Here is a 72,089-nt window from a genome sequence, read left to right on the forward strand (position 1 = left end):
TTGTTCTGAACACACGGTTCATTCTTATCACTCAGTTTGTCTTGGGCACGCAGCTCGTTTTTCGGGCACACAGCTTGTTTCCGGGCACACAGCTCGTTTCTCGGGCACACAGCTCACTTGGTTGTTTGAACACACAGCTCACACATTTCATTTGCACACAGCTCTTACTGAACACGCAGTCCGTAACACGGTGTCCGATTTGATTTGCACACAGCTCATACTGAACACGCAGTCTGTAACACAGTGTCTGATTTGATTTGCACACAGCTCATTCTTTGATTCTAAACACGCAGCTCATACACTTTCATTTGTGAACACACAACTCATTTACTTCATTTGCACGCAGTCCATACATTCTACTTTGAACACGCAGCCAATACCTTTTCATTTCCGAACGCACAGCTCATAGACTTCATTTGCACGCAGCTTATATATTTCGTTCTGAACACATAGCTCAGACGTCTCAATTCTGAACACACAGTTCATGCATTTTTATTTGTAAGCATTTTATTCTTAATTCTGAATACGCAGCTCATAAATTTTCATTTCTGAACACACAGTTCATTTACTTTATCTGCACGCAGCTCATACCGAACACACAGTCCATACATGTTTGTTTGCATGCAGCCCATACTGAACACACAGCCCCTTTACTTCATTTGCACGTAGCTCAATACATTTCAATTCTGAAACTGAATACATCTGTTCATTTTGAATGCAGGTATCTTCTCGCTCTACGCGAGGTTATGGCTCGATCGTCGCTAGGGAGTGGTATGCGGAGCTCCCAGATAGCGTGCGTCATATGGTTGATGAGGCAGGGTTTAGACCCTTCTGCGTGGGGCTATCACATTACCCGGCGAGCAGGACCTTGATGGGGGCACTTGTGGAGAGATGGTGGGACACCACTAACTCATTTCACTTTTCGGCTACTGGGATATGACAATGACCCCGTTTGACTTTGCCATGCTGACTGGCCTTGATGTGGCCGGCCGACCGATCCCCTACGACGCAGATATGGGCGAGTGGGAGGCGGCTTGGATTCATCTGTTGGGAGCCCGCCCGCCGATTGACAGATCTTCGGGTAGAGTCAGGTACACCTGGTTTCCCGTGCAATACAGGGGGACTATGCCCGAGACTCCCGAAAAGATAGAGTAATACGCTCGACGGTTTTTGATGTTCCTCCTTGGGACCACTTTGTTCTCCGACAGGGGGAACACAGTTGGACTGTATCTGCTCAGTACTTTAGTGGACCTATCACAGGTCAGCCAGTATGACTAGGGTGGCGCTGGCCTCGCTACCTTTTACTGTTACATGAGTGCGACCTCCCGTGGGCAGGCGAACATAGTTGGTGGCTACTGGAGAGCATGGGAGGTACATTCTGCCCTCTTGGTTTACATTCTTGTTTCTTTCGTTAGTTGTACACTACACACGGCACACCTTACATTCAGTATTCTACATTCTGCACTCAACATTTTGTATTCTCCATTCTGTATTCATATTATGCATTCAGTATTCTGTATTCTCTGTACATTCTGTATTCTGATGGCTATTGCCCTATTTTTCACAGCTATGGGTTTACGCATACTTTCCGACTCTAGCCCCGGAGCTCGAGGTGGAGGTACCTCTTGTGATTCCTTACTCTCATGTATTTGAGAGCCGGTGCCGGCCGAGGGCTTGGGAGACTCTGTCCTACTTGCGGCAATTCTTTGATACGGTGCGGGCGACCGAGGTAATTCAGAACTCTCAGTTCTTTATGTTTTCAGCTTTGATTCATCTTGCATATTTATGATATCTAATCAGCTTATGCACTGGTTATCCGTAGATCACTTGGCGGCCCTGGGCGCCCTTGGGAGGAGATATCCGTTTCCGATTCCCTGGGGGGTGGGCCTCTTCTTTATACAGGACTTTATTTGAGGGGCCGGTTGGCAGGGCTTGGTTTCTGGGGGATCGCTTCATGCGTCAGACGATGGGCGTCCCTGATCAGAGTATCCCCTCACCACCTCCCGACGACATGCGGTCCACTATGGGACTCACTCCTGAGGAGGTCGACGTCGCTATATTGGGTACTAATGCGATTCTGTACACGGAGAAGGGGGAGCACGCGACTTACCGTCATACGTACCTGATTCCCCCACTGACAGGTATCCGTACTTCTACGAGGTGGGCTGCTGGTGCATCATCGTCAGCTCGAGCCCGGGCTGCAGATGCTCCTTCGACTAGTAGGGCCGACACATCGAGGAGTGGGGCTAGACAGATTCCCCCGATTCCCCTACTTATCAGCACGCTGGATGGCCAGATCTTCCGACCGAGTTGACATGATAGCGATACGGGACATCTTACCCAATTCCATTGGAGCCGCCAGTGCCTGATCATCGATACGTTAGAGACCCTAACTCACCACCGGTATGCTTTACAGTTTTGATTTATCATTCAGATATTTGGACATTTATTCATTCACTGATAACTTGCACTTGCATCTGCAGCCTCCCATCGAGTATTGCGACGGGTTACTCGGAATGGTAGCCTCACTCGAGAGCATGGTCCTGCGGAGGGAGACGTAGCTGTTCATCGCCGGTGTTTCGGTACTTTTCAATCTCCTTGCATTTGTCATACTTCTGATAACATGCTGAATTTGACCATTTCACTACATTGGTTGACTGCATGTGTAGAGCGCATCTGACACACACCACATTCAATATCGTATCTGCATACACCCATTCCATACAGCATTCTTACATCTGCATCTGATATACATACTTTAGCTGATGTATTCCAACTGCCCTTCTTCTTTTGTTTCAAATGCCACCGCTATAGGCTGGGCCGTCTGGGTCTTCTCGAGGAGCTGGGAGAAGCGGCTCAACTCGCAGCCGAGGCAGGCGTAGAGCACCTATCAGAGATGATGACGAGTCCAGCGAGGAGGAGGAGTCTGCGCATCCTCAGTCAGAGACATCCATAGGCAGAGAGGAGGACTCTGGCTCCGGTTCTGAGAGCAGAGGTAATGCCGGGAGGATTTCGAGGGCGGCGACTCCGATTCGGATGGTGATGGCGCAGAGGTTGCTCAGCCGAAGTGGACAAAAAGGGCCTCTCAGTCTTGCACTTGAGAGCACTGATGCAGATGTTCCTGCTTTATTTTCTTTTATTACTAGTAGTTGTAGCACATCAGCTGTTAGGCAGTTTTATTTTCTTCAAAACTTTGTACCCTTGTTGTAAAATGTTGTAACAAAAGAATCATGATGGGATCAAACATCTTTTTGTTCAAAAAGTGTTGTACTTTGTTTTTTTAGCATCGCATTGCATCATTTTGCACAAAAATGAGATTGAATGGAAATTGAGCACCGTGTATTGCCAAGTCAGGTAGTGAACCAACACAACAAACTAAACAACTTAACTTACTAAGAAACAACAAAACCTTAGCAAGTTTACAACTCGATAAGCAAAACATGACAATGTTGATTAAACAAAGAGTAACAACTCGATGCACAAAACTCGACAACTTGATAAATAAAACTTAACAACTCGACAAACAAACTTAACAACAACCCAATAAACAAACTTAACAACAACTCGATAAGTAAAGAACAACAGCTCGATAAGCAAATGCATTTCGGACAAACAGGGCAACGGAATGCATCCAAAACAGAGGTAACCTCGGACCTTCAACACTCCCAACTCATGGAAAGGCTAGGAGCTCTCTTCTAGAGGTTAGGAAAAGGCCAAAACCCAATTTTCCTCCATGGTCGACCACCAAAGAAGGCTAGCTGACCAGCTTTCTGCCTTGGAGACCAATGGGGTGGTCGGCCTACCAGAAAACCTTTCTGGCCGAACAGAAAAAGTGGTCAGCTGACCACTTGGCCTGGCGACCTCCAGATTTTTGACACATGTCCTTCAAACAGTGCCTTATCCTCTATAAAAGTTCCAGCTTCGTGGTTCTTTCATTCCATCTCAGTTTTGCATCAAAATGGAGGCATGTCTCATCCAAAATCACACAGCTTGGATTGCTACCTTAGACGGCTCGGAAAAGTTGAACTTCCGGGGCTTCGGCATAAATGCACTATTCACGCTGAGTCGCACTCCACTACATCTTTCATTCCTTCATGCCGCGGCAAAGTTTTGGAATTCGGTAACACATGTCTTTGGCTTTGGCGGGCAAGAGGTGTGTCCAACCTTCGAAGATTTCCAAGCTTTGATGGAATCCGAGCGCAACGAAGAAATCTTGTCCCAACTTCGCTTCGGCCACGCCCAAACCTTAGGGCGAATGTGTGGGCTCACTATGCACGACGCTCGATCTTTGATTTGTGACAGAATGTTGGATATTCCGAGTTTTATTTGTCAGTTTTCCGATGTCGGTGACCGTGGTGACCATCATTGGCAAGGCTTTCGGCGACATGCCCTTTGTTTGTGCATGCTATCTCATTTCTTGCTTGCCCCAAGCTTCAGCGGGTCTAGCATTCGTCTGATCGAAGTTGCTCAAGGTTTGAAAGATGGAAAGAGCTGCATTGCCATGACATTGGCCGAGACATTGATGGGCTTGGATGCTTTCCATCGTCGGGAGACGACCAAATTTACGAGGAGTCCACTACTGCTACAGGTAATGTTCCCACCCTATCTCACATATATATTGATCACATCACTCGGCCCTCAAGCTCGGTTTTTCTCACAAAGCCCTTTTCTCACTTTTCTCTCAACATACACCTCTCTATTCTTTAATCTCTCATTTTTCATCCCTCCCCAAGTGTGGTTGATGGACAAATTGTAGGTTGTGGACTCTTGCCCAGCATACTCAGCTCGCGGCTACTTCTTCCGACGTCGCCTAATCGATGCCCTTGATGAGGGATGGTGGTTTGACTGGATGTGCAATTTGTCTGCAGACCGCATTGCTTGGCGCTGTCCTTGGCTTAATTTACCGGCAATGAGCTACAGTATGTCCCGGCAGCCTGGGATTCAGTTGATTGGCCTGACACACTGCGTGTTCTACTTTCTTTTCCGGTTCCAGCGCCAGTTTGGCCTTGACCAGATTTGCTCAGCAGAGGGGATAGAATACCCAGCTACATTTCCGGTCCAAGGCGTGCAGCTTGCTCGGTATGCCACAGCATGGAGGACTAGAGAGCTTTTGGCCCCCGCTCTCACTTTCAGTTGCACTTTGTCTGATGAGTGCATTGATTGGCTCAATGAAGAGGCACAGATTGGGCCCAGCTTGGCATCAGAAGCTTCGATTAGCTCTGGGAGGGGGCGCAGGAACACCTGACTATGCCCCGGATTTATTTGCTTTAATCAGAACTTTCAAGTTTTCTTTATGAATGTAATGAAAAGCAACTTCAATTTGTATTCAAGAGTAAGAGAACTCTGTATTGAAATCAATAAAATTAAAGGTTGTGGGTGCTGAAAATTTTTCGTTTGGTCTAAGAATGGTCTAAGTTGTAAAAAGATTAATTTGAGCAAAATCAACTTTTATTAAAACTTTTTAAAACCATTTTCGATATGGATCAAAGCTGGACACGCCTGAGATCTGTCACTGAGATGCACAATCCCGGATCCCAGCAACTGGAAAGTTGCCCCTAGTCTGAATAGCACTGCACCGGAGATCATAGCCGAAGCTCTTGAATGCTGAATAGACAAAGATGACTAAGATGATCAAATGGACAAAGTTGATCGGGGAAAAGTTTGTGGATGGACTTCAGGATGAAGTTGCCTACATATCCTAAAGATGGGAATCAAGCCTTACGTAGTTCGGCTGGTGTTCACTCGTGTATTAACCCTCACCTTTTACGCTCTAACTTTTGTCAAGGCCGCCCTTTGCGGGTTTTCAACCTTGCGAGCTCAGTTTTTATAATTTCAAATTTTCTGTGCTCTAACTTTTGCCTAGGTCACCCTTTCGGATTTTCAGCCTAGCAAGCCACTTAGGGGTAATATTTCTTCAACTTGTCCATGTTGATCGGCTGTGAGAACTCTAGGCCATCTAGGTCCATCAAAATGACAGCTCCACCTGACCAAATAGACTTAATGATGTAAGGGCCAGTCCAATTGGGTCTGAACTTGCTCCTAGGGTCATGGATGGGAGCTCGGTTGTCCTTGAGCACCAAATCTCCTTCTTTCAAATTTTGGGACTTAACCTTCTTGTTGAGAGCCCTGGCAATTCTGCGCTGATAACCTTGAACATGGTACAGTGCTTTCAGTCTTCTTTCATCAAAGAGCATGAGTTCTTCAAATCTACTCTTCTGCCAATCTGCTTCAGCTATCTGACACTCAGCTAGCACTCGCAAAGACGGAACTTCAATCTCGATAGGTAGAACGACCTCTATCCCATAAACCAATGAATACGGAGTCGCCCTAGTAGAAGTTCTAATTAAAGTTCGGCAACCCCACAGAGCAAATGGCAGCTTATTTGGCCAGTCCCGGTAGGTTTCCACCATTTTCTGTAAAATAAGCTTGATGTTCTTGTTGGCGGCCTCAACTGCTCTGTTGGTCTGCGGCCGATATGTAGATGACTTGTGAAAAGCCACGTTGTATTTCTTCAACAAGTCAATCACTTCCTTTTTGAAGTGAGAACCATTATCTGAGATAATCTCGTTTGGGACCCCATAACGATAGATGATGTTGTTCCTGATAAACTTCGCAACGTGTGAGCCTTCAACATCGCATAAGATTGGGCCTTAACCTACTTTGTAAAATAGTCTATCGCGACCAGAATGAACTCATGCGCATTGGACCCCTTTGGAGTGACAGCTCCGATCACATCGATTCCCCAAACTGAAAATGGCCATGGTGAAGTCATATTGTATAGCTTTGATGGCGGGATGTTCATGCTTTTTGCATGGACCTAACATTTGTGGCATCGCCGAACAAAGCCGATACAATCCTCCTTCACGGTGGACCAGTAGTAACCCTGTCTGAGGTTCTTTCGGGCTAGCATCACCCCGTTCATGTGCGCTCCGCACTCTCCTCCGTGGATGGCCTCCATTAGATGCTTCGACTCTTCAGCCTCCATACATAACTTATGCATTCCCAGATGACCTCTCTTAGACAGTTTTCCTCCGCTGATGATGAACTGAGCAGCCATTCTTCAGATTGCCCTCTTGTCTTTGGCATTTGCCCCTGGTGGATACACTTCTTTCTCCAAGAAGTTCCAGACATCGTAATACCAAGGGTTCACATCTTGAACCTCTTCTATGGCAGCAATTGACTCATAGGCTGGTGCAAACTTCTGGTCAATGATGATCGGACGCATCCGGACTCCAAAAGGGATGTCTATCATGGAAGATAGAGTTGCTAGTGAATCTGCGAACCTATTGTTTTCTCTTAGTAGATGAGCGAAGTTCAGTTTCTTAAATCGAGGAATCAGCAGGTCCAAGGTCTGGTGGTACATTCTCATCTTTTCTTCTTTGACTTTCCAATCTCCCTTAGCTTGGGATACAACAAGGTTCGAGTCCCCGATGACGTCCAACTGTTTTGCCCCTAGTTCTAGGGCTGCTTCTAAACCAGCAATGCATGCTTCATACTCTGCTTTGTTCGAGACTTTGAACCGGAGCTTAAATGCTAGAGGGATACGGGAATTGTCGGGTGCTATCAGCAACACCCCTATCCCATACCCATATTGGTTTGATGCTCCGTTAAAGTACATCGTGCAAGTTTCATCGTCGACATGCACAATGGCCTCGTCTGGGAATAAGTACTCAACTGCTTCATCCCTTTCCACTGGGTGATCGGCTAGGAACTCCGCTACTGCTCTCCCCTTTACTGACTTGTGAGTCATATACTTCAGATCGAATTCGGAAACCAGAAGCAACCAACGAGCTAGCCTACCCGTAAGTGCCGGTTTCTCGAAGAGATATTTGATGGGATCCAATCTTGAAACCAACATTACGGAGTGAGCTAACAGGTAGTGTCGCAGCTTCCTGATAGCCCATACCAAGGCCAAACAAGCCTTCTCGAGTGGAGTGTAGCGGGTCTCGTAATCCAACATCTTATTGCTCAGATAGTAAATAGCTTTCTTCACTTTATCCTCTGATTCCTGCGCAAGCATGCAGCCCATCGTAGTTTCAATCACTGAAAGGTACAAAATCAACGGTTTTCCTGGCTCAGGCGGTGATAACATGGGTGGGTTCTGTAAGTATTCCTTGATCTGTTCAAAAGCAGCTTGGCATCGACCGTCCCATTGGAACTTCTTTTCTTTCTTCAGGAGACCAAAAAGTGGTTCACAAGTCAAGGTTAATTTTGAGATAAATCATCTTATGAATTGTACTTTACCCAGAAAGCCTCTCACCTCATTTTCAGTCCTCGGTGGTGGCATTTCTAAGATGGCCTTGATTTTGGAAGGGTCAACCTCGATACCTCTTTATGTAATCAAGAACCCAAGCATTTTCCCTGCTGTAACACCAAACGTACACTTCTGAGGATTCAGCCGCAACCGAAATTCTCTGATCCTTTGAAAAAACTTTTGCAAGGCGGTGTAGTGGCTCTCTCTTTCTTTGGACTTGACAATCATGTCGTCCACGTAGACCTCAACCTCTTTATGGATCATGTCATGCAATATCGTGATTGCGGCCCGTTGATATGTAGCTCCAGCGTTCTTCAACCCAAATGGCATCACCCTATAGCAATAAGTCCCCCACGGAGTGGTGAAAGCAGTCTTCTCCCGGTCTTCAGGTGCTATTACTATCTGATTGTAGCCTGAGAATCCATCCATGAATGAAAGCAAAGCATGCCCCGCTGTGAAGTCTACTAACTCGTCGATATGCGGTAAGGGAAAGTCGTCCTTCGGACTGGCTCTATTCAAATCCTTGAAATCCATGCACACCCGGATCCTGCCATCCTTCTTCGGCACTGGAACGATGTTGGCCAACCAAGTTGGGTACTCAGATACCAGCAGGAACCCTACGTCAATTTGCTTGGTGACCTCTTCTTTAATCTTGAGAGCCTAGTCCGGGTGAATCCTTTTGAGTTTCTTTTTAACGGGTCGAGCCTCTGGGTTAAGAGGGATTCGGTGCTGTACAATCTCAGGATCGATTCCAAGCATGTCTTCGTAGGACCACATGAAAACATCTTTGAAATATTTTAATAAAGCGACTAAGCGCTCGCGTTCCTCCGAAGACAACGTGGACCCGATCTGGACCAGCCGCGGGTCCTTCTCAGTACTAATATTCATTGTAGTGATTTCATCAACCAAGGATTTAACAAATCTCTCTTGCTCTTGATCAATTAGACGTTGTAAAATCGGAGGAATTTCTTCCTCGTCGTTTTCATCAAAATTTTGAAAGTCCTGATTAATACAATAAATCAAAGGCACAGAAAAGTACTCAGAAACCACAGCCATTCCATTCTCATTAAGCATTTCCAAATCGTCCGATTCCTCGGTTACAACTCCTCGGTTACAACAGACTCAAAAGAGAAAGAAAAAGACGACTTAGACAGGACTATGGTATCCGGGTTATCACCCCCAGGAATACCGGACTTAGACTCAGACGAGCTGGAACCTGATTCCGACTCTACAAACTCGGTGGAATTGGACTCCGGCTCACTACCTGACCTGGTGCCGCTTGACAAAAATCCCTCATCGTACTGCCAGATGAGAGAGGGTGCGATGGATGCATCTAAAATGTTTGAAGGTGGGCTCACAACCGTTTCATTCTCAATCATGGACACCGAGAAGTTATCCCCCAAGCACTTCTGTACGATCGGAGGATCTGAGAGCAGACAAGCCAGCGCTACCCCCATTTCGATTTTGGCGTTCTCAGAATCCACTTTCTCATTTTGCTCAACCTCAGCTAATGGGTCTGTCTGCTCCTCGGCAACATCATCCCCGGATAACTGCAGGTCAAAGAAGATCTCAAACCCCGGCAGGTGCCTCCTCTCAGCATTCAGCCATGGCTCTGGGAAACCACAAAATGGAAAGTCCTCCCCCTCCCGGACGAAGCGTCCGTTTAGGGTACCCTGGATGGGTCGGTGTACTAACTCATAAGGCTTCCCCGTCTGCTTCGTTCTGGCTCTCCCAGCCATCTCCTTGCCTTTCCTCACCCAGTCCTCTTTGGTGGGCAGATAACCCAAGCCAAAGGTATGCGGGTTGTGCGGCACTTCGGCCGATACTACAATGCCCTTCGGGCCACTTTTCCCTAATCCCATCCCGGGGATGTGTTGGAGCTTGTTCATGAGGTACACTGATTGAGCGCTAACATATAACCCCTAATCAACAGCTAAGATGTTCTGTATGACTGAGCCTCAGCCAAAGTAAACCCTGATAGGAGCGCATCCTCCGTGCCGTGCTCGATTTCGAAAACTGGTGTGGACACTTCTGGCGGCGGATGGATTGACGAATTCCCGAAAACAATAGCCACCCCCTTCCCATCGAGGTATTTTAACATCTGGTGTAAGGTGGAAGAGACTGCCTTTATCTGGTGCAGCCACGGCCGCCCCAAAAGTAGGTTTAAGGTTGCAGGAATGTCCAGGACATGAAAGTCAATTTCGTGTTGTCCCGGACCAACCTAGGTCTGAGTTTTCACAGTCCTCATCACCTCTCTGCTTGTGTTATCATATGCCCTTATCACCTGGGCTGTTGGCACAAGGTTCGCGAGCTTCAACCCGATTGCATATGCCGTCCTTGACGGGAACACGTTAATAGCGGATCCTGTGTCGACAAGAACCACCGGTATCCATCTGCTTCTACATTCGACAGAGATATAGAGCGGTTTGTTATGATTCGCGCCCTCAGGTGGTAGTTCCTTGTCGAAAAAGGTCAACATCGGGGAAGCCCCTTCCAGGAAAACCAATCCCACTAGCTGTTCAAGCGTGGTGTCTATTGAGAGTTTGGCCTTGTCCATTGTCGATAAGACAGCTTGTCTATGAACACATGAAGCCATAAGCAGTCCCTAGATGGAGATGTCTGCTTGTATCTTTTTCAACTGTTTCAGTACGGCCTCTTTTTCAAGTAGCTTCTCATTCTGCTTTTCTGCCTCCTTGTCCTTCCCAGACGCCTCTAGCTGATCTAGGTGTGGGGGCTTGAAATACTGCCCACTCCTAGTCATATGGTTAACTTCGCCAATATACCAGGTATCGTCCGGTTGATTGCTCCCCCAATCCTCATCGGTGTGGGCAAGACATAGATCATCGTCTTCCCACCACATTCTATCAGCAGCTGACAGACACCTGTCCGGCTCCGTTGTAACTATCCCTATACGCGCAGTACTTTCCGTCCAAGTGCTCGCAACATGCTCTATCTTTGTGCACACAGCAGGTTCAGTCCCCACAGGGGCCTTGGCTTTTCTGGGTCTCTCAGAGTCTTCGATTCCTTCTTGTTCCAACTGCGTCAGTACAGTTTGTTGTTCAACATTCCCTGTATTCAAAATGCCCAAATCCTGAGTGAAATTCTTGGCACCGGCGCTCTCTGGCGTTGTATTCTGAATTCGGCCCTTCCGGCCACAACTGATGTCCTTGCCCTTGACGGGTCATTTTCCAGTTGAGATTCTTCAACAATATCTAGTTGGTCGTCAAGCCACCCTGTGACCTCTGCTGACTCCTCAAAATCGAACCAATTGACTATCATGTCCCTCGGATCTTGTTCATTGAAAATCTGAAGGTCAGCAACGTCCCCTTCCAGAACTGCTAAGTCATCTATCCTCTGATCCAGTCCATCCCCCTGTAGTACACAAATTTCTGCCCCCACTGGCAATTCCATATTCGGCCTAACCCGACCTGCTGATATAATGTAGCCACTCGGATCATATACCTCCTCAGCAAAGCTCCCCAATTCTTCAGTCCCTGAGTCCACTGTACCACTTTCCTCCAAAATCATCCCTTTCTGTCTTCGACAGCCACCACTATTGGTTCGGGTTGGGTTCGGGAGATGTCCAACATGCACAAGTCAGTGTTGTTAGGAAGGAACACCTCCGGCTTGGGTAGGTGAGATGGGGTGATATATATGCTGGGGTCGTATGACATGACCCCGGTCTGGATAAAGTTGATGCGTTTGGGAGGTGGAGCTTGGTTGTGTGGTGGGAGAGGGTTGGTTGTGACATTGGGTTTCTCTGGAGGCACAATCACCCTGTTATCAATGAGATCTTGAATCTCAAGACATAATCGGAAGCATTGGTCGGTGTCATGACTGTGCTGTTGGTGAAAGGCACAGTATTTGGCTGGATTATGGGAGGGGGGAAGTGGATTCGGCAATGTCCGCGGCTCCAGGGGCTTCAAGTGCCCTTTCCTGATTAAAACCCCTAGAGCTTTTGACAGGGGCATATATAATGGGGTGAAGGTTCTTTGGCCTCAAGGTTGGTACTTGGTTGTTTGTGCGTTGCTTCCGGACGCACCGGTGAATGGTGTAGCTGTAAGGGTTCTTGCGGGGGTGGTGGTGACCATGCTTACTTCTGAAGCTCTGGCAGTTGCGGCATTGCTTGTGCCTGTATTGGTGTTGTAGTTGAAGGTTCTCCTGGGTTGCTCTCTGTCTTGGTCGATCAGACCCTGTTTCATAGCATCTTTAATTTGTACCCCCATCTCATGTAAATCTGAAAAGGTAGGGAAGGGGAAAACAATCATTTTCTGCATAAGCTTGGGCTGGAGATTGCGCACAATCATCCGAATCTGATCTTTGTCAGTGGGCCTAGTGGTCATTAGTAAGGCCTTAGCCCTCCACCGGGTTACGAAGTCAGAAAAATCTCTTTAGGCTCCTGTCTAGTCGTCTCGAGATCACGGGTTGTGATCTCGATCTGTGTATTATAGGAGTACTGAGCGACAAAAGCCTCGGCCATCTCATCCCAATTCCTCTTAACATCGTCTTCCAATTTTGCATACCAGATAGCCGCTACACCTGATAAGGTTCGGCCAAATAAGGAAAGCTTCTACAATTTGGTGAGGCCCATTGGCCTTAATATGTCTGAAAACAGCTGTAAGTGCACCATGGGATCCCCGGACCCATCAAAGCGGTCAATACGTGGCATGTTAAATCTGTCCGGCAGCATCACAGCTGCGTTGGTATACCCATCCTCGATGTCTGGGATGGACTTCACACCCTGAGATTTCTTGAACAGTTTTTCAAGCTTGCTCACTTTTAATGCTGTGGGGTCCACCTCGAATTTGAAGGGAGAATCTGGTTTATTGATAGGAGTGGGCGCCTTGGATAGTTGAGGTAGAATTGGGGGTGGAGCCGGCCCTATTGGGATGTCTGTATCCTCCTGGACATTCGCCGTCTCCCCGGGTATTGGAACTCTTGGTGGGAGAGGAGCTTGGTGTGAAGTTAATGCTCCGGCTTGCTGTTGTAGCCGGGTAATTAGCTCTGCCTGTTGGGCCATGACAACGGCCTGCTGTTTGGCAAATTCTGCTTGACGAGTAGCATCCTCCTGCATGGCTTTCATACTCTCTTGGAGTTGACGCATCATTTCTTCCATCTCTGCTATAGTGCCCTGTTCTAACTGAACTGTCGGTATATCTGCCTCTGCAGTAGACTCGGAAATCTCAACCTGACTGCTCAAAGACCACTGATCTGGCAATCTCGGTACCGATACACTGTGTCTTCTCGACCTCCGCTTGACAATCGGGGGTAAAGAGTAGAACACTGGTTGTCCGTCTACTAGATCCTTAGATCGATAGAGTCGACGACCTCTAGTCCAGAGTGCTTGGGGAATATCTGCTTGGTCGGAAGCAATTGTGCTAAACTACCTAGCAAAAAGATAGATAAAGCATGATAAGGAAGCATAACGGCTTAAATAAACACAACACATAGTCGAGTAGAACAACACGCAGTTGATAAGTTGAATACACTGTTCTCAAACACTGATCATTGTTCCCAAATTACTGCCCCCAAATCTGAATCTGATACTTGCAGATAACTGATTCCCAAAATATCGATACTGGTGCCCTCAGGCTTGATACCCAAACTTGTAAACTGATACATGCATTCCTGTAAAGACGCACTCTAAAAGCACATAGCAAACAAGTGAAAGCCAAAACACCCCTATGTTGGGGTAAGTTTTCCCTGTCCTAGTTTCGTCAAGAACAAGGGTTTCACTATGCACGCAACGGTTTCACACAACCTATAATCGAGTAAGCAACCTGTCCTAGTTTGGAATGGTCACTATGGATTCCGAATATGCACTAGGTCGAATGGTCAAAAAGGGTGCCCTGGTAAAAACGGGGCTTGTGTTCCCATCGTGGTAGAGCCCGTAACCGGTCAGCCTTACGGCACGCTCCGGCAAACCGTTCAGGAATAACAGATGGCAAACACGGTGTCCTAGGCGCACCAATGCAAATGTAATGCAAAAAAACAAATAAGTGTAATCAAAACAAGATATCATGAGTTCGAGTCAAGTTCTCTAATTCCCCAACAGAGTCGCCAGAAACTGTAGACGTCCCCGAACGTCCTGGGAAAATCCCGTTTTGTTCATTGAGCTTACTACAATTCGGACTCAATGTCACGGTTCTTAATCTGATCTCGCGAAGTGCGATACGAGATTGATGAATAACCAAAGAGTCCAAATCCGGCAAATCGTTTTGAAAAATTGATTTTTAGAAAGAAGTGCCAAACATGGACTGCTTTGCCAGATACAGAGTCGCCACCTAAATATTTTATTTTGGGGGAATTTAGGAAACCCTGACTCGTGTCTAAGGCCACGTGTCCATCATCACCAAAGTTGCCTCGGCTCAAGAACTTGGGTATGATTAGGGAAGGTCATGCAATGAGCACCCCCGCTCGCCCTATCAAAGATCGGCCAATACTAAACATGATATCTTGTTTTTTGAAAACATATGTGCTCTTATTCTGGTTTATTAGCCTATAATTGCTACATGATGCACATAGCATACAAGTATAGACTGGATCGTCTAAGTTGGAACAAAGCATCGTATATCCGTTTATTTTGAAAATGGATTGAAGCTTGCTACTCGCAAGTAGGCTAAAACACGGGTTTCGACGAATTATTCCAATTCAAGCAACCCAACCTTCACCCACAGGCATTCAGGCAGTTATATCACATAAGCACATTGCCTCATGGTAAGCATGCTATCATGGCAGTCACTCACAAGCATGCAAGGATGCTAAAGCATAAACACTTACCGATTACTCCAAGCCAAAGAAAGAAGCTAATTAGAAAACATGCATGAATCCTAACTATGCTGAGATGCCTAATGTAACACATGCAAGAATGCAACTAAGATAGGCTCGGATATTCTAAGATGGCATATGAGATGCTACAGGTAACATGTATTCAACTTGGAATTGAAATACGATGCAGTTAGTATGATGCGCTGAGCCTGGTGCATGCAATACAGATGAATCAATGCAAGCATGTGAACATATAGATGCTAATTGAAACATGCCCTAAAACTAACCATTATAAGCTGGTAAATAAAAGGGAGAAAGACGTGGGGTTAGAAGACATGCATCACATGCACGCACACTTATTACAAAGTTTGCCCTCTCGCGGAGGGTCCGAATGAATAATACACAACCAATTAGCTAATCTAAGCTAATTAAACTAATTATTACAAAACCCAAATGAATAACGAATTACAGCTAATTATTACACAATGCTGGCTAATTAACAAATTTAACTAAGGAAGCGAATAAACTAGCATGCAAGCTACATGAAATGGATTGCCTCAGCTCTGCCTTGAATGATAAAGGATGCATGCATGCCCGAGTCACCTTGTCGGGAAATCCATCGCGATGCCTCGACTCGCCTTTGTTTGCAATTGATTTCAGAAAGTTGCACGAGGCTCCAAAGAGATTAAACTCTACCCAGGGAAGCTATGGGAAGGCTGCCGACCAGCTATAGGCAAGGGAGACCACCTGCCGACCACCCTTGGTGGTGAAGACCAGAAAAGGTGGTCGGCCTGCCAGAAAACTTGGTCGGCCGACCAGTTCATTCTCCTGGTTTCTGTTTTTTTTTTGCAATAAAGGCAAAAGAGAGAGAGAGAAGGCAAGGTATTTTTAACATATGTATGCCCGACCATTCTCCCCATCATTGCATAAGCTCTAGGGAGTGTAGTCCTCGATCCTTGGGCCACTAATCACGCATCCCGATGTATGATGGCCGAGGAGTCGAATTGCACGACTCAATGTGACATGAATGCACATATATGCAACTAAAACCAACAACTCCATCATGGATGGTCAAGAGTGTCGACGACCGGGATTCGAGGCACGTTTCGTTACTTTGAGTACGAAACGTCCCACGTTTCCCGTGTTTGGACTAAACCCTACTCCAAACACAATGCAACAAACAATGTATGGGTAAATGCAACTCTAGCATGCGATCTAAATGCAATGCAACTAAGTGATGCGAAGATGCACGGAATGATATGCAAGCATGCAAATGGCATACACAATGCTATGAACTAATCAATGGTATACTCAATGCACATGGATTATATGGCATGCATACACAATGCACTAACATACGCAATGCTATGAACAAGGCATGCTCAATGCAATGATCAATCATGTGATAACATGGACTATAGGGCATACACAATGCAAGATGGATTTAAACCAAGATGGATGGGCCTCGGCCACACCCAAATCAGTGGCCAAACATGATGAAAACAAGGCAATGACACACACACAAGCATGCACAATGTAAGGGATCAAAGCCTAAGGTACGAGATACAACTCTACAAAAGCATTGAAAGGATGAAATATGGCATACAATGGCACAAGTTCCAGCTCTGAAATAATGTGCAACATGGTCCCGAATCACGCAAACAACTCACACAATGCATATTGGGAGGCTCAAATACCGAAACTAGTGAAGCACATTACACTAGAGGTATGCAAAGCGATGCTCAAATGACCAAACCAACCCCATACAATCCTTGTGCAGGCCCAAAACAGTGGAAAAATGGACTAAGATGATGGCTTGAAATTCACAAAAATAAAGCTCATGCAATGGCCCATAAATGAGGTATACAAGTACAACTGTCAAACGCATTTAAAGAGTGGAAAACATGGGAATATAACACAAGTATAAGCTCTGAAATAACATGTTCAATGATGCCAAAACATAAAAACAACTCAAGTTAAGCATGCAAAAAGCTCCAAAACTCGAAACTAGGCAAAGGTATTACATAACAAGCATGCATGGAAAGCATCATTTGACCATGGGACCTCAAAATAGAGCTAATGCAGCCTAAATTATGAATAAAATCAGTTTAGAACATGGCCAAAATATGCTAGAATCAAGGGCCAAAACAACATGCAATGTGAGCTAGTGAACATGGAATACACTACAAGCATATGAAGCATTCAAGAGGCCACTAAACCAGAAAAAGTCAGAGACATGACATGCCAAATAAAGCCCAAAAACCCACTGAAACATGATCAATGCATGCAAGAATGACATGCTTCTTTGATAGGCTATAAGAGGGGTTATTCTACACATGCAAGAGACACACCCAAGGTGACAAAACCAACTCTGGATAGAGCCTAGGCAGTCCCTAAAAGTCACTGAAAAGGGCCTGAAACAAGGCTTGGATGTATGCAAATGAAGGCTCCTTTGTAAGGCCAAAATGCTAGTGAACAAGACAACGAGGGAGAGGGTCACCCCTCTCTGATTTTGGCTCTCAAAAACACATGTTAACTACTGAAAATCTGTTGGATTTTAGTGGTTAAAAGGCCAAACAAAGGTCAACACAAAGGCCTCAGGGCATGGCTCAAAACAAGGCAAAATGAAGCATGCAAGGGGGTAGATGACCCCCAACAACAAAATGACCTCAAACAAACATCAAAAGGACCTCAAAAAAAGACTTTTTTCAGTTGACAACAAAGCTCAAATATGCATGAAAATAAGGCTAAGAGATGGATCCAAATAAAGCTTAAAAGAGGGAAAAAGTGTTACCCTTGTAGCTCAGCAAAACCAACAACTTCTCTAGCTCAAAACCAACTCTTTGAGACCTCTCAAGACCCTCCAAGAACCTTAGAACAATGGTGGAGGTGTGTGGCTATGATGTGTGGTGCAAAGGTGCAAGAACAAGACCCTTTTGGACTCAAAGTGTAGAGATATAGAGAGGGATATATCTTGCAGCCTTAGAGCAATTTCAGAACCTGGTATAAGGAGAGGAAGGCTCTCTCTTATAGAGATACAAGGCCAAAGCTTCTTCAAGAAACTAAAAACCAAGGCTCAAGATCCTTCATACACGTGTATAGAGGATACAATATGTGCCTTCCAGCTGGCATAGCTGACACACACTTACAGAGACAAGACTGGGGGAGGTAGGCCGACCAGTTCAGGTGGTCGGCCGACCACTTCCCTTGGTCGGCCAACCAGTTCAAAAGGTTTAACCCAATAAAAGGTGGTCGGCCAGCCCATTTGATGGTCTCCCAACTGAATGCAAGCTAGTGGTATGGTGGGAGACCAGCAAATGTGGCTCAAAAACCAAGGAGACCAGCTTCCTGACAAGAAAACCAGCTGGCAGGAGAAAAGTGGTCTCCAAGGAGAAAAGGTGGTCTCCCACCCTTGTACCACCTCCCAAGCAATGAAACAAGGTCCATGCCAAAAATGATGCAAAACGAGGGTTCGGGGGTCAAAACGCGCAGCCTGGTGCCTCGAAAACAGGTTGTTAAGCAACAAAAGTGGTGTACGACCACAAAGGTGGTCTCCCAGGCCACAGTGTCTCCCTTGACAGAGGAAACAAGGTGTCTGCCAAAAATCGTGCCAAACGGAGAATGTTAAACGGTCCCGAACCGAGACGCGCGGCCGACGGCTCCGAAAATCAGAAACTGGTCTTCAAACGGGAACAGTGGCCTGCGACCACGAAAAGTAGCCTACGGCCACTGAGAGATGGTCTACAAGACCTTTTCCTCCCTTCGAGAAGAGAAAACAAGACCTGGTTCGCAAACCGAGGCAAAACACGAAGGGGTCCCGAGGTCCGGGGGTAAGGCTCTCAGCCGAAACTCTAAAACCTCAGAACGAGCACAACATGCACCATCACCGAGTGCTCAATCGATGATGTCTGAGTCTTAAGGTCGGTCAAAAATGGGGTTTCTACACCATGCTTGGTTCTTTTGTTTTCGGGTGCTTAAGTAACACCCAATTGTTTGGAGCCACCAAAGGACGTTTGACCATCCTACCTTGGTTTCCAACAATACTTCTTTGGGTAGACATCTCCCTAGGTTTGTTCTGCATGACAAACAAATCTGGAACTCCAAGTACCCACGAACTACTGACCCATCTGTTGAACTATTTATTTCTTCCTTCGAAGCCATCTTCAAAGCTAGCTGTGAAGGCCACTGCTTAGCCCTGACTTCCTGTTTTGGGCCCAATTCAGGCCTTCGATAAAGGTGGCCACCTTCTGTCTTGTGTGAGACTGGTCTAGGATGCCAATCCCTGGCTTTGATCTCATAACTTGAACCACTTTCAGATCTTCTTTCAAGATGATTTCCCTCCATTCTGTAATAGTTAGGTGGCCTAGATTCATGTAGAGGTCTCTTGCCTTTGGAATGCATCCTAGTGACTTTTGGCTCAACCATTAATTGCTACTACTTCATACCAATTGGATATGGCCTTTTGTTATAAGCACTGGTTGGTTTAGAATGCCTCTACACATCCTTTTAATATTGTTTCCCATCAATTGGAAAGCCCCTTCAACCACTTATAGCTCAGCCTGCATCTAGGACACATTCTTTGCATGACAGCTGCTTCTAAAGAATCGTCATCCAGTGCTTCTTCATCAGAGTCTTCCCTCTGGTCTGAGAAATCTTGTCCAATAACTGGTAGATTTCCAGTGTCTTTCTTGGCAGTTGTCTGACTGGTAACGTGCATCTGTACATTGACTTCTTCCAATTTTTTCAAGGACAAGTTCTAGAAGTCTGGCATAACAACATTGGCTGCCACCTCTCTAATTTCTGGGAATGGATTAGTATCAATCCCCATGGACTTTTCTGCTTTAGCTGGGAATTTTAAACTCCCTTTTTGAATATGCTCTTAGATCCTGTCTCGAAAAACAATACAGTTTTTAATTGAGTGAGACCAAGAATTATGCCATTTACAATACATTTTTCCTTTAAGCTCCTCTGGAGATGGAGTTTTAACTCTTTTTGGTAACTTCAGGAAATTCGCAGCAAGCAAACGATCAAAAATGTCATATGCCTTTGTTAAATCGAAAGAGTATTTCCTATGAAGGTCTTTCTTTTTAAACTGCTGGTCAATTGTTGTGTCTTTATGAATTAATGCTTCACAGATCAGAGGTTCTTTCCCTACAATCTCTGCTGCATCAATCTCATAATTAGGATCTCTATAATACGTCTTGTATGATGTATTACTTCGATCTTGTTCTTCTTCTAGTAATGCTTCATACCTAGACACCTTATAGGTTAATTCCACTAAGTCTCTAAACTCAGTTTAGTCAAACTTCTTTCGAAGCCTAAACTCTAAACCATTTTGAGCCAATCTCACGAATTCAGGCTCTGGTAAGATGATCCTACATTTATTTCGTACTCTTTTAAATCTGGCAATAAACTGAGTAGCCTTCTCATCAGGCCTTTAACTCAATCTTGCCAAGTCTGCCATAGAAACCTCTGGCTCTGTTTGGAACAATTGGGCATGAAATGCCTCTTCCATTTGTTGCCAAGTTTGGATAGAGCCAGGTGTAAGGTTAATATATCATAGAAAGGCTACCCCAGTTAGAGAATTTGGGAACAATCTTAACGTCATATAGTCATTGTTAGTAAATTCACCACACTGAGCAACGAACCTAGCAATATGTTCAACCACTGACTGGTTTCCATTTCCATAAAAAATAGTGAAGTCGGGTGTTCTAAACCCCCTTGGGTATTCATGTACCCTATTTACCCATTCTAGATATGGCTTCCTGTACACAGGAGTTTGAACCCCCCGAGCCATTGATCCACACATCTCTCTAACAATGTCAGCAATTTGGTCCCTAGGGACCATATTTTGTGCCTGTTGAACGACTACTGGAGGAACAAACAGAGGATTTGGCGGACAACCTTGTGCTTGGGGTCCTTTTAGTCCATAGGGTGGTATATTTGGGACTGGTTGTCCCTGTGGTATTAGCTGCTGTTGAGGGTATGGATGACCTCTTTGAGCCTGTTCTGCAAAAGGACCTGCGAAAAGTGTTGGAACATGTGTTGTGTCTCTTCCATTTGTAGGAAAACCTTCCAACCCCCAGGGTACAAATTTGAATAAAGGGTTAATGAACCCCCTTGTGCCAGGTATGGCTTTGAACATGGGATTCGGAATCATCCTTATGCCATTTTGAAAAATCGAATGAAAGATCCAAGCTTGCAATAACAAATTAATTGAAAATTTTAAAAAGAAATAAATCAAAATTACCTTATGAATGAGAGGCAGAGGAGAAGGCTTTTGGGTATCTTTCAGTGAGAGAGAAGAGGGAAAGATTCAACACAATCTGAATCTTCAGGGGCTTGATGGGTTTATTAAGAGTAGAAAATTATGGGTTTTTCTTAATTTAATTTTTTTATATATTATAAAAATCAATTGGTTTATTATAGAGATCTAAGAGATATAATTTATATCTTGTTTTTATTTCTAAATATACAAAATGGTTTTTTCGCAAGAAGCAGTGAACAAATATGGCCACATACAAGTACTTACCCACAACGAGCACCAACCGATAAAACTTGTCTTCTCCAAAAAAAATATGAAGAACAATAACAGAGAGAGGGGAGATAGCAGCAACCATAGAGAGGGTCACGATCGGTGCTGCTCGCAATCGGCTATGCAAGAGACGAAGGGGCAGCACCGTTCGAGTGAGTGTAGTCAGCGGCACCCTCTCTGTGGTCGGCAACGAAATAGAGTGAGAGGGAGAAAGGGAGAGAGAGAGAGAGAGAGAGAGAGAGAGAGAGAGAGAGATAGAGAGAGAGAAGAAGAAGAAGAAGAAGAAGAAGAAGAAGAAGAAGAAGAAGAGAAGACATACCTTTTGTTGTTTGAGGTCTTGAGAGAGAGAGAGAGAGAGAGAGAGAATGAAATGCAGCTTCATCGGTCAATTACTTCTTTGTTCACACAGACAACTACTTCTGACAATTAAAAATTAGGGCAAATACCAAACGGTGTAGTTTTGACAGATTAATTATTGGCGACTAAATTAATTAGGTCACCATAAATGTCGTTTACATTTTCCGTGACGAAGCAATGGGTGTCGCCAAAAACAATACATTTGGCAACTAAAAGTTTTGTCGCCATATATTAGTTTGGTCACAGAAACTTTTTCCTTGCTCCCGCGCATAAATTTCACTTCCCGCCAAACTCAACAACGACCAAATATTTAGTTCGTCGCCAATAGTTTAGTTTTTTGCGACCAAAACATATATAGTCACCAATTATGTACATTTGGCAACTCATTTCTATTTTAGTTGCCAAAAAGCGTCGCCAAAAATGTTTTTTGTTGTAGTGTTGCTTCTTGCCAAGCCAAATCCCCTCAGTAAGGAATCATAGAGTTGGACCAACTACCAACTATGTTCTTTGCGAGCAAAATCCACTCGGCAAAGAATCTCAAAGTTGGACAAACCACCAACTTCCTTCTTGGCAAGCAAAAATTCGCCAAGCAAGGAATCTCACAGTTGGACAAACCACTAACTTGCTTCTTAGTGAACAAAATCCACTCAGCAAGGAATCACAAAGTTGGACAATCACCAGTTACCTTTTTGGCGAGCAAAATCCGCTCGGCAAGGAATTCCTAAGTTGATCAAAACCTTTAACTTACATCTTGCCGAGCAAAATTGGCTCAGCAAGGAATTCCTAAGTTGATCAAAACCATCCACTTAACTATTACCGAGCAAAATCAACTCGGCAAAGAATTCCTAAGTTGATCAAAACCATATATTAATTTACCTCTTGCTGAGAAAAATTTGCTCGGCAAGGAATTCCTAAGTTGATCAAAACCATCAACTTACCTCTTGCCGAGCAAAATTTGCTCAACAACGAATTCCTAAGTTGGTCAAAACCACCAACTTACATCTTGTCAAGCAAAATCAACTTAGTAAGGAATTCCTAAGTTGATCAATACCATTATCTTACATCTTATTGATCAAAATCAACTTAACAAGAAATTTCTAAGTTGATCAAAACCATCAACTTACCTCTTGCCGAACAAAATCCACTTGGCAAGAAATTCCTAAGTTGATCAATATCGTCAACTTACCTCTAACTAAGCACGATCTGCTCGGCAATGAATTCCTAAGTTGATCAAAATTGTCAACTTACCTCTTGTTGAGCAAAATCCACTCAGTAAGGAATTCTTAAGTTAATCAAAACCATCAACTTACCTCTTACCGAGCAAAATTCGCTTGACAAAGAATCCTAAAATTGAACAAAACTTTCAACTTCTTTCTTATCAAGCAAAATCAGCTCGACAAGGAATTCCTAAGTTGACCAAAACCATCAGCTTATCTCTTGTCGATTAAAATCTGCTTGGGAAGGAATTCCAAAGTTGATCAAAACCATCAACTTACCTCTTGTGAAACAAAATCCGCTCAGTAAGGAATCCAAAATTTGAGCAAAACCGTAAACTTCCTTCTTGGTGAGCAAAATCAGCTAGGCAAAGAATCTCAAAGTTGAACAAATCCCTCAACTTAGTCCTCGGAGCAAAATCAGCTCGACAAGGAGATAAAATTTTTAACCAAGGGGTAGCGTAATTCATCTTGCCTCCATGATCCGTAAAGCGTGGACTTCATCTCAATATATTATTCAGACATATTCTAGCTCATCTCATCTACTCCTTTGCCTCCAAAGTTTTGGTGTAACCCAGTCACGGCAAAGATTTTCAAACCATATAACCAAGTTCGGATGCATACGGATGTAACTTCGTTCAACGATTAAACTGAGCTATAGAATGGTCCATCAAGCTACATGAGTTAACCGAGCTATCTCATAAGAAAACGTTGCCAAGCTTGTAGACTGGACTGGCTCTTAGTTGCTTTGGAAGGCAGTGCATGTAACTTTGTTGCAGAGTTGCCAACAACCCAACTGGGCTAAAGTTTTATTATTGGAATTTCAGTTTGGCTAGATTTAACCACAACATACCGTAGTAAGGAGGAGGTGTTGATAATGGCGCACCAACACCTCTAAAAACAAGATAATCATGACTTGGTTATCCGGAATGCAACGATTATATGCCCGGTAGTTGAAATTATTTTATAGCAGTTTTTCATTGCCCTCAAGTTCACAACAATTTGATGCATGGTCCCTTAGCGTGGCAGCGACAAACTCTTTGCCCATCAACTATCCTTTGCATGCTTTGTGAATAAACTATTTGTTCACCCTCACAATCATTCTTGCTTAGGGCTTTTTTTTGTTCTTGCTTGGATTGCGACTAAAGACCAAATGACTAATCTACAGAATTGTCGAGATTTCTCTTTGCGCTGTCTTCTTCTAGTCGTTTGGTGTGACTCTGTTGCTCATCAGTGACGTTGAGGCTACCCAGTATCATCGTTGTGCAGTCAAGTTTTGCATGGTCGGTTGTTCAGTCCTTTAGCCTAGTTCCGAAAATATGTCAAGGTTGAAACCATAGTTCTATTGGTTTAGGGACGCTGTTCTATTTTGCCAAGCAATTCTATTTTGTCGAGCAATAGAGATACCGTTCAACATGAATAGCCAAGCTACATGTGAATAAGATCGTACTAAGTGTTGTGTTGCCTCAAACTACCATTGACTGTTACTGTAAAATTATAGAAACTCGAACAGTGCTATTAGAATATCTGTGAGAGAGAAAGAGAGGGAGAGAGTATTATATTATGTATGTATTCAATATTGTGTAGAATAATAATATAACAATATATACAAGACTCCTTTATATAGGAGGAAAGAAACCTAAGTATGATAATGAATATAATATGGTATGTATGATGGACATAATATGTAATTATTATATTTAACACTCTCCATCAAACTCAAATAGGTTTGGAGAGAGAACCTAAAATATGAAATAAAACTAAAAAAATAAAATAAAAAGCAAATAGATTGCAAATTCTGAATGGGAGCGCAAGAGCGCTTGAGATAGATCAAGAGCGCTGGAGATAGATCAAAGGTCAAAGCTAATTCCGAGAGACAATTTATGGTCTTGTAGGATAATTATAGAATAAGAACGGGTGTTGAACCAATAAAACGTGGCACACGCGTAACATATAACGTAGTGCTAAATGGTGATGGCAATAGATGAACCATGTGTGCCAGAAGGCGGCTTGGAAAGGAACCATGTTCGCCAAGAGGTGGCTTGAAAAGGAACAAAATGTACCAAGGGGGCAGCTTAGAGAGTGCACCAAGGAAGACAGCTTAGGGAATGCGCCAAGGGGGTGGCTTGGGGAGTGCGCCAAAGAGGCAGCTTAGGGAGTGCACCAAGGGGACGGCTTGGGTGGCTTGCATAGTGTATAACTATTCTCACCATGATATAAGTATAATACTCCCCCTCAAACTCAAATAAGTTTGAAGACAGAAACTTATTTGAGGTTGAAGTAGTGGAAAAGACAAAGTGGGGCAATAGCACAAAAAAAAAATAAAATAATAATAATAATAATAATAATAATAAAGGATTACGAGTAAAGTATATATATATATAATAGCGATATTTGGGATAGGAATAAACTAGCGGATAAAGGAAGAGATCACTACGAAACAATACTGAAAGGAAAATATGGCAACGGAATAGGCTGAGGTCCGGCAGACGGCCAACGTAAGTTTGCCGCTTGTCGAGAAAAGTGAAGAACACCAAGAACTTCATCTATAGCTCTGATATCATGTTATAATATTTAATAACGAGAGAACATTATATTATATATATATTTAATATTGTGTGGAATAATGATGTAACAATATATACAAAATTCTTTTATATAAAAGAAAAAAAAAACTAAATATAATATAATATATAATAAATAAAATATATAATTATTACATTTAACCTGGGTTATGCATGGCATGTTTATTTTCCAGCCTTTCAATGCTCTGACATCATCGCACAAATATTAAGCCCACTAAAATAGATAGTGAAAACTAATGAATTATTTAGAAAGTGTCAGATTAGTATATTTTTTGACTTTTTATAAATAAAAAAAAAATATAAAATATGGATTAAGTTTGAAATGATGTGATATAGAGGTGATGTGACCTAAAAAGAGATTGTGACCCAAATAGGATAATGTGCTACAATAGCATGTACTATTTTAACACATGCCAAGCAAGCACTAACTTTCAAAATGACCCAGAAAATTCCTATAATCTCTTTTAGTCACATGATTATAAAGCATTCGTTTGGAATGTGATTTGGTTTTTTAGTTTTTTGACTTTTTAATTATTTTAGCTTGGGGCTAAAAAGTCTCATTTGGGATGGACTTTTTGATTTTTTTGACTTTTGTAAGCAAAAAAAATGAAATGATTATAGTTTAGATGTGAAATTTTATCTTATTAAACTAAAAAGTTTATTTTTTTTTAATTAAAATAACCCTGACCCAACCCAAAATCCAAAAGCATGTTTCAAGATGGCCCTAGCGGGCCCAAAAAACACAATACGGAACATATAATTTTCAAAGTCTTTCCCTGCACAATTTGATTGTTAATGTAAAGTAAAAAAAAATATTAAGAACCTATCATTAATGTCCATGCGTCACATATTGATATTTTTTATGTTGGATTCAGTCGTAGTCTAGATTGTCTCAATTGTACAGATATAAAATATATATATATATATATATGTCGTATTTGTTAATGAAGAAATCTAACAGAAAAAAGATAATCAGATTTGTCACACGATTGCCATCTACAAGATAAAACTCTCCTAACCATTAAACGGTCTCTGACGCTCAAGTCAATCTTTCAATATTAATAAAATATTTAATTGACAAATTCATAAAGAGAAATCGCATATCTCAACTCATGTAATATTGCCTATTTATAAGATTCAATGACTTGCCTAGTAAGTAATTTAAATATTTGAGAAGTCCTATTCCAAATTATTTAGGACTCCTATATCGATCATATTTTATCTCTTGATAAATTTTGCATAAGATAAAACATTAATACAATATTTGATGATGATTTGACAACTGCTATACACGTGATAATCCATAATTATATGTCACATGACAATGCCGGTTTAAATTTTATTTTACTTTATTTATTTATTTTTTATATCAAAGTTCCGAGTCCCATACACTTATAAACATGTATGATCATATCTTTGACATTTTTATATTTGAATATTTTCACCGCATTACGTGACTTGGATTGCATTGGGATAAAGACAAACAATGTTGGGCACGAAGACAACTACTTGCACATATCTTTATTTAGGTATTTTAAGACCTTCCATTGTTTTGTTGTCATTTTATGTATTTATTTATTTTAATCGGTGAAAAAAAGAATTTTTATTGATGGACGAAAAACAATTCATCCAAAATATCAATAAAAGAAGAGCAAGTGGAAAAATACTACTTGTTACTTGCTAGGTAACTACTAACTAGTGAATCTAAGGGCCGTTTTGAAAATTGATTTTTTGAATGATTTTTTTTTATAAAAAAAATGTGTAAAAAAAATAAGAAAAATAATTTTTTTTTTTTTTTATAGTGATATTTAGGCCTTTTGATTAAAATAGTGAGTTGTCAAAATAGGCCTAAGTGAATAAATTAAGGGTCCAGCTTGTCTCTAGCTGGAGATCAAGATTAGACCCTTCAATCCCCCCCGTGGGTTCACTTTTGGATTCCATTTTGATGATATGAACCATTGATATTTTAGAGTTCGTTGAGTACATTATCTCTGTAAAAAATCAAGTCAATCAGATAACGAAAACTACATGTTCGAATCAATTTTGTATAAAAATATAGACGGTAAAAAAATAAACGGTTCATATAAAACTGATTCGAACACGTAGTTGTCATTATCTGATCAACTTGATTTTGCACATGGATAATGTACTCAATGAATCTTAAAATGTAAACAGTTCGGATTATCGAAATAAAGTCCAAAAGTGGGCCCACAAAGTGCACTGGAAGGTCTAGTCTTATCTCCAACCGGAGACAAGTTAGACCCATAAATTAATGTCGAGGCCTTGTCTAGGAAGGACTAAAATGACTAAATAAGTATAAAATGACAAAATAGGTTACTTTAACTAATAAGATAAAATGTTATATCAAAATTATAATCATTTTACTTTTTCTATCATAATCATCACGATTCACATCCAAACTAAAAAAGAAACTAAAATTTCTTCCCAACAAAACTAATTTAGTCAGGTTATATTAGTCACAAAAAAAGAAAAAAGAAAAAAGACTAAAGTTATGTTTGGTTTCGGCTTTTTGGGTAAAAAAGTACAAAGGGCAAAATTGGATACATAAGTCAATAAGATAAAATGTCACATCCAAATCATAATCATTACACTTTTTCTCTCACAAAAATCAAAAAAGTCAAAAATAAAAACCAAATGAGACTAAAAAAATTAGGCTAAAATACTCAAAGAATCAAGTTATTTTAGCTCTTCCCAAACGAAAACTAAATTAATTCTTTCCAAACAAAGACCGATTATTTTTCTTGTTCAATCCATAGAAGGGAAAATAGTCCCAAAAGCTGCATCATACAGCAATAAGATTTGAATTGAAGGGTTGGTAAGGGAATACTTTATTGATAATATTTAGGGGGAAAAAAATTCTCCGATTGTGGATTGTATAAGGACTGATTACATGTTCAACTCTGATGATTGGGAGTTTTTGATGCAGAGAGGGTAGCATTGGTTTATTTAGCCAAGTTGGACCCAAGAAGGTTACGAAATTTCTATTGATTTTTAAATTATTAGTTAAATATGATAGTTTTATTTTAGTATAAGAAAAAATTTAAATTATTTACTCCCCGTCTTAAAATATTAGTCTCTTATTCTATTTTTTATTATCCCAAAATATTAGTCTCTCTTCAAAAATCAAGTACAAAAATAATATAAATTTCCTATTTTGCCCTTCTTTTAAATTAATAAACAATATAAAAAGTACAATTATGACATTGATATTCCCAAAAAATGCACTATCAAAAGGGTAATTTTGAAAAATTAACTTTTTCAAATGCAATAATTGTACTATCAAAACAAGTTAAATTCTCCAAAAGAAACCATTATTTTGAGACAGATGGAGTAATTTTTACATATTGTGTTTTTTTATGTTATGCTTTTCTTATTCTAGATTAGCAGGAAATAATCTATTCAGTTGTTACCTAACTTCCCTTACAAATTTTAGGTTAATATGTATCACATTGCAAACTTTAGGGTTATTTAGGCCTAGTTTGACATAATTTAAAAAAGTTAAAAAGTTAAATAGTCACTATCTTATTTAAATCACATTATCTTATTTAAGTCATATCACCTCTCTACCACATCACTTCAAATCCAACCCATATTCCACGTTTTTTCATGAAAAATCAAAAAATACACTTATTTAGATCATCCAAAATAACCCCTTAGTTTAGAGTTATAGGCCCTATAGCCACACATGTCTCTCTAGTCCATACCCAAGTTGAATTCGGGAGAAACCCTCCTTAGAGCTCGCTTTCCCTTAATTCTAAATCTCTGAATTAAAAGGTGTTATTCAAGTTCGTGCTATATCAATAATTTGAACTATTTGATTGGTTAGTCTTTTGGTTATCAAATCTCTCCTACGGGGAGGTTTTGAGTTCTACTCCTAGAAGTAGAATGGGAAAATAAGATTTTCTTACAAGATGTATGGATGCTAGTTTTAGCTCTTCAAATGTGCTAATCTAACAATTAATCACTAACTTTCACAGATCAAAAATAATAATAATAATAATTTAAATTATTTATTTTTATAAATTCCTTTGTGTATATTATTCACACACAAAAATTAGATCGATCTAATGACCATAACTTATTCAATTTGTCGCATTAGGTATACACAAAAAAGAAAAAAAGAAATATCGATCTAATTTTTATTTTTATAAATAATATGCACAAAAAATTATACAAAATAAACAGTTTATATCATTAAAACCGGACCTTTAGTGAACCTTACGATCTCAAAAAATACTAAATAGAAAAATATATTTTCTCTTCATCTTCGAAATTCGTCTTTCAATTGCAGTGTGGTCAGTGGCAGAGCTAGAAAGTTAAATTCGGAGGGCATTTATTAATTACAATATTCAAAAATTTTACAAAAATATTGCACGAAAGTTTTTACAATTGATTTCGTGAAATATCAAAAAATATGGATATAAGTCTTAAAATAAATTATATAATGATAAATTATTTTTTTATACAAAATTTGATTAAAAATTCTATATAATAGTAATATCATGTTATCATTAGTATGCGATATCACCAATTAATAGTAAATAAACATATAGAGAGTGATCATCACATGTCAAATGTAACTAACAATTCAATAAATTTCACATATTTATAGTGAGATTACTTATACTTGCATGTCAATTATAATGACATCACCGTTAAATTTAAAATTTTCATAAATAATATGATTTACAGTAGTCTCTTCATTTTCAATTAAAACAACCATTACTATTTTCATAATTTTTAAAATGTCGTTAATATTTCACTCTAATAATATTTTTGTAATTCTTTTTATTTAAAATATTTTCTTTATATTTGTAAAAAACGAATAAATAAATAAATAATCACAAAATCCGGGGGGCACGTGACCCCCCCGGTCCTTACGTGGCACCGCCACTGAGTGTGGTGCTTTCAAATGGCTCAAGCTTCTAAGGCTGAAATAAATAGATTTGAAACAATTAGAAAATGGGTTGATTTCTCTCTAGTCTGTGATCGGACTGAAGAGTACTGTTGGATCCGTGGGGTCTACTACAGATCTCATTTCGATAATCTGAACCGTTACATATATAGAACTCGTCGAGTACTATATTTTTGCAAAAAAATCACGTTGATCGGATATTAATAATTACGTGATCAAATCAGTTTTGTATTAAAAAAAACAGACGGTGAAAAAATAAACGGCTGACGAAAATCTTATCTGATGAAATAACTATTGATATCCAATCAAGGTAATTTTTTACTGACATATATCTAGTATTTGATGAGTTCTAAATATTGAACGATTTAAATTATCGAAACGAAACCTGTGGCGGGCTCCATACTCTTCAGTCGATTGAAGGAAAGCTCAACCCATTAAAATACTCTAGAAGAAATATGGACGAGTGGCAATATGTTATTGGATGCTAATCCTCTTACGGTCAAATAATCAATAGAAATATTTGAATTTCAATCTCATCAATCAATCCCAAAGGATTAAATTAAAATACTCTGGAAGAAATATGGACGAGTGGCAATATGTTATTGGATGATAGTCCTCTTACAGGGTCAAATCATCAATAGAAATATTTGAATTTCAATCTCATCAACCAATCCCAAAGGATTACCCTAGTGATTAAGACTTGAATCTTGGAACTTTAAAACTTTCTAATCGTTGATTTGGAAAGTCGATTGATTTTTTAATTTTTTAATTTTTTTGATTATTTTAATTTGGGATTAAAAAGTTTAATTTGAAAAAAGTTTTTGATTTTTTTGTAAGAAAAAAAATGTAATGATCATGAGTTAAATGTGATGCTTTGTTTTATTAAACTAAAAAATCTATTTTATTTTTTGTGATTATTTTAACTAAAAAAAATCTCAAAACTAACTTTCCAAACAGAGGCTAAGTAGAAACAATTCTCATAAGGGAAACCATACCCAATCCTTTAATTGGACTACTACGACGTCCCACATTGAGGAGATAGAAAGATAACTTGAGGGTCCAAACAAGCAATTGAAAGAAAGAAAGCCATGCCAAAAATGAGAAAAGATGCATGGTCCAGCCTTGATATTCGAAATGGAATTTTTATAATCTAAATAATTGGATAAGAGTTGTTAGTCCTCATCCCTCCTACCCAAAGTTGAATGTGAAAGTCATGCAGTGAGATTCCAACATCTAGGGTTCGTCCATATCCGCTTTGCTCGCTGGATTAACTTGATATTTTCGCATCAGATACTCGCAGACTCACAGTGGTCCTCAACAAGACTGCATTCTTTTGCTTCTGTCTTAATTTTTATTTTATTTTTTTGGGTAAATTATGCTTTGACCCCTTAAAGTTTCACTCATTCCTTACTTTAGCCCTTTAAGTTGATTTTTTTCACTTTGGCTCTTTATGTTTACAAGGATTTTTCCTACTTTGGCCCTTCATGTTTGTAATCATTTTCATTTTAGCCCTTCATGTTTGCAATCCTTCATACTTTACTCTTAGACTAACTTTCATCTAAAATAGTAACAGAATTTATCACATCACTGACACATCAGCTTCATATGTGATGTAAAAAATTCACTAATGATGCAAAAAATAAAAAAACAAAAAATTAATTTTTTGTCTTCAGTGAACTTTTTTTTTTTCAAATTTATTTACATTATTACATTATAGATACATCTAAATTAGATGCAACTAAAAAAATAAAAACAAATTTAACTAAAAAAAGAAAAAAAAAAGTTTACTAAAGACGAAAAAAACAATAGTAAACTTTCAATTTCAGAATTGACAATACAAGTATTTGAGTCGGTATATTTTCATTTTTATTTTCATCTTTAGTGAATTTTTTTCATCACATGTGGAGCTGATGTGTTAGTGATGTGACAGATTCTGTTAGTTTTTTTGATGGAAGTTAGTCCATGGAGCTGATGTGTTAGTAATGTGGCAGATTCTGTTAATTTTTTGGATGAAAGTTGGTCTAGAAATAAAGTGGAAATGATTGAAAATATGAAGGGTCAAAGTGGGATGGATTGCAAACATGAAGGGCTAAAGTGGAAAAAATTAAACTTAAAGGGCCAAAGTGGATAAGATTGTAAATATAAAAGGCCAAAGTAAGAAAAATTAAACTTAAAAGAACCAAAATAAAAAATGAATGAAACTTTAAAGAGGCAAAGTGTAATTTATCCTTTTTTATAAATTATATCGAGATTGAGAATGCATTAGAACAAGTAGAGAATTGGAGATAAAAAATTCTAATCACACTCATCATTGTTTACTTTGATTGGTAGAGCACCGTTTGGATTGAACTAAATAAATCATGCCTCCTTTTGGAAAGAAGAATATGGGGCTTTTTTGGCTTTTTTAGCTACAAAAGACAAAATATGATATTTTAGCCACAAAAAATAAAACATCACATTCAACCCATACTCATTACACTCTTCTCTCACAAAAAAAAGTCAAAAAAGCCAAAAAGTCAAAAAACTCTTCTCAAACCAAGCATTTTAGCCCAGGCTAAAATAACCAAAAAATCCAAAAAGTCAAAAAGCCAACCCACTTCCCAATCTCTTTTTGCTTATTTGGCTAAATAAGCCACAATAGAAAGGCCACTCAAATTTTTTTACTTAGAAAAAAACAAATTTTTAACAACTTTTCAAATGTAACAATTTTTTTATTATTTTTATTTTATTTTAAGAAGGACAGAAAATAATTGTGTGTTTGGTTTGGTTTTGGGAGATAAATTTTCAAAAAAAATTTGAAAAAAATGTTTAGAATTTTTTTTTATTTGTTTGGTTGTATATTTTGGAAATAGTTTTGAAGTATGGAAGTTTGGGATGATTTGATATTTTGTTGTAGTTGAGTAGATGTATGTGAGAGAAAAAGTGATTGAGAATGAGAGAGGAGAGAAAAAAAAATGATTGATTGATGTATAGGAAAGAGAAAGTGATTTTGGAAAAAAATTCCAAAATCACTAAACCGAACAAAATTTTAGAAAAAAAAAATTTAAAATTTATTTCTCAAAAACAAACCAACCAAGGCCCAAGTATTTGGGATAAGTTAAAATGGAGTCCAGAAGCAAAAGTTTGTTTAAAAAGAGTTAAACCACCAAAAAAAAATCAAAAAAAATCACATATCCTCTTATTAGGTTGTGCAATTCTGAACTCACCAATAAGTCAATATATATATATATATATATAGTGTAATTCAAATTGTAAACTCACCATACAAGAGTTAAATCTAATATAGATAAAAGAGGCTCATACCATGACTGAGGTACAGATGATGGTCTTTCATAATTTTGATTATTAGTCTGACCATTAGTCTGTCCATTACTTTGCATAGGCTGTTTATCTCTTGTCAATTTTTGCTGAGGAACATTTGAATTTTCCTCTATATACCTTGTGTTGGTTGGTTGATGGGAATTCATTCGATCCATAAAAAATGTTAATCATCTTTCCATTGTGTTCATTAACTGCTATCCCATGACATCTATCAGGCCTCCCCGTGGATTCATTGGCTGGGTAAATAGAACAGTCAATGGTCCAATTCCATGGCCTCGTCCAATATTTTGAACAAGTGGTACAAGCTCCGAAGTGTTGGTCTGTTCGACCATAGGTTCGGATAACACATGTGCTTCCACAAGATGTGTTATCACATTATCCTATGGATTAGGTATTTCTACCTCTCCCTCCACTACTTTTTTCAAGCGTTCATTTTCTCCTTGTCTCCTACGTCTAGCCATTTCAATTAGTCCCACCGGGTGTGCCAAAAAATAAATGTTGGCTTTTTTGGCTTTCGAAGGTTAGTATTGTAATTTTAAGCATGCCAGCAACGATCAATCAGTCCTTACAGAAGATTAATTGCCAACCAATTATCAAATGATTGTGCTTTAGTTCTTTCAGCCTCAATGAAGAGGACTTTTACTAGTGGCTTGTTTAGGAGCATTTAGGAAATAACAATTAAGTAAAGAATAATTACATAATTTCATTAAGTAAAATGAAATACTTACAATAATCTGACTTGGCCTCATAGAGGTTTACAACAACAAACTATTTGAAACTATCCCTATGAATGAAGTGCAATATGGGAATTTAAAGTACAAAAATGTAAAGAACTTTAAAAACTGGAAAGGAAAAATAATATAGATAAAATTGATTTTTTGATCTGAGTCTGGATGCTTTACTCTGGAGCTTTCTCTGTTATTTATACTATCCCATAGTAACCATCGAAGTGGGCTTCCAACCGTCGAACAGTCCTCCCATAATTACTGAACATGTTGTCTCATAGTTAGTTCCACTACACCACTCTTTATAGTTAGGCTTCCCTCCTGATTTTGAATTTAAATGTATGAGTAACCGTTAGGCCACACCATCTTGCATCTCTTCGCTGATCCAGTACTATGCAAATCCACAATAACCAATGTTAACTGCCACGTGTATGATTGCGATTAGAGATTTGAATTAACTTCCCGTATTGGCCTCATCTTGCCACGTGTCAAACTGCGATTGGTCTGTACAAAATATGTAGCCAACACAAATATCATAAGTTAAAAGACTAAAAACATAAGATAGAGAACCTCAAAGTGTAACATTTCAACTCATATCAATTACCTTCCCCTTTTGTATCTTAACTTCTAAACCAGCAATCTTTTTGGTTATGACGAATCAGATCCTTAACTTAGTTTTCATTGTTAAAACTTTTTTAATTTCTGATAAAATTAAGTGGTGACTATTTCGATGTGAGATTAGCAAGTCAACACAACATGGGTGGAAATGTGTCTTATACTCAAAAAAGGCATAGTGTCCACGGGTGCCTCTATTTGCACACCATATTTCATCTCAAAGCAAACCATTAATTGATTTATTTTTTATTACAACATTAACCTTATGTAAAATGACCACAAATCACAAAAGGTTATAATACACACCTTTTGTAGTTAGGTTCGACACTAAAATGTCGAACAAATGGTTAATGTTCGAAAGAAACACTCCGGACAAGTGGCTAAGGTTCGACAGAAATAATCCGAACAAATTGTTAAGGTTCGAAAGTCCAGAGTCGAACGGTTTGCAAACTGAAATTTTCACTGACATCTTGAGGAGTCTTCACCACTGGTTCTGTTCACCGGTGCCTTGAGGAGTCTTTATCACTGGTTTTGCTCACCAGTATGTGGGGGTGACCATCAATCAGAGAAAGGAGGGGGGAGATGGATCGTGGGTGGGGATGGAGTGTGTGAGTGAGTGAATGAGAGTAAAAATGGAAGATTGTGGGTGGGGTGTGTGAATAAGGGTAAAGATGAAAAGTTGTGGTGTGTATTGAATAAATTGCTTATTTATCAATTTATTAAAGGTGTGCATTGAGATGAAATGTGGTGTGCAAATAGAGACACCCAGTGTCCACAGCTATTCTTCAATGATAAAAAATAAGCTCTTTCTTTGGATCTTGTCTTTCCTCTCTCGCTCTCTCCATCATCAACAGCAACCCAGGTATCTGTCTCTCTCTCTCTCTCTGCCTCTCTCTCTCCCCTCTGTTGGTGCTTCATTGAGAGAGGAAACAAATTTTTTCTGATTTTTTGTTGTTTAAACAATAGATACAACAGATCTATGTATCAACTGAAATTGAGGAAGTAGTTAGCGAGAAGAAAGGGATTGAGAAGGAGAGAAGTTTGGAAATGATAAAGAAAAAGAAGTTGGAAATGGTGTTGGCTGCACTCAATGAGAAGGTATTAAGTCAGCAGAAAAGGGAACAGAGGCTGTGAGCTATGTGGCCGATTTGGAGAAGTATCTGGAAAGTGTGGAGATGGAAAAGAAGATAGTGGAGAAGATTGATGTTTTAGTGAAAGAAATGAAGCAGAATGAAAGGAACTTTGAGAGCTTGATTGAGGAAAATGGTTTGATCAAGAAAGATTTGAACCAGACTTTGATAGATTTAGATGATCAGAGGCGAAAAATTGATGAAATAGTTCGAAAGAAAATTGAGATCGAGGAGGCAAAAGTCTGAACTGAGAATGAAATTATTGAAATGCAGAGAGAGAGAGAGAGAGAGAGAGATGGGTGAACTTGTTAAAACTACTCCACTCCACCTACTCCACCTACTCCACCTACTCCACTACACCTACTCTCCACTCACATCTCCTATATAAAGGAGACCAACCATGTACATAATATATAACAATCATCACATACAATTTATTCTCTCTCTATTTCTCTATACATTAATTCTAACAGTCTCTCTATTTCTCTTTATACATTAAATTTAACATGGTTTCAGAGCCATAAGATTTAGGCCTGTATTTCTTTCTCACCGGCGGGCAGCCGGCTGGCAACTTTGCCTTTGCTGCTCGCTGGAATTTTCTACGCATACCTTCTCACCCCCACCTCTTCTTACCTACCGCCGTCCCAAACCCTAGAGAGAGAGAGAGAGAGAGAGAGAGAGAGATGGGTCGTGTGATCAGAGCTCAACGTAAGGGTGCTGGGTCCGTATTCAAGTCCCACACCCACCACCGCAAGGGTCCAGCTCGGTTCCGTAGCCTCGACTTCGGCGAGCGCAACGGCTACCTGAAGGGCGTGATCACCGAGATCATCCACGACCCAGGTCGCGGTGCGCCTCTGGCTCGAGTCACGTTCTGCCACCCCTTCCGATTCAAGCACTAGAAGGAGCTCTTCGTCGCTACCGAAGGCATGTACCCTGTCCAGTTCGTTTTCTGCGGAAAGAAAGCCAATCTCATGGTTGGCAATGTTCTTCCTCTCAGATCTATCCCTGAAGGTGCTGTTGTTTGCAACGTTGAACACCATGTCGGTGATCGTGGTGTCTTGGCTAGAGCTTCTGGTGATTACGCTATTGTTATCAGTCATAACCCAGATAATGGTACCTCAAGGATCAAACTCCCATCAGGAGCGAAAAAGATTGTGCCCAGTGGGTGTCGGGCCATGATTGGCCAGGTTGCCGGAGGAGGACGTACTGAAAAGCCCATGCTCAAGGCTGGTAACGCATATCACAAGTATCGTGTCAAGAGGAATAGCTGGCCCAAGGTTCGTGGTGTGGCTATGAATCCCGTGGAGTATCCCCATGGTGGTGGTAACCATCAACATATTGGTCATGCCAGCACTGTTCGCCGGGATTCACCACCTGGGCAAAAGGTTGGTCTTATTGCTGCCAGGATAAGCCAAAGAAAGAAGCGAAGAAGGAACCAGCAAAGCCCAAAGAAGAAGCTGGTGAGGAAGAGGAGGAGGCACCAGCCCCAACCTGCACTCTCTTTCACACGCAGTTCCCAAACACATCCACTACCTCACCTTTATTTTTTATTATTATAAAGCACTGCCCCTTGTTGAGCTCAGACTCATGACTCATTATTATGCTTCCCACTCTCTCCAACTTTCTTTATTATATATATATATATATATATCTCTTTTTATTATACTATATTACCCAAACACTCTCCACTTTCACATCACGCCGTCTGATCCCACTATACCCTTTATTTATTTTATTTTATCTTCCTTCTTTCACAAAAAAAAAAAAAAAAAAAAAAAAAAAAATCCATTCACATCCAACTCGTTTTCATTCCACAAACTTGTCATTTCTTCTTGCCGGGATCAACCCCGATCACAATTTTACACACAAAAAAAAAAAAAAAAACCACACATCTCCAACCATAACCCACAGCCACCACAAAAACCGGCCTTACTTTTTCGCCTATTCCGTTGTTCTCTTCTTCTTACTTTTATCTTGGGTGTCCCATGACAACCCGGTCTCAGTACTTCCTAATCCACCGAGCACGTTCATTCCCCCCTGCTCCTCCACTGCAGCATATGGCGGACCTCCAACTCGGAACATAACGGTGGCCTTCCGCTTCAGCTCCTTGTTTTCCGCTTTTAGCACACATATCTCTGCTCGCGCATCCTTATACATGCGCTGGAGTAGAGCCAGTTGGGCGTTTAACTGCTGCACCTCATTTGTCCTACTCTGAAGCCGGTGCGACAAGTTTGTGACTGTAGTCATGGTCTCCACACATGACTTCAATGTATACTGATTGGCCTCAATATCCAATTGCGCTGCCATTATTTGCTCCACAGACCGCATAGGAAAGGTCAACGGAGCAAAACCAGGGGCGCTTGGTTGAGGTTCACGGGCCACCGCACCGGTTATCTCTCTTGTGGACTCGTTGAGGTCGGGAAATAGGGTGAGCAGACCACGGGAAGAAGAGGCCATGTTCTGGGTAGCTGAACGGGAAGAAGAGGCCATGTTTTGGGTTGCTGAGTGTTTCAGAGAAGCAACGATTTCCGACTGGTAATGTCAGAAAGGGTTGGTTACAGAGTGTTTCAGAATGACAGTGTTCAGAGGTTTCAGACTGGTTTGGTTTACACAGCCTCCGCATTGGTTTATATAGACAATGACGACGCGGACGACACGACACTCTGTCGATCACGTGCCTCACCGCGTGTCCGGCACAACTTTTGATGGCTCGTCGTTCGATGATTTCTGTCGGGCACGGCTTTTGATGAAGTGGGCGCGCCTTTTGAGGGCGCGACTTTTGAGGGCTCGATATATATCTACCTGTATATCTTTTGGGCAGCCTATATACACAATCATACAGTAGCTTCTACATCGGTCCGACATGACCCCATAAACTGTCCCGACATTGATTCCGGTTAGCTTTTACATCGGTCTGGCATGACCCCATAAACTGTCCCGACATTGATTCCGGTTAGTTTTTACAACAGTCCGGCATGACCCCATAAACTGTCCCGACATTGATTTCGGTTAGCTTTTACAACGGTCTGACATGACCTCGTAAACTGTCCAGACATTATCTGCTACAACGGTCTGACACAACCATACAGTGTCCTCTACAACGATCTGACATGCCCGCACAGTGTCTTCACCAACGGTCCAACAGGACCATACATTGTCTCCTATCCTCTTTTATTTTATGTATTAGTCTATTTTCTTATTTTGTTACTCTTTCCAAACTCAAGTTGATTTGTGTCTATCCTCCTTGAGTTTGAGGGGGGCTGTTAAAACTACTCCACTCCACCTACTCCACCTACTCCACTACATCTACTATCCACCCACATCTCCTATATAAAGGAGACCAACCATGTACATAATATATAAAAATCATCACATACAATTTATTCTCTCTCTATTTCTCTATACATTAATTCTAACAGTCTCTCTATTTCTCTTTATACATTAAATTTAACAGAACTTAAGAATGATATTTCAGCATTGGAAGCTTCATGTAGGAATCAAGCAGAGAAAACCAGACAATGGCAATCTGTAGTTAATCAATGTAGAAATGAAATTACTCATTGTCATGAATAATTAAAAAATAAAATAAACATTTTATGCATTAAAACTAACAAACACGTTTTTAAGTTTTTATTTTAAATTTTTTTAAATATTTTGTTCAAACCAAACGTTTTTACAATTTTTGTTTTTCTAAAATTAAGCAAAAAAAAAAAAAAAAAAAAAAAAAAAAAAAAAAAAAAAAACCATATGTCGTGCTTAGTAGAGTTTTAGATCTATGAATTGATAATAGAGTTGTATTTTGAGTTTGTGAGTTTTGGAATTATAATTTGAATAGAGAAAATTTGTTTGGTTATAAATTTTGAAAAGATTTTTGAATTGAGTTTTGAATTTTTGATGTGACATATGAATTGAGAAAATTTGTTTAGTTATGAGTTTTGAAAAAAAATTTCAGAACTTAATTCAAAAAGTTATAACTGATAAACCAAACGAACAACTCAAAACTCTATTGCAAATTCTATTCAAAACTCATAACCAAATTCTTTTTAACATTCAATTCAAAAAAATAATTTGTTATTTTTGTGTAAAAAAAATAAATTCTATATTTAAAAAATATCAAAACAAATATATATATATATATATATATATATATATATTTTCCAAATAACAGGTGGCGATTGGCAATTGCAAAAATAAATAAATAAATAATAAAATAAAATTACATGGTTCCGGTCAACCGGCCGGACGTTCGAGGGAACGTCTGGGAGGATGACCGAATAGACACAAAATTCAAAAACTCCCATGCTTTTCAAAATGGAGAAGACGAAAGAGAGAGATATGCCAAACATGAAAGAGAAATATATTTTGAAATGTGTGGTGAAATCACATTTTCAAAATTGTATCCAAACGGAGTGTGCATATGGAGGGGTAGAATTATGATTTGAGAGTTTCACCAAACACAGCCGTAAAAGTTACCAAACGCCATCTTAAATTACCGAAACTATAGTTATCTATTGCTTTCTAATGATTGATTTTTTGTTGAAAAAAAATCCCTCATTCCAATAATGAATACAGTGTTAACTATAAAAAAACACTTTAATACACAATTAATACTTGGGATGAAATTAACAGAATATTTGGCACATTGACAAGTTGTATTTTAGCCCAAAAAGTTTGGCTACACTTTTATCATTCAAAAACTGGTGCATGGAGAATTACAGATTTCAAAACTACATATTATTTATCAGACAAGCTGAGCAAATAGTCACCATAATGGCTTCACAAACTTTATTATACATTTTACTAGTTAACCAATACTTCCATAGCATACATATATTTATATGCCCTTTGTTTGGTCAGGGATTCTCTATTTCACAAATTTTCTACTTCTCGATCTTAATTCACTCACAGTCGTCAGATCTTGTGAGAATCTTGAGATATAAGAATCTTCAGACATGATCAAATTAAACGACTGCAAATTAGTTAAGACAAGAGAACATAGTTTTTAAGACACAGAATCCTCAGCGGCTTTGTCTTGGGCCTTGAGGAGGTAAGCCTCTATATCCTTACTGACATTAGCCACAAAGTCCAGGTACATGGTTGGAGGTGGAGTATCCTCATGTTGCTTCTCATAAGCCAAAGTCAATTTTATCAAACATGCATCATCCTTGTTTGTAACTTGCAGTGTGGCCTTAAAGGTCTTGTAAACCTTCAAGACATCTCCTTCAAAGAAGTTGAAAGTAACTGACTTGTTATCCACATCAATGGCTTCAATTCTCTCCTTGCCAGATTCAGAACCCCCTATCAACGGTATACAAGAAAAGAGTGATCATTAGTGACATAATAACGGCTTAAAGTTTTTTTGGCCTTAGATTAAAAATAAGAAATTAGAGATTTTGAAAAATAAGAACCCTGACAATAAATTTTGGGTAAATTATGCAAATGATCCCTGTAGTTTACATGATGTGTCAATTTGGTTCATATTGTTTCAATTTGCTCGATTTTAACCCTTAATTTAATAGATTGTGTCATTTTAATTCAATAAATAACGGTTGTTAAGTTTGTGAACGGAAAGTCTACGCATAGTTTGAAAAACTTGAAAAAGACACTCGAAAAATTGTTCCATGTAGTTCACTATGAAATAAATTAGACACAGAGAGAGACAGTTGCAAACAAATTACCAGAACATTCAATTTGAACAGATAGAGATGGATCTAAATATTTGAGTAGTTTGGTTATTTTGTATAAACATAGCTTTATGCACATACTATTTTTGCGCGTGAATTGTTAGACAAAAAAAATTCAAATTTAGATTTATGACTGACCACCTAAATGAAATTCATCTCATAATTATACATATTTATTTTTTAAAAAATAATGATTTTTTTTTTTAAATCGAACTTGTCATCCAGTTATTTAAAAACATATACTATGCAATTATGTGATAATAATTATTTAATTAATCAAATTATTGATATTAATGATTTATACACAAACACTTGACCAAAATTGGCCTTGTAACTAATCTATTGAATCGAATTAAAATGATCTACTCCTCTCTTCCAACTAGAGAATCTAACATTTTCACAAGTTGTCCAACCTTGGTAACTTAGAAATTCTCTTAGGCCTTATTTGGGTCTTGTATTAATGGTGGTTAAAGGGCAAAAAAAATGTGTTTTTTTTTTTTTTTTCCTATTTTAGGTTGTTCTTTTCACTTTGCCCATCTAAAATCAAAATACAATTTTAATGGAATTTTCATAAGTATTGATTGCTCATATGTAATGTGGACTTCCACTATACTAATCCCAACAAATCTAAATAATTGTGACCCATACGAGGTTCCCTAATTTTATGTTTACTCTCTGCGGTATTCGTTAACCCTCAAGTCTAGTGCTTGAATCTAGTTTTTCCTTTTCCTCTTTTTTTCTTTTATTTTTTTAAAAGTATATATATATATATCGAGTGCTTGAATTTAGTTTTTCCTTTTCCCCCCTTTTTTTTTTCTTTTTTTTTTTTAAAGTATATATATATATATATAGTGTTCACCATTACCTATCACTAAATAATCATATTGTTCGGCAAAGAACATGGCATCATTTTTAAATTTTTGTCATGATTCAACTTTTACTTTTAGCAGTATAAATAAATTCGGATATGCAAAATTTTCACAACAAAGTGGCATAGCATTTTTGTCACATGTCCTTTTTAGATTTATACACCATAGATTTGGCTATATATATCTATCCCTTCTAATTGTCTTTCTCATTGGTTCTGGAGTGATTTTTATTCTATTTGGTTATTTTCAGTTCTTAGATTTTTAGTAAGAATTTGTAATATATATATATATATATAAATATAAAATAAACTACCCCATTGTAGTCTATTGTTTTTGGAGGTAGTATTTTGTGAGTGATTATTCAGTACTCCCGGAGTATGGACACGTGGTACTCCGTAATGTTTTGATTGGTGGAGAGACACAAGGGCCCACGATTTATGTTGGAGATGGGGGGACAACATGGGGCTAACTAATTGGTGATTGGTTTGGAATATGGACACGTGGTGCTCCGGGAGTATTGAATAATTTCCCGTATTTTGTAGTCTAACAATAAATAACTAATTTTGGCCAAGAAAAAAAGCATTGTCGAAAAGTTCTAAGAAATAAACTAATTAAAACAAACAGGAAGGGGAATTTAAGATAAATAAAACTAAATAACGTCTAAACTGTGAAAAGCCACACAATCCTAGGATCACCAATCACTACAAGTTTTAGGAATCAAGCTTTTTTTTGTTTATAGAAGTAAAAATTTTGTTTAAAAAAATATTAAAAGATCAATTTCAATGGTTACGTGAGTCGTCATAAGAAGGTCATCTTGAAAAGTTAGAAAATGATTTTCAACAATAAAATTTTTAAAATATTACTAATAAATGTATCATTTAGGAAAAAACAATTCATGCCAAAAGTTTGATTTATTAGATGAAAATTTTTGTTCTAAAAATTCATGCCGAGAGGTTTACTTTTTGAAATAAAAATTTTGGTAAAGAATAATAATTCATTACTAAATCTTTAATTTGTAATAAAAAAAAATTGTCACAATGGCATTTTTAACAATTAAGATATTTCAACTCTAAAAAATATTTGTCTACAATTTTGTCTATAAAATTTTAAATTTTTGTAGTATCACTTTTTTTTTTTTTTTTTTTTTTTATCTCCTTTCAACTTCAGCAATTTGATCTCTACACTTTACGTCTGGTTTCAATTTAGTTCTTTCATTTAAATTAGATGTTAAATTTAACAAGTATCAGTCTTTCGAAGTGTACAAGTGAAAATAATTCAAACTAATTTGGAGGAAGGACCAAATTGATATTGAACTTAAAATGTACAGATCAAATTATTCAAATGAAAATAATAGGAACCAAAATAAAATTTGAGTCAAACTACAAGAATGAAAAGTGTAATTTATCCCTTTTTTTTGGGCATACCTGTTGAAACCATCTTACTTTCAAAAATTGTTACATAGTAGTAGTATTTTGTGCTTTGTTTTGTTATTATATCATCTCTATTTTTGAGACTACCCAATACATAATATTTATTACTGAGCAAACACACAATCAGCATAGTATTTTAAAAAGATTGAATAATTACTAATCTAACCTGGTACATAGTTCCAAACCTTGACAGAGCCTATAGTAGCCCAGTCACCTTCAAGAACTTGAACACTCTTTATTTTTTCAGGGCAGATCTTTGGGAAGAGGTAGGATTTAGAGGTAAAGATCTCAAAAAACTTATCAGCTTTGCACTTGACCTCTGTTTGTCCCTCCAACTTAAAAATTTTAGCCATATTTCAATGCTATATCCGCTGCTAAAAAAAATTACTCAGAAAAGGGTAAGGGCTAGATGTGAAAACTAATACTCTAGTCTGAACTTTATATAGAAGAGTAGTGAACAAAAAGCTTTATGGGGATCAAATGGTGTTGATAAGAACAAAATATAGTTGTTTCGGGGCCCATCACTATTCGCCCACGATCCTTTTTTCAGATAAACTTGGTCCCTATACGAACAAAAAAAAATACCATATTTGTTGATGAAGAAATCTAACAAAGAAAATGACTAGATCCGCCACACGATCATTATCTACAAGATAAAGCTCCCTTAGCCATTAAACGGTATGGGGTCCTCCGACGCCCAAGTCAGTCCTCCAATATTATCAAAATATTTATTAATGGAGAAATACATAAAGAGAAATTGCGTACCTCAACCCATAGTGGTGTCGCCTATTTATAATGTCCAGTGACTTATCTAGCAAGTAGTTTGAATATTCCAGAAGTCATATCCTAAACAATCTCCAATTGTTTAGGACTCTTATATCAATAATATTTCATCTCCTTATGAGTTTTGCATAATATAAAACACTAATTCAATATTTGATGAGGATTTGACAACTATCATACACGTGGCAGTGCCAGGACCCACATAATTCCGGTGGTTGTTTTTATCCTCTCTCAATTGCCCCCAAACTTTCATTCTTTTTGAGCCCAATAAAAGAGTAGAATCTTTCTATTATTATTTTGATAAAAATAACCGTATAATGTTGCCTAGCTAGAATGATATCTGGATACTAGAGCTTATTCTAATAATGCCTAATCTTGCTAAAACTTATTCCAAAAATGCCTAACCTTGCTACGACTTATTCCAAGAATTTCTAACTTCGTTAGGACTTATTCTAAAAATGTCTAGCCTTGCTAGAACTTATTCAAAAAATGCCTAGCCTTACTAAGAACTAGCTGGACAAACCACCAACTTGCTTCTTGCCAAGGAAAATCCACTCAGTAAGGAATCATAGAGTTGAACCAACTACTAACTACGTTCTTTAAGAGCAAAATCCGCTCAACAAGTGTAACAACCCTCGTACTGTTTACTGATTTATGACCGATTGATTACCGTTAATCACCGATTACTGTTAAATGAAGCTGATAATGACTGATAACTAACTGATAATCGAACTGAATGAAATACTGAACCGACTGACTGAAATTGAAACTGAATTGAGTGAATACGTCTGTTTGAATTGCATTTTATCTGTTGACTGTTTGTTTGATCTGTTCATGTTCATATGTTTAAACTGCTAATTGAAGGCCTTATCGGCGGCCGAATTAGAAACCGATTGATGTTACGTGACCCTCATATTTAATGTGATTTTATGGTATATTTATCTAAAAACTGATTAGGTATGATTAAATTAGATTAAAACAAGCCAATTAAAGAGTTTGCCATATTTACCATTTTGCCACTATCTCATATACACACACTTGAGCCTTATACTTGAATCAAAACACAATTGCTCAGCCATTTTCTTGTCCTTAACCGACCAAGAGAGGGAGAGGGAGAGAAATTGAGTTCTACCTTGAAAATTGCTTGAAATTGTTTGAGAATTGAAGTGTATTTGCACATTTGAGCTCCCTCACTCCTAATTCTACAAGACTAAGGTAGGACATCCATCTTCTTGTTGCTGTTCTTGAGTTCATTCTTGCATGATTCATGTTAATTTGTAGAGCTAAGTCATGATTTGGTCCATAAATGATGGATTGAAGATCATTTCTTGCATGCATGTTGGTATTGTTGCATTTTGAGGTTGATTACATGGACATTGGTACATGCATGCTCATATTGTTGTTATAGACCATGTTTCCAACTGATTTGAAAAGAAATGAGCTCATTTGAACAAGCTTTGAAGCTTTGATTTGGTTCAAATCCTTGCATGTTTGCATGTTCTTCATATTTTTGAAAATGGGTTTGATGAGGCTTTAATTGACTCACCTTTGGGGCTTGAATTCATAAATTGAGCTTTGAAACTTGTTATACATTGAATTTAATGATGTTTTCCAGAATTTGGGCCCAAGAGGTCGAGTTTGGAGTGGTTGAATGCTTGGTTTGAGCTTGGGAGGCAAATCTGGAAATTCCAGATTTGGCTTCCTCGCTCGAGCGAAGGATTCCCCGCTCGAGCGAGCACCTTTGTCCAGGGCTCCGCTCGAGCGACCATCGAGCGACCATCGCGCGTAAAATTTCAGCATCCAGTACTTTTACTGTTTTGCAGACCGCTCGAGCGAAGGATTCCTCGCTCGAGCGAAGCCTTTGATTTTGGACTTACGCTCGAGCGTAGGAAGTCTCGCTCGAGCGAGGCTCCTATTTTCAGCAAACCTTGCGAAATGTTTTCTAAGTGTATTTTTGCATCCTCATTCCATCCTAGGCATTCTTAGGCCTAGTTTAAGGCACCTTGATGAGGATATCATTGTAGAACACACCAAGGCAAATTAGGGATTAAGTTATGAGATTTCCCAACTGTGTAGCTTAGTGTGTTCAACCTGTGAACTGTGTAGGGTTGGCAATTGGGGAGACACGCTCTAGCATACCGTAGCCCAGAACTCTGTGAGTAACAATTGTGTAAAGATATGTTCAACTGATATCTTTTGAATACTGAACTGAACTGTTTACTGAACTGGTATTACTGAATGAATGTATGTCCTTTATTTCTGAACTGTACTGTGGCATCCTTAGTACCTACGGTTTACTGTTACTGTTACTGTTACAGAGATCTCTGTCGGTTCCCTCGTGGAACCACTACTGTTTACTGACTGATGGCCATCATTACTATTCGGTCTTTTAAGACCTACTGTTACTGTTATGCTAATGGATGTACCACATATGACTGTTTACTGTACTGAACAACTGAAATACTGATTGAATTGAACTGTTTTCATTACTGTAAGGACATTCATTCTAAACCCCTTTACGCTTTATGTTATTCACTGGGCTTTAGCTCACTGTTTATATATATATGTAGGTGCTCAGCCACCAGATCGGAGCTAGGAGCGTGGGTTAGACTCCAGTTTTGTCAAGCCAGCCTTTGTGCCTCACTGCGAGGTTCCGAGCCTATCTGTTAAGGCTTAGGGGTCTTTTACAATTCCCCCTTCTGTACTGTTTTACTGTTCTGTATAGACCGAGTGTTACTGTACTGTTTTATAGGGTCGAGTCCCTAGTCTGAATGATTGTAAATATTGTGTATACTGTTCTGTACTGTTATGTATAAATGTATGAAAAGCCTTTTTGCATACAGACTGTCACAGCTCAATGGACACTATTTATTTACTGTATTGGCTTCCGCCAGGCCCTGTACTCTGTTTTACTGTATTACTGTTCTGCAGGCCTTCGGTAATCTCGGATTACTGGCCGGTTACGGTGCTAAACCCATAGGGCCGGGTTTGGGTCGTGACAACAAGGAATCCCAAAGTTGGACAAACCACCAACTTCCTTCTTGGCAAGAAAAAATTCGCCAAGGAAGGAATCTCAGAGTTGGACAAACCACCAACTTGCTTCTTAGCGAACAAAATCCACTCGGCAAGGAATCACAAAGTTGGACAATCATCAACTACCTTTTTGGCAAGCAAAATCCACTCGGCAAAGAATCCTAAGTTGATCAAAATCATCAACTTATATATTAGCAAGCAAAATCCGCTCGGCAAGTAATTCCTAAGTTGATCAAAACCTTTAACTTATATCTTGCTGAGCAAAATTGGCTCAGCAAGGAATTCCTAAGTTGATCAAAACCATCCACTTACCTCTTACCGAGCAAAACCAACTCGGCAAGGAATTCCTAAGTTGATCAAAGCCATATTAATTTACCTCTTGCTGAGCAAAATCTACCCGACAAGGAATTCCTAAGTTGATCAAAACCATCAACTTACCTCTTGCTGAGCAAAATTTGCTCAACAAGGAATTCCTAAGTTGGTCAAAACCACCAACTTACATCTTGTCAAGCAAAATAAACTTGGTAAGGAATTCCTAAGTTGATCACCATTATCTTACATCTTATTGATCAAAACCAGCTCAGCAAGAAATTTCTAAGTTGATCAAAACCATCAACTTACCTTTTGCCAAACAAAATCCACTTGGAAAGAAATTCCTAAGTTGATCAATATCGTCAACTTACCTCTAACTGAGCAAGATCTGCTCGGCAATGAATTCCTAAGTTAATCAAAATCATCAACTTACCTGTTGTCGAGCAAAATCCACTCAGTAAGGAATTTCTAAGTTGATCAAAACCATCAACTTACTTTTTACCGAGCAAAATTCGCTTGACAAAGAATCCTAAAATTGAACAAAACCTTCAACTTCTTTCTTGTCGAGCAAAATCAGCTCGATAAGGAATTCCTAACTTGATCAATAGCTTATCTCTTGTTGATCAAAATCCGCTTAGGAAGGAATTCCAAAGTTGATCAAAACCATCAACTTACCTCTTGCCAAATAAAATCCGCTCGGTAAAGAATCCAAAATTTGAGAAAAACCCTAAACTTCCTTCTTGGCGAGCAAAATCAGCTGGGCAAAGAATCTCAAAGTTGAACAAATCCCTCAACTTAGTCCTCGGAGTAAAATCAGCTCGACAAGGAGATAAAATTTTTAACCAAGGGGTAGCGCAATTCATCTTGCCCCCGTGATCCATAAAGCGTAGACTTCATCTCAATATATTATTCAGACATATTCTAGCTTATCTCATCTACTCCTTTGCCTCCAAATTTTTGGTGTAACCAAGTCACGACAGTTTTTCAAACCATATAACCAAGTTCGGATGCATACGGATTTAACTTCGTTCAACGATTAAACCGAGCTATAGAATGGTCCACCAAGCTACATGAGTTGACCGAGCTATCTCATAAGAAAACATTGTCAAGTTTGTAGACTGGACTGGCTCTTAATTGCTTTGGGAGGCTGTGTATGTAACTTTGTCGCAAAGTTGCCAACAACCAACTGGGCTAAAGTTTTATTATTGGAATTTCAGTCGGGCTAGATTTAACCACAACATACTATAGTAAGGAGGAGAAGCTAATAATGGCGCACCAACACCTCTAAAAACAAGATAATCATGACTTGGTTATCTGGAATGCAACGATTATATGCCCGGTAGTTGAAATTATTTTATAGCAGTCTTTCATTGCCCTTAAGTTCACAACAATTTGATGCATCGTCCCTTAGTGTGGCAGCGACAAACTCCTTGCCCAAAACAAGCTTCAGCTATCCTTTGCATGCTTGGTGAATAAACTATTTGTGCACCCTCATAATCATTTTTGCTTGGGGCATTTTTTGTTCTTGCTTGGATTACGACTAAAGACCAAATGATTAATCTACAGAATTGTCGAGCTTTCTCTTTGCCCTGTCTTCATCTAGTTGTTTGGTGTGAATTCGTTGCTCATCAGTGGCGTTGAGGCTACCCAGTATCGTCGTTGTGCAGTCAAGTTTTGCATGGTCGGTTGTTCAGTCCTTTAGATCAGTTCCGAAAATATGTCAAGCTTGAAACCATAGTTCTATGGGTTGAGGGACGTTGTTCTATTTTGCCCAGCAATTCTATTTTGTCGAGCAATAAAAATACCGTTCAACATGAATAGCCAAGCTACATGTGAATAAGATCGTGCAAAGTGTTGTGTTGCCAAACTACCATTGACTATTATTGTAAAATTATAGAAACTCTAATAGTGCTGTTACAATATCTAAGAGAGAGAGAGAGAGAGAGAGAGAGAGAGAGAGAGAGAGAGAGTATTATATTATGTATATATTCAATATTGTGTAAAATAATAATATAACAATATATACAAGACTCCTTTATGTAGGAGGAAAGAAACCTAAGTATGATAATGAATATAATATGATATGTATGATAGACAGAATATATAATCATTATATTTAACCCTCTCCATCAAACTCAAATAGGGATACCAACTTGAGTTTGGAGAGAGAACCTAAAATATAAAATAAAACTAAAAAAATAAATTAAAAAGCAAATAGATTGCAAATTCTAAATAGAAGCGCAAGAGCGCTAGAGATAAATCAAAGGTCAGAGCTAATGTCGAGAGACAATTTATGGTTTTGTCGGATAGTTGTAGAATAAGAACGGGTGTTGAACCAACAAAACGTGGCACACACGTAACACATAGTGCTAAATGGTGATGGCAATAGATGAACCATGTGTACCAGAAGGCGGCTTGGAAAGGAACCATGTTCGCCAAGAGGTGGCTTGAAAAGGAGCAAAATGCACCAAGGGGGCAGTTTAGAGAGTGCGCCAAGGAAGACGGCTTAGGGAATTCTTCAAGGGGGTGGCCTAGGGAGTGCGCCAAAGAGGCAGCTTAAGGAGTGTGCCAAGGGGACGGCTTGGGTAGCTTGCATAGTATATAACCATTCTCACCATGATAGAAGTATAATACCGCCCTCAAACTCAAATAAGTTTGACAACAGAAACTTATTTGAGGTTGAAATAGAGGAACAGACAAAGTGGGGCAATAGCAAAAAAAATAAAAAATAATAATAATAATAAAGGATTGCGAGTAAAGTATATATATATATATATATAATAGAGATATTTGAGATATGAATAAACTAGCGGATAAAGGAAGAGATCACCATGAAGCAACACTGAAAGGAAAATATGGCAATGGAATATGCTGAGGTCCGGCAGACAGCCAAGGTAAGATTGCCTCTTGTCAAGAAAAGCAAAGAACACCAAGAACTTCATCTATAGCTCTAATATCATGTTACAATATTTAGGCCAAGTTTGGGAATTCCAATATAATTCATCTTTTTATCTTTTTTTCATCACATCACCTCTCTACTTTTCTACACATCTTTTCGTAAAAAGACAAAAAGTGCACTTATTTAGTACACCCCAAACAACCCCTTAATAGCGAGAGAACATTATATTACATATATATATATACATATATATTTAATATTGTGTAGAATAATGATGTAACAATATATACAAAATTCTTTTATATAAAAGAAAAAAACCTAAATATAATAATTATATATTTTATTTTAAAAGAAAAAAAACCTAAATATTATGCATAGCATGTTTATTTTCCAGCCTTTCAATGCTCTGACATCATTGCACAAATATTAAGCCCACTAAAACAGATAGTGAAAACTAATGTATTGTTTGGGAAGTGCCAGATTAGTATACTTTTGAATTTTTATAAAATATTTATATATATTTATATATATATGAAATGTGGGGTGAGTTTGAAATGATGTGATAGAGAGGTGATGTAACCTAAATAAGATGATTGTTAAATAAGATAATGTGCTAAAATAGCATGTATTATTTTAGCACATGCCAAACAAACACTAACTTTCAAGATGACCCACAAAATTACAATTATCTCTTCTAGTCACATGATTACAAAGCCTTCGTTTAGAATGTGGGTTGGTTTTTTAGCTTTTTAACTTTTTTAACTTGGGGCTAAAAAGTCTCGTTTTGGATAGACTTTTTAATTTTTTTGACTTTTATAAGCAAAAAAAATGAAATGATTATAGTTTTGATGTGAAATTTTATCTTATTAAACTAAAAAATCTATTTTATCTTTTTATGGTTAAAATAACCCCAACCCAACCCAAACTTTCATGGCAAACAAACCCAAAAGAATATTTCAAGATGGCCATAGCGGGCCCAAAAAACACAATACGGAACATATAATTTTCAAAGTCTTTCCCTGCACAATTTGATGGTGAATATAAAGTAAAAAAAAATGGAGAACCTATCTTTAATGTCCATGCATCACATATTGATATTTTTTTACGATGGATTAAGTCGTAGTCTAGACTGTCTCAATTGTACAGATATAAAAAAAAAAATATCGTATTTGTTGATGAAGAAATCTAACAGAAAAAAGATGACCAGAATTGTCACACGATTGCCATCTACAAGATAAAACTCCCCTAACCGTTAATCTTCCAATATTAATAAAATATTTAATTAACAAATTCATAAAGAGAAATCGCGTATCTCAACTCATGCAATATAGCCTATTTATAATATTTAGTAACTTGCCTAGTAAGTAATTTAAATATTTCAGAAGTCCTATTCTAAATAATTTTCAATTATTTAGGACTCCTATATCGATCATATTTTATCCCTTGATGAGTTTTGCATAAGATAAAATATTAATACAATATTTGATGATGATTTGATAGCAGCTATAAATGTGATAATCCATAATTATGTCACATGACAATATCGGTTTAAATTTTATTTTACTTTTTTTTTTTTTAATATATCAAAGTTCCGAATCCCATACACTTACAAACATGTATGATCATATCTTGACTTTCTTATATTTGAATATTTTCACCGCATTACGTGACTTGGATTGCATTGGGATAAAGACAAACAATGTTGGGCACGAAGACAACTACTTGCACATGTCTTGATTTAGGTATGTTAAGACCTTCCATTGTTTTGTTGTCATTTTATTTATTCATTTATTTTAATCTGTGAAAAAAAGAATTTTTATTGATGGACGAAAAACAATTCATCCAAAATATCAATAAAAGAAGAGCAAGGGGAAAAATACTACTTGTTACTTGCTAAGTAACGACTTAAATCTAAGGGTTGCTTTGAAAATTGATTTTTTGAGTGATTTTTTTAATTTATTTTTTAATTAAAAAAGTGTAAAAAAATAAGAAAAATAATAATAATTATTATTATTATTATTTTTTATAGTGATATTTAGGCCTTTTGATTAAAATAGCGAGTTGTCAAAATAGGCCTAAGTGAATAAATTAAGGGTCCAGCTTGTCTCCAGCTGGAAATCAAGATTAGACCCTCCAATCCCCTCCGTGGGTTCACATTTGGATTTCGTGTCGCTGATCTGAACCGTTGATATTTTAGAGTTCGTTGAGTACATTATCTCTGTAAAAAATCAAGTCAATCAGATAACAAAAATTATGTGGTCGAATCAATTTTGTATAAAAAAAATGGACGGTAAAAAAATAAACAATTCATATAAAACTGATTCGAACACGTAGTTGTCGTTATCTAATCAACTTGATTTTGCACATGGATGATGTGCTCAACGAATCTTAAAATATAAACGGTTCGAATTATAGAAGTGAAGCCCAAAAGTGGGCTCACAGAGTAGACTAGAAGGGCTAGTCTTATCTCCAACTGGAGACAAGCTAGACTCATAAATTAATGTCGAGGCCTTGTCTAGGAAGGACTAAAATGACTAAATAAGTATAAAATGACAAAGTAGGTTACTTTAACTAGTAAGACAAAATGTCATATCAAAATTATAATCATTTTACTTTTTCTGTCAAAATCATCACGATTCACATCCAAACTAAAAAAGAAACTGAAAGTTCTTCCCAAACAAAACTAATTTAGTAAGGATACATTAGTCCAAAAAAAAAAAAAAAAAAAAAAAGAAGAAGACTAAAGTTATGTTTGGTTTTGGCTTTTTGGACAAAAAAGCACAAAAGGCAAAATTGACTACATAGTCAATAAGACAAAATGTCACATCCAAACCATAATCATTACACTTTTTCTCTCACAAAAGTCAAAAAAATCAAAAACAAAAATCAAACTAGACTGAAAAAACTAGACTAAAATAATCAAAAAATCAGATTATTTTCGCTCTTCCCAAAAGAAAACTAAATTAACTCTTTTCAAACAAAGACCGATTATTTTTCTTGTTCAATCCATAGAAGGGAAAATAGTCCCAAAAGCTGCATCATGCAGCAATAAGATTTGAATTGAAGTGTTGGTAAGGGAATACTTTATTGATAATATTGTAAGGACTGATTACATGTTCAACTCTGATGATTGAGAGCTTTTGATGCAGATAGGGTAGCATTGGCTTATTTAGCCAAGTTGGACCCAAGAAGGTTAGGAAATTTCTATTGATTTTTAAATTATTAGTTAAATATGATAGTTTTATTTTAGTATAAGAAAAAATTTAAATTATTTAATTTTTATATATTGTGTTTTCTTATGTTATGCTTTTCTTATTCTAGATTAGCAGAAAATAATCTATTCCGTAGTTATCTAGCTTCCCTTACAAATTTTAGGTTAATATATATCACATTGCAAACTTTAGGGTTATTTAGTTTAGAGTTATAGGCCCTATAGCCACACATGTCCCTCCAGTCCATACCCAAGTTGAATTCGAGAGAAACCCTCCTTAGGGCTCGCTTTCCTTAATTCTAAATCTCTGAATTAGAAGGTGCTATTCAAGTTCGTGAGATTTATTATGAGTTCTATATCAATAATTTGAACTATTTGATTGGTTAGTCTTTTGACTATCAAATCTCTCCTAAGGGGAGGTTTTGAGTTCCACTCCTAGGAGTGGAATGGGAAAACAAGATTTTCTTACAAGATGTATAGGTGTGAGTTTTATCTCTTCAAATATGCTAATCTAGCAGCTAATCACTAACTTTCATAGATTAAAAATAATAATAACAATAATAATTTAAATTATTTATTTTTATAAATTCCTTTGTGTATATTATCCACACACAAAAATTGGATCGATCTAATAACCATAACTTATTCAATTTGTCGCATTAGGCATGCGAAAAAAAAGAAAAAAAGAAATATCGATCTAATTTTTATTTTTATAAATAATATGCACAAAAAATTATACAAAATAAACAATTTATATCATTAAAACCGGACCTTTAGTGAACCTTACGATCTCAAAAAATACTAAATAGAAAACTATATTTTCTCTTCATCATCGAAATTCGTCTTTCAGTTGCAGTGTGGTGTGGTGCTTTCAAAAGGCTCAGGCTTTTAAGGCTGAAATAAATAGATTCGAAACAATTAGAAAACATGCTAATTTCTCTCCCGTCCGTAATCGGAATGAAGAGTATTGTTAGATCTGTGGGGGTCTACTACAGATCCCGTTTCGATAATCTGAACCGTTTCATATGTAGAACTCGTTGAGTACTATATTTCTATAAAAAAATCACGTTGATCAGACATTGATAGTTACGGATCAAATCAGTTTTATATTAAACAATAAACGGCGAAAAAATAAACGGCTAACAGAAATCTTATATGATGAAATAACTATTAATATCTGATCAATGTGATTTTTTATAGGCATATACCTAGTACTCGACGAGTTCTAGATATTGAACGATTTGAATTATCGAAACGCGACCTGTGGTGGACTCTCATAAACTCAACAATACTCTTCAGTCGACTGGAGGAAAGCCCAGCCCAGCCCATTAGAATACTCAAGAAGAAACATGGAAGAGTGGCAATATGCTATTGGGTGATAGTCCTCTTACAGGATCAAATCATCAATAGAAATATTTGAATTTCAATCTCATCAACCAATCCCAAAGGATTACCCTGGTGATTATTAAGACTTGAATCTTGGAAGTTTAAAACTTGCTAAGGGTTGCTTTGGGAAGTCCGTTGGTTTTTTAATTTTTTAATTTTGTTAGTTATTTTAATTTGGAATTAAAAAATTTGATTTAGAAAAAATTTGACTTTTTTAATTTTTTTGTGAGAAAAAGAATATAATGATTATGAATTAAATGTGATGTTTTATTTTATTAAATTAAAAAATTTATTTTATTTTTTATGACTATTTTAGCTAAAAAAGTCTCAAAACCAACCTCCGAAAGGGAGGTTAAGTAGAAACAATTCTCATAAGGGAAACCATACCCAATCCTTTAATTGGACTACTACGACGTCCCACATTGAGGAGATAGAAAGGCAACTTGAGGGTCCAAACAAGCAATTGAAACTTGAAAGATAGAAAGCCATGCCAAAAATGAGAAAAGATGCATGGTCCAGCCTTGATATTCGAAATGGAATTTTTATAGACTAAATAATTGGATAAGAGTTGTTATTCCTCATCCCTCCTACCCAAAGTTGAATGTGAAAGTCATGCAGTGAGATTCCAACATCTAGGGTTCGTCCATATCCGCTTTGCTCGCTGGATTAACTTGATATTTTCGCATCCGATGCTCGCAGGCTCACTGTGGTCCTCAACAAGACTGCATTCTTTTGCTTCTGTTTTAATTTTTATTTTTTTTTTTTGGATAAATTACACTTTGCCCCCTAAAGTTTCACACATTCGTCACTTTAGCCCTTTAAGTTTGATTTTTTTCACTTTGGCTCGTTATGTTTACAAGGATTTTTCTTACTTTGACCCTTCATGTTTGTAATCATTTCCATTTTAGCTCTTCATGTTTGCAATCATTTTTACTTTACTTTTAGACTAACTTCCATCTAAAATAGTAACAAAATTTGTCACATCACTAACACGTCAACTGCATATGTGATGTAAAAAATTCACTAAAGATGCAAAAAATAAAAAAACAAAAAAATTGAAATTATTTTTTAGTTTTTAGTGGACTTTTTTTTTTTTTCAAATTTATTTACATTATTACATTATAGATGCAGCTAAATTAGATGCAGCTAAAAAAAGAAAAAAAAAAGTTCACTGAAGACGAAAAAAATAATAGTAAACTTTCCATTTCAGAATTGACAATACAAGTGTTTGAGTCAGTATATTTTCATTTTTTTTTCATCTTTAGTGATTTTTTTCATCACACATGGAGCTGATGTGTTAGTGATGTGGCAGATTCTGTTAGTTTTTTTGATGGAAGTTAGTCCATGGAGCTGATGTGTTAGTGATGTGGCAGATTCTATTAATTTTTTGAATGGAAGTTGGTTTAGAAATAAAGTGGGAATGATTGAAAATATGAAGGGTCCAAATGGAACGAATTGCAAACATAAAGAGTTAAAGTGAGAAAAATTAAACTTAAAGAGCTAAAGTAAAAAGGATTGTAAATATAAAAGGCCAAATTAAACTTGAAAGGGCCAAAGTGAAAAATAGATGAAACTTTAAGGGGACAAAGGGTAGTTTACCCTTTTTTATACATTATTTTGAGATTGAGAATGCATTAGAACAAGTAGAGAATTGGAGATAAAAAATTCTTGATCATACTCATCATTTTTTACTTTGATCGGTAGAGCACCGTTTGGAGTGAACTAAATACATCATAATTTATTTTTGCTTATTTGGCTAAATAAGCCATAATAGAAAGGCCACTCAAATTTTTTTACTTGGAAAAAAACAAAATTTTAACAACTGTTCAAATGTAATAAGAAAGACAGAAAACAATTATTTGGGATAAGTTAAAAAAGAGTCCAGAAGTAAAAGTTTGTTTAAAAACAGTTAAGCCACTAAAAAAAGTCAAAAAAATCACATATCCCCTTATTAATAGTGCAATTCTAAACTCACCAATAAGTCCAAAAAAAAAAAAAAAAAAAATCAAATTTTTGTCCCCCCCAACACCCCCCCCCAAAAAAAAAGTGTAATTCAAATTGTAAACTCATCATACAAGAGTTAAATCTAAAATCCTATTATTTTTTGAGAGTTTGAATTATTACTTACGGTAGTATTCGGTTCAACCAGTTACACCAGGATCCCACTACATTAATATTGTGTTTGGTCAGAAAAATTGAGGAGGAATTTGAAAATAGAAGGGACAAAAGTGTGTGACATTAGGTGAAATGTAAGTATATTTTATTTTTATTTTATCTACCTTTTTTTTTTTTTTTTTTTTTCCTTTCTAAATTTCTCAATCAAACACAATGTAAGGAGTTACATGTTTGTTTCAACCATTCTCCTGTGTACTTGTTGTCAACTATCTACATATCTGTGAGGGATCGCATGGAATTCGAGGGTATTGCTCTCTTAATCCTGGATTTGAGGCTAGCAATGAAGTTTTATCATATGTGCCTCATCCTGTGGTTTGGTCGCCTCCTTTGCCTAGCTGTCTTAAAGCAAACTACACCATTCGTCTCAAAATAATAGTTCTTTTTATGGATTATAACTTTTTTTGGTAGATGTTGGCTTTTCTGGCTTTCGAATGTTATTTTTGTAATTGTGAGCGTGCCAGTAAGGATCAATCAGTCCTTACAAAAATTTAATTGCCAACCAATTATCAGACGATTGTGTTTTAGTTCTCTCAGCCTCAATGAAGAGCACTTTTACTGGTGACTTTACTTAGGAGGAATAAACTGACAATGATTAATATGAAAAACAATTGCAGTATTTCATTAAGTAAAACGAAAGACTTACAATGATCCAATTCAGCCTGGTAGAGGTTTACAACAACAATTTACTTAAAACTACTCCTATGAACGAAGTGCAGTGCAAGAATTTTAAAGTATAGAAATACAAATAACAGGAAATGTAAATCTGGAAAGGAAATAAAGTAGATAAAACTGGTTTTCTGGATCTGAGTCTGGGGCTTTTTCTGGGGCCTTCTCTGCTATTTATACTTCTCAAGGAGAACCATCGAACTGCACTTCTAACCGTCGAACTGCTCCTCCATGATCGCTGATCATGTTGCCTTATAGTTAGCTCCACTATGCCAATACTTGCAGTTAGGCTTCCCTCCCGATTTTGAATTTGAATATGAGTAACCGTTGAAACCACATTACTTTGTATCTCTTTGCTGATCTAGTATTACGCAGGTCTCATGAAAACCAATATTAACTGCCACGTGTACGATCATGATCGAAAGTTTGAGTTGTCTTCCCGTATTACCCTTAACTTGTCACGTGTTGAATTGTAATTGGCTTATACAAAATATGTAGCCAACATTACCCCCCGCACTAATTTACCTAATACTTGGTGATATTAGTAGATCAAGGTCTTTTATTCACGTCTTAGAATGTGCATGGGCTTTACATTCTTCTAGAAATGCAACTGTCATTCATCATTTGCATTAAATTCTCTTTTAATCCTTTGAACATCCCCACCATCTTAGTATTCGAACAGACTGATACATCTTTTATGGCCAAATCAATTCTCTCTTCTATTGATCGAGTATACGAGGAGTCATCTAATGATGTTGTTCTTCCTCGAAAAAACTCCATGCATTGATTAGCCACCTTTACCCACCTTCATATATTCAAGTCATGGAAGCTTTTGCAAACTATCAACCTTTGGATTACGCACTTGCTACTCATAATTTTCTAACCCAAAATTTTGCAAAAATGGACATTGAAAGCTCTTCCTCTAATCCACAATCTTCTGCGTGGGATGAGGCTGTGGCTTCTTCTTTCTCTGGGGCTTCTGGTTGGAGAAACTGGTCAAAACCTAAGGCATGTGAGTTAAGGGAGCGAGTTAATCATCATTTCGTCGAGTTCACTGATCCTCTAGAATTCCCTTATGATGCTCGAAGTTCGGTGGTTTATCCTTACGTGCCCATCGACCGCCGACGCAGTTTAGAGGACAATCTGCTCGTAGCATGGTACACATCATCCATGCCTACAAAGATAGTACAAGCTACCCGATGCCCAGAAGAGGCACAAGGGTATAACCCATCGTTCTTAGCCCAGAAGGCAAAGCTTTGCTTTTCTGACTGGCTTGATTGTGTTCATGCCCCTCGGTTTCCTCCCTCTTTCGAAATGGAAGCCTTTATACCTCCTCCTCCGCAAAATCCCTGTTGGACAGAGAGACTAAGGCTTACCCTCTCTGCGGACAAGGTTTTTCCTCCTTACAAGCCTCTACCTCCCCCTACTCCAGCTCAGCAAAAGCAAGTCTAACTTCTGCTTGCGGCTTTTTCTCACATGCCTTTTCAATGTTCTTGAAGACGATGTTCCTCTCAAGAACCTTTGATGGGCATGTGATATTATGATTTTGGGTCACGTCCTCAACCCCATCGCCCAAGCAAAACTCCAAATGTTTTTGGGCCAACTCCCGTTGCTTCTTCACTAGCACCGGACTTCTGTGGCCGCCACCCAATCTTTGGACCAACTTTCATCCCTTCGAGTTCTTACCCAGTACGAAGCAGAGAACCTCATCGAAGAATACGATGACTTCAAGAATAAAGACTCTGCGTACTGGGATGACTTGGATATGGACGAGCTGGAACAAGGATTAAAATAAACAACGTTCGAAATAAAGGCTGAAGAGCTCTTTTATCAAGTGAGAGCACATCAACTTCAGCAGCCAAGCCTGGAGAAAATAGTGGATAGAATAAAAAAAGGAACATAAATTTATTGACCATAGCTAGACGAAATTCCATGATCTTGTTATTTATTCTATTCCTTACTTTTATGAACTCGAATTTGTACCCAAAGAGGTCCTTTTGATGTAATTACTTTTGTTTCAATACAGCTAAGACTTTTTTCTTTGTTTGGCATGGTTTGACTTTATCTCCATCTGCCTTTACAAGCAGATTCAGGGCTTCGAACTCAACAATCTCATCCTTTGAATCTGGATTCAATCATTTCAAATGAAACACTAAAAAACCAACATGACCTTTTCCAATTCATGGAATACAATTAACAAATTTTGCTGGTTTCCATTTAGAATCAATGCTTCGAATTTAACAACCTTGCCCCTTAAAGCTTGTCTTAATCATATCCAACATATGGTTATGGTTAGTACGATCAATCAGTTTTAAATTGACTATTTTTTGCTTCGAACAACAGTTTATACTTTCAAAAATATAGAAGCCCCCCTCGAGGATTGTATTGCTTTAATCCGAAAAGCAATCTTCAAACCAACTATTGATTTTGATATTTCGAACAACAATTTCCATCCTTAAGGGATCTCAAGTTTTGCTTCGAAGGATTTATTCTCACTAAGAAACCCTAAAACAGGCTTTCAGCCCTGTTGAGGTATACAAATACTTGAGCTTTCTTGCATCCTTAGGTGTGGGATGTGCTTCGAAGTCGGCTTCTTGCCTTCGAAACTATTTGTTATCGGATCTCGGCGCCAAAATTTGGCTTTCAAGCCAAATGCTGTACTTCGAAGCTGATATCAGTATTTGAGATTTGTTTCCCTCCAAAACTATCAATATTGAGGGAACCTTTCGCATCCGTATTTTTAGTACTTTTGTGAATTTTGTCTGTGTCACATGACCAGGTATATTTTCAAACACAAAAGTTTAAAACCCTTTTATTTCATGTTCGGAATTCACCTATTTGTCTATCGCACAAACCCTTTACCTCTACCAACCTTCCACTTCTCTTTACTCTCTTTCCCAACTTCGCCCTCTGAAAAATCTTTCTATCAATGGCTTCTTCTTCGTTGAAAATACCAGTCGTAGAGCGTGCGAGCCCGTCTGTGACCCTGAAAAGGATCATTGACGTAGAATGTGAGAAGTACAAGGCTGGTGAGAAAAGCGCCATTGACGGACGCATCTTCATTTCTCGTCGTCATGAGCAACAAGACTATGTGCTTGGGCCCATCTTCAAGGAGATTCTTACTGAGCTTCCAGCTTTATATCCACGTCTAGAAGACCATTGTCTTCTTTATGAAGGTGGTCTTGACTGGGGAAACCGGAGAATGAACCGCCTCCACCGCTGCTAGCCCACGGTGAGACCAGAGTGGCATGAATGGTATGATTGGGTTGTCCCTGATAGGATTCTGGACCTTCAAGAGCTCTGCCTTTTCGACGCCCTCCAACTATCCAGGTTCACGATCTCAGAGGACCCTTTATTAATACTTGCTGCCCTTTGCTTTTGGAATTCTACCTTTAATTTCTTTCAATTCAGATGTGGGATGATGTCCCCTACTGTTCTTGATATCTACCATCTATTAGGATTGTCCCCCATTGGAACCCCTATTGGACCAGATTATCCTGATCTACCAACCCCTTTTTCCCTCTCCTCTCTTAACTCATCCTATAGTGACTTTGTCAAGGCTAAGAATAGAAGGAAGGGCCCTGTGACTGATAGGGAATTCTTTTCTTTCATACTATATTGGCTTTGCAAATTCCTTTTGTGCACCTCTTCTCAAAGAATCATGCCAGAATTCACCCCTCTTGCCGAAGCCCCTTGTTTGATAGAAAAAGGTGGCCTTAGCTCCATACGTTCTAGGTTACGTATATAGAGCCTATTCTCTTTTTTGTGAGAAACCCTTGGATGCCAATCAAGGGGGTCCATTTTGGATACTTTAGCTTTGATTTTTTGCTTATTTTACTAAACTACAATCTAAATGCCTTAAATTTTTTGAGCCACCCTACTACTCATGGCATGAGGCTAGCCAACGCTTCACTCTATCCTTCTACCTTTGCTTTTTACTTCTCTTTCTTCCACTAACTTCCAGCTTCCCTTCCTTCTTACAGCTTTCGTCCCTTCGAATCTACTACCATTGGCCCATCTTGGTTTAAAAACTTTCTAAGTGATAGGTTCTGTGCTTCACCTCATCACAAGAATATATGGGCCTCTATTCTGATCCCCAGAGAGTTATTCATTGGGACTATGAACCCCAGAGCTTACAAGTGCATTGCTGAGCCCTATTGTCCTGCTCAATTTGCTAGGTAATTTGGCCTCTCACAAGGGGTCCCAATACCTCTTTACAGCAACACCAATTTAAGTCTTACCAGTAGGGATTTAAAGGTTCGAAGATCCAGACTAGAAGAAGCAACTTCTAAATTTATACAGGACTTGATTGAGTTTGAGTATATCCCTTTCATTCCTCAAGGTAACCTATTGAAAAGTGCCAAAACTGGTGGGTGACCAATATGGAGGTATACTTGGCCATTCCTCCTCAAGACCTATTAATGGTGCTAGATGGGCCCCAAGCCAAGCCCAAATGAGCTGGAGTTGTCATCTCTTCCACTGCTTCTACCACTTCAGTTCCTGTGCCTGCCACCACGCAGTCCATTCCTACTGCCTCAACTCCTCCTAGAGTTACTCGAGCTGCCTCGAAGAAAGGTATATACCCTTGTTTCTTTTCTCTTCTTCTTCTTCATAATGCTTTTTGCCTCATCTCGAGTTCTTCTTTTTGTGAAGATGGTGCGGGTGCCTCACAGGGAGATTCTCCTCAGAAAATCCAAGCTTTAAATCTTCTCAAGAGCAAACAACAACAAAAGAAAAGGAAGCTTTTACTTGATCTTGAAGAGGAAGCACCTGGGGTTCAGGCAGCAGAAGAAGAAGAAGAAGATCAAGAGCAAGAGACACCCTTAAAAAGAAGAAAGAATATGACTATCTCTCTCGCTGACTTCACTGGAGATCCTATTCATGAAGCATCTGCTAAAGCAGTGCAGGTAGAGCATTCCAAAGAGCTTATTGTATTCCAAAAGGCTGAGAAGAGGAGGCAACAACAAATGCTCAGGGATGAAGCAGCTGCTACTGATGCACTCCAGAAAGAGGTTGCAAGGAAATAGCAAGTTGCTGGACACTATACTTTTCGTAGCTTCCCAATCATGGCCATTACTTCTAAAACCAGTAAGCTCCTTTTATTTCTATTCATCTTTCTCAAATCCTCAATGCTGAGGCTTGACATTGTTTTGTATTTCTTCTTTTGCAGTCACAACTACTTTGCCAATTTTTCTAATAAGGGCTCCATCAGTTTCAGTCGAAGTTGAACAACCTCAAGATGTGGAGCCCATTCAAATAATTCTTCCACTTCCTAACCCTATATTTTCCATACCCTTCTTGAGGCCAAGTATTCCTGCTCCTTTTCCTTCTGACTTAATTCCATATATCCCTCATTTGTCTTTTGATTTTCCTCAATTTGATTCTCTTTTGAGCCTTGCTTTTCCTCCCCCTCCTAAGGAAATTCCAGCTGACACTCCATCTTTGATGGTAGTTGATTCCTGTAGAGAAGGTACTGGTAGCTCTCCAACTCATGGTTCATTATATCTGCCTAGCTCCAGTCCTTCTTCTCTTGACCAACTGGTAACAAAAACCATAGAGACTGCTAAGGATGCTCCACCCACTTCTCCTATTCCTATGCAGTCCTTTCTTCCTTCCAACAAAGCTCTTTCTGCATCTTTCATGTCTACGAATGAGGTGGACCTCTTCGAAGCTAGACTAGCTAGTCTCTTCGACATACCTTTCACCTTTCCAATAGCTAGCAACGAGACTGAGCCACTAGTTCTAACCGATTCCCTGCTAGAAATTTTTGAGAGCTCTTCCACCAGTAGTAAGACTTCCTTGCCTCCAATAGACTTGGACAGCTGTCTAGAGCTGCTGACATCTTTTGATCCATCAAACCACATTTGCCATGGTTCAACACTAGTCATACCAAGTTCCATTATCTCTTAGCTTTCTGTTTGAGATGAATGGTCTGCCAAAAAATTAGCTAAAACTTGTCCTTTTACTACCTTTTGGGGAACATATTCTAAATGAAATTCTAATAACGGTAGTATCCATTCGCCAATTCTTCCTCTTAACATAGGCCTAGATAACATATATTTAACCAAATCTGTGGTTGCAATTACCAAGACAATTGTAGGCAAAAGATAGTATCTTAATTTCATCGCAGCAACATACAATGCATGGCACAACTTTTCTACAGCTGAGTATTTACATTCACAAGAATTGAAAAACCTACTAAGGTAATAAATAGCTTGCTCCTTACCTTCTTCATTGTCTTGGGCTAAAAAAACTCCCAATGAATCCTTTGCTGCAGCTATGTACAACTTCAAGGGCTTATCACCCTTTGGTGGCATCAGCACTGGAGGGTTGATCAAGTAGGTTTTGATTCCTTTGAAAGCAGTTTGATGCTCTGCTGTCCACCTCCTCTTCATCCTTCAGCCTTAATAAGGAAGAAAAAACTTTAGTTTTCCCTGCAGTATTAGAAATGAATCTTCGAAGAAAATTAACCTGTCCAAGAAATTTTTGTAATTCTTTCTTACTTGATGGAGGTCTGACTTCAATGATAGCTTTGGCTTTATTCTGATCAATCTGTATTCCCTTCTTGTGTACTACATAGCCCAAGAAGTTTCCAACTGATACGCCAAAAGCACATTTGAGAAGATTAAATTTCAACTTGAACCTTCTCATTCTTTCAAAGGCTGCCTCCAAGTGGATCAAATGTTCTTTCATGGATTGGGACTTTACTACAATATCATCAATGTAACGCTCTAAATATCCTCCAATGAGGTCATGAAAAATAGTGTTCATAGCCCTTTGATATGTAGCCCCGGCATTCTTCAAACCAAACGGGATTTTAACCCATTCGAAGGTGCCAATATTCCCAGGACATCTGAATGCTGTTTTGTGGATATCCTCCTTTGCAATACAGATTTGGTTATAACCAGAATGCCCATCCATCATTGACAAAACTTGATGCCCTGCTGAACTGTCTACCAACAAATCCACTATAGGCATAAGATACTCATCTTTTTGTGGTTGCTAAATTCAAGTTTCTGAAATCGATTCATACCCTCATTTTACCATTCTTCTTAACTACAAGCACAATATTGGATAGCCATTCAACGTACCTGGCTGTCCTAATAAAGCCTACTTTGAGGAGTCTAAGAATTTATTCCTTAACTTTCTGAATCACTTCTAGACTCATTCTTCTCGGTTTTTGCTTGTATGGCTTGAAATTAGGCCTCATAGGGAGCCTATGTTCTACTAATGACCTATCCAATCCTGGTAGTTCATTATAAGACCATGCAAAACAATCTTTATATTTCTTCAAAACAACCAACAACTGGTCCCTATCAAGAGCATTCAACCAAACACTTATATAGGTGGGCTGTTGTATAGAACCTTCCCCTAGATTTACTTCTTCCAAGGGGTCTTGTATCTGAGAACTTACTAATGCCCATTCTTTGATTCCTTCTGACTTCGAAGCAATGTCCTTGCTTTGTTCTGCTTCCAGTTTCTTTGGTTCGACATCCTTACCTTCCTCCTCATAGACAAAAGTCTGTCCACAAGGCATCCTCCTCTTGTATCTCTTGGACTTTTATTTCAATATCCAAAGCACAGTATGTACCCAAGGCCAAACATCTGGCCTGTTGCTGTTCCAGCTTCCAACCAATTATTACGGTTTCTTTCTCTTGTTCTTGCGCTTTCTAGACTATTGATTGTACGTCCAATGCTGAAAACTTAATTAAAGCCAGAGATTTGGCCTCCTAGGTTCCATCTCTTTGCCTACAACCAGGCATCATTGTCATCTTTAACGACAAACTCTTCATCAGCACTTTCCTGGACTAAGTGCTTCAGGTGTGCTAATTCCTCCTCAGTCGTCACTTTGGCTAATCCATCAAGCTTTCTCAGTATACTAAGTGGTACCACTCCTTCAGTATACAATTTGGCCTCTGCAAAATCTGCACAGGCTATGAAGGGTTGAAGATCTACATTGATCTCCTCTGTCTCTCCATTGCACAAGGCCATCATGATTTTCTGATGTAAAGAGGAAGGCACACACTTGTTGGTGTGAATCCAATCTCTTCCAAGTAAAGCCTTATACTTAGCATTGTTGTCGATAACAAAGAATGCCGTCATGCAGTCCTTAGTTCCCACACTTAGGTTGATGGACAAAATACTTTGGGTCATCTGTTTGTCTCCAGCGAAACCAGCAATGGTTGTGCTGGTTGGGATTAATCTGGGGTTCTTCTTTCCTAGTTTCTTCAACGAAGATTTTGGAAGCAGATTTACAGCTACCCCGTTATCTACCAGCACCCGATTTATTTGTATTCCATCGAAGAAGGCCTTGATATATAAGGGTTTGACATGCTGTGTCATGGATGTCGTGGGATACTCAAAAGGGTATGAGAGGTTAATACTTACCTCTTCCTTACTCTCGTTTTCAGTTTCCATTGGTGTGGCTACTTCGGATTCGTCTTGCACCATACTTACTTGGGAGTCTTCACTGGAGACTGGAATTGGGTCAATCTCCTGACCTTGGTCTTTATCTTCAACTTGAAACTCCTGTGGTAATATAAGCACCATATTCACTGACACTGGAGGGAACGAGCCAAATTGGACGACTGGCTGTACCTGCTTTCCCTCTAGGTCAACTGGTTCAATTACTTAAGAAGCGTCCTCTATGCTGCATTCTAGCACTTCTGTACCAATAGCTTCCTTCGAATTGTCTGTTTCTGCTGGCTTTTCAACCAAAAATGTTTGTTCAGCCATGAAGGCTTCAAACATCTCTTCCTCAACCACTTCCTTCCTTTGGCCTAGGCCAACTTCTTCCTCTATCTCAGTATCACTTTCCATCAAAGCCTTTTCCAATCCTGCCAGGCTAGATCTTTCCTTGGCCTTTAGTTTGAAATGAACTTTGGCCAACTGTTCCCTGCTACAATTCCTTTTGTCTGGAAGAGTTGATTTTAAATTATGGTCTGACTTTGAATCTTTTTCTCCTCCTACCTGGTTCTTTAGCTAAACCAATGAAGAGCTTTCTCCACCTTCTTTCAGATCCTTCTGGTATTGAGTGTACCTTCATTGGATCTTCTTTCTTTGGGACCTAGAAATCACTGGGACCATGTGTAGACGTCCTCGAATGTCCCGGGAAAATCTCGTTTTGTTCATTGGGCTTACAACAGTTCGGACTATCACGGTTCTTAATCTGATCTCGCGAAGTGCGATACGAGATTGATGAATCACCAAAGAGTCCAAATCCGGTAAATCGTTTTGAAAAACTAATTTTTAGAAAGAAGTGCCAAACATGGACAGTTTTGCCAGATACAGAGTCGCCACCTAAATATTTTATTTTGGGAGAATTTAGGAAACCCCAACTCGTGCCTAGGGCCACGTGTCTATCATCACCAAAGTTGCCTCGGCTCGGAAACTTGGGTATGATTGGGGAAGGTCATGCAATAAGCACCCCCGCTCGCCCGATCAAAGATCGGCCACTACTAAACATGATATCTTGTTTTTGAAAACACATGTGTTCTTATTCTGGTTTATTAGCCTAGAATTGCTACGTGATGCGCACAACATACAAGTATAGACTGGATCGTCTAAGTTGGAACAAAGCATCGCATATCCGTTTGTTTTGAAAATGTATTGAAGCTTGCTACTCGCAAGTAGGCTAAAACACGGGTTTTGACGAATTATTCCAATTCAAGCAACCCAACCTTCACCCACAGGCATTTAGGCAGTTATATCACATAAGCACATAGCCTCATGGTAAGCATGCTATCATGGCAGTCACTCACACGCATGCAAGGATGCTAAAGCATAAACATTTACCGAGTACTCCGAGCCAAAGAAAGAAGCTAATTAGAAAACATGCATGAATCCTAACTATCCTAAGATGCCTAATGCAACACATGAAAGAATGTAACTAAGATAGGCTCAGATATTCTAAGATGGCATATGAGATGCTACAGGTAATATGTATTCAACTTGGAATTGAAATACGATGCAGTTAGTATGATGCGCCGAGCCTGGTGTATGCAATGCAGATGAATCAATGCAAGCATGCGAACATATAGATGCTAATTGAAACATACCCTAAAACTAACCATCATAAGCTGGTAAATAAAAGGGAGAAAGGCGTGGGGTTAGAAGACATGCATCACACGCACGCACACTTATTACAAAGTTCGCCCTCTCGCGAGGGTCCAAATGAATAATACACAACCAACTAGCTAATCTAAGCTAATTAAACTAATTATTACATAACCCAAATGAATAACGAATTACAGCTAATTATTACACAACGCTAGCTAATTAACAAATTTAACTAAGGAAGCGAATAAACTAGCATGCAAGCTACATGAAATGGATTGCCTCAGCTCTGCCTTGAATGATAAAGGATGCATGCATGCCCGAGTCGCCTTGTCGGGAAATCCATCGCGATGCCTCGACTCGCCTTTGTTTGCAATTGATTTTAGAAAGTTGCACGAGGCTCCAAAGAGATGAAACTCCACCCAGGGAAGCTGTGGGAAGGCTGTCGACCAGCTATAGGCAAAGGAGAACACCTGCCGACCACCCTTGGTGGTGAAGACCAGAAAAGGTGGTCGGCCTACCAGAAAACCTAGTCGGCCGACCAATTCATTCTCTTGGTTTTTGTTTTTTCTGCAACAAAGGCAAGAGAGAGAGAAGGCAATGTATTTTCAACATATGTGTGCCCGACCATTCTCCTCATCATTGTATAAGCTCTAGGGAGTGTAGTCCTCGATCCTCAGGCCACCAATCACGCATCCCGATGCATGATGGCGGAGGAGTCGAATTGCACGACTCAATGGGACATGAATGTACATATAAGCAACTAAAACCAACAACTCCATCATGGATGGTCAAGAGTGTCGGCGACCGGGATTCAAGGCACGTTTCGTCACTTTGAGTACGAAACGTCCCACGTTTCCTGTGTTTGGACTAAACCCTACTCCAAACACAATGCAACAAACAATGTATGGATAAATGCAACTCTAGCATGCGATCTAAATGCAATGCAACTAAGTGATGCGAAGATGCATGGAATGATATGCAAGCATGCAAATGGCATACACAATGCTATGAACTAATCAATGGCATACTCAATGCACATGGATTATATGGCATGCATACACAATGCACTAACATACACAATGTTGTGAACGAGGCATGCTCAATGCAATGATCAATCATACGATAACATGGACTACAGGGCATACACAATGGAAGATGGACTTAAACCAAGATGGATGGGCCTCGGCCACACCCAAATCAGTGGCTAAACATGATGAAAATAAGGCAATGACACACATACAAGCATGTACAATGTAAGGGATCAAAGCCTAAGGTACGAGATACAACTCTACAAAAGCATTGAAAGGATAAAATATGGCATACAATGGCATAAGTTCCAGCTTTGAAATAACGTGCAACATGGTCCCGAATCACACAATGCATATTGGGAGGCTCAAATACCGAAACTAGTGAAGCACATTACACTAGAGGTATGCAAAGCAATGCTCAAATGACCAAACCAACCCCAAACAGTCCCTATGCAAGCCCAAAACAGTGGAAAAATTGACTAAGATGATGGCTTGAAATGCACAAAAATGAAGCTCATGCATTGGCCTATCAATGAGGGATACAAGCACAACTCTCAAACGCATTTAAAGAGTAGAAAACATGGGCATATAGCACCAGTATAAGCTCTAAAATAACATGTTCAATGATGCCAAAACATAAAAACAACTCAAGTTAAGCATGCAAGAGGCTTCAAAACTCGAAGCTAGGCAAGGGTATTACACTACAAGCATCCATGGCAAGCATCATTCCACCATGGGACCTCAAAACAGAGCTAAGGCAGCCCAAATCATGAATAAAATTAGTTTAGAACATGGCCAAAATATGCTAGAATCAAGGGCCAAAACAACATGCAATGTGAGCTAGTGAACATGGATTACACTACAAGCATATGAAGCATTCAAGAGGCCACTAAACCAGAAAAATTCAGAGACATGACATGCCAAATAAAGCCCAAAAACCCACTGAAACATGATCAATTCATGCAAGAATGACATGCTCCTTTGATAAGCTATAAGAGGGGTTATTCTACACATGCAAGAGACACACCCAAGGTGACAAAACCAACTCTGGACAGAGCCTAGGCAGACCATAAAAGTCATTAAAAAGCGCCTGAAACAAGGCTTGGATGTATGCAAATGAAGGCTCCTTTGTAAGGCCAAAATGCTAGTGAACAAGACAACGAGGGAGAGGGTCACCCCTCTCTGATTTTGGCTCTCAAAAACACATGTTAACCACTGAAAATATTCTGGATTTCAGTGGTTCAAAGGTCAAGCAAAGGTCAACACAAAGGCCTCAGTGCAAGGTCAAAACAAGGAAAAATGAAGCATGCAAGGGGGTAGATGACCCCCAACAACAAAATGACCTCAAACAAACATCAAAAGGACCTCAAAACAAGAATTTTTTCAATTGACAACAAAGCTCAAATATGCATGCAAATATGGCTAAGAGATGGATCCAAATAAAGCTTAAAAGAGGGAAAAAGTGTTACCTTTGTAGCTCAGCAAAACCAGCAACTTCTCCAGCTCAAAACCAACTCTTTGAGACCTCTCAAGACCCTCCAAGAACCTTAGAACAATGGTGGAGGTGTGTGGCTATGATGTGTGGTGCAAAGGTGCAAAAACAATACCCTTTTGGACTCAAAGTGTAGAGATATAGAGAGGGATATATCTTGCAGCCTTAGAGCAATTTCAGAACCTGGTATAAGGAGAGGAAGGCTCTCTCTTATAGAGATACAAGGCCAAAGATTCTTCAAGAAGCTAAAAACCAAGGCTCAAGATCCTCCATACACGTGTATGGAGGATACAGTCCGTGCCTTCCAGCTGGCATAGCTAGCACACACTCACAGAGACAAGACTGGAGGAGGCAGGCCGACCAGTTCAGGTGGTCGGCCGACCACTTCCCCTGGTCGACCGACCAGTTCAAAAGTTTCAACCCAATAAAAGGTGGTCGGCCAGCCCATTTGATGGTCTCCCAACTGAATGCAAGCTAGTGGTATGGTGGGAGACCAACAAATGTGGCTCAAAAACCAAGGAGACCAGCTTCTTGACAAGAAAACCGGCTGGCGGGAGAAAAGGTGGTCTCCCACCCTTGTACCACCTCCCAAACAATGAAAACAAAGTCCATCCCAAAAATG

At 38.7% G+C, this 72,089-nt stretch overlaps 1 protein-coding gene and 1 pseudogene across 2 annotated transcripts; one reads left to right on the plus strand and one right to left on the minus strand.

Moving 5' to 3' along the window:
* The first annotated feature begins 37,054 nt into the window (after nucleotides 1-37,054).
* Nucleotides 37,055-37,999, plus strand: LOC145802376 (large ribosomal subunit protein uL2z pseudogene; annotated as a pseudogene). Its single transcript, XR_014344574.1, has one exon. The product of XR_014344574.1 is annotated as a large ribosomal subunit protein uL2z pseudogene (transcript).
* A 3,158-nt stretch (nucleotides 38,000-41,157) lies between these two features.
* Nucleotides 41,158-44,843, minus strand: LOC114294180 (kirola). Its single transcript, XM_082894038.1, has 2 exons — nucleotides 44,590-44,843; nucleotides 41,158-41,738 (listed from the first exon to the last, which is right to left on the minus strand). The coding sequence occupies exons 1-2, from the start codon at nucleotides 44,774-44,776 to the stop codon at nucleotides 41,443-41,445; spliced, it is 483 nt and encodes a 160-aa protein (XP_082750164.1). The 5' UTR covers nucleotides 44,777-44,843; the 3' UTR covers nucleotides 41,158-41,442.
* Nucleotides 44,844-72,089: the final 27,246 nt, after the last annotated feature.

The sequence above is a fragment of the Camellia sinensis genome, chromosome 11 (genome assembly GCF_055761805.1).
Source record: "Camellia sinensis isolate YWXY chromosome 11, ASM5576180v1, whole genome shotgun sequence".
NCBI lineage: Eukaryota > Viridiplantae > Streptophyta > Magnoliopsida > Ericales > Theaceae > Camellia > Camellia sinensis.

What these genes read in the sequence shown, in the direction of transcription:
- LOC114294180 (XM_082894038.1), bottom strand. Translation starts at nt 44,776, where the DNA reads ATGGCTAAAATTTTTAAGTTGGAGGGACAAACAGAGGTCAAGTGCAAA. An exon ending in GGTTTGGAACTATGTACCAG is followed by an intron (nt 41,739 to 44,589) that starts GTTAGATTAGTA and finishes TACCGTTGATAG; the next exon opens with GGGGTTCTGAATCTGGCAAG.